Source organism: Eubalaena glacialis, chromosome 8 (genome assembly GCF_028564815.1).
Source record: "Eubalaena glacialis isolate mEubGla1 chromosome 8, mEubGla1.1.hap2.+ XY, whole genome shotgun sequence".
Taxonomy (NCBI): Eukaryota; Metazoa; Chordata; class Mammalia; order Artiodactyla; family Balaenidae; genus Eubalaena; species Eubalaena glacialis.
Genome location: NC_083723.1, coordinates 52,355,067 through 52,427,155, shown reverse-complemented (window position 1 = coordinate 52,427,155; position 72,089 = coordinate 52,355,067). Strand labels below are relative to the sequence as shown.

General features: G+C 41.1%; 1 protein-coding gene, 1 long non-coding RNA gene and 1 other non-coding gene across 3 annotated transcripts; 1 reads left to right on the top strand and 2 right to left on the bottom strand.

Moving 5' to 3' along the window:
* Nucleotides 1–19,915: 19,915 nt before the first annotated feature.
* Nucleotides 19,916–28,361, bottom strand: TOMM7 (translocase of outer mitochondrial membrane 7). The gene is made up of 3 exons (XM_061197698.1): nucleotides 28,186–28,361; nucleotides 23,885–23,933; nucleotides 19,916–20,149 (listed from the first exon to the last, which is right to left on the bottom strand). Exons 1-3 carry the CDS (start codon nucleotides 28,286–28,288, stop codon nucleotides 20,134–20,136), a joined length of 168 nt encoding a protein of 55 aa, XP_061053681.1. The 5' UTR covers nucleotides 28,289–28,361; the 3' UTR covers nucleotides 19,916–20,133.
* A 19,133-nt stretch (nucleotides 28,362–47,494) lies between these two features.
* On the bottom strand, nucleotides 47,495–58,542 carry LOC133096198 (uncharacterized). The gene is made up of 3 exons (XR_009701750.1): nucleotides 58,523–58,542; nucleotides 53,096–53,130; nucleotides 47,495–47,540 (listed from the first exon to the last, which is right to left on the bottom strand). It is a non-coding gene; the product is annotated as an uncharacterized LOC133096198 (long non-coding RNA).
* LOC133097074 (small nucleolar RNA SNORD93) lies at nucleotides 51,918–51,988 on the top strand. The gene has a single exon (XR_009701949.1). It is a non-coding gene; the product is annotated as a small nucleolar RNA SNORD93 (small nucleolar RNA).
* Nucleotides 58,543–72,089: the final 13,547 nt, after the last annotated feature.

Below are 72,089 nucleotides of genomic sequence, written 5' to 3'. Positions count from 1 at the left end.
CGAAAAGAGTGAGGGCAAAGACGCAGAGGAATAGAGGTTCTGGGGACACTAAGGACTCCAGTTTGGCTGCAGTATGGGATGAGGTGCCAGAGTAGAGAAGAGGGTTAGAAAGAGAGGTTTGGACACCATAGGGTTCTGTTGAATGGAACTTTATAGCCAGGCAATGATGAGCCATCTAAGGTTTGTGAGCTGCCTGTCTGAGGAATTTTACTGAAGACAATGTGAAGCATGGCAAGATACGGGAAGAATGAAGGTGAATACAGGAAAGAATTGATTGCCAAATAGAGACAATGGCTTGAAATGATTTGGCAAGGGCAGGGGGAGAGAAGGGACTTAAAGGAAGGGGAAAATATAAATGGAAAGCATTACAATCAGAGTATTGAAGAAAGAGGGCCACATATTATCACTTGGTTTTACACATACCAAAGAAAAAATATCAGAAGAATGTCGCAAGCTCAAATTGTTCCTGTTCTTAAGTAATCTTCAAAAAGACAGAAGCAGTGAGATGAAGTTGTAAAGTGCTTATTTTACAGACTTCTAGAATTAATAGGGCAAAAGTAGGGGTGGTGGTCGAATTACTTAGCATCTGAGTAGGTGAGTTTCAGAAATAAATCTCAGCAATATGCATTCAATCAACATATACTCTGACATCTGCTTTTGACTTTTAAAGTTCCATAACGTGTTACAAATTATATTATTCTTAAAATATGTTTACCTGAGAGCAGACGCTTATCTGCCTGTAACTCCACAATCATCCTGCACAATGAGGAATTTACCCTGCTGCTTTTTCAAGGTAGATTGGAAATCAACCAATGCAAATCAAACCTCATTTCATCAAATATTATTCACCCCACTGACTAAATTGAGAAAACAAAGACAAATACAATATGGAATGGTCAACTCATCACAGCAAGGATGGGGCTCTTCTGCCTTCAGCACACTATCTAACATATTAGCGATAATTAACATATATTAAAATAAGCTATCTCATCAAGCATATGCCCCAAATTAAGATGCTTATTACATAACACCTTCACACAAAAACATACTTTTCAGGGTTTGGCAAGTTGTTCTTTTAAAGTCATATGTGTTTAATGTAGAAAATAAGAAAAAAGAAATAGCAAGCATGGGACTTCCCTGGTGGTGCAGTGCTTAAGAATATTCCTGCCAATGCAGGGGACACAGGATTGAGCCCTGGTCCATGAAGATCCCACATGCTGCGGAGCAACTAAGCCCATGCACCACAACTACTGAGCCTGTGCTCTAGAGCCCGCGAGCCACAACTACTGAGCCAACATGCCACAACTACTGAAGCCTGAGTGCCTAGAGCCCGTGCTCCGCAACAGGAGAAGCCACTGCAAGGAGAAGCCTGCACACTGCAATGAAGAGTACCCCTGCTCACCACAACTAGAGAAAGCCCGCACACAGCAGCGAAGACCCAACGCAGCCAAAAAAAAAAAAATCAATTAAAAAAAAAAACTTCGCAAAATTATTTTTAAAAAAGAAAAAGAAATAGCAAGCATGATCTAATGTACCATGATCGATATGCATTTATCATTAATTTTGGGTATACTTCCTCTTAGTCTTTTTTCTATGCTTTTTTTTCTTTTGGGCCTCTCAGCGTGGCTTGCGGGATCTTAGTTCCCCGACCAGAGGTTGAACCCAGGCCCTCAGCCATGAAAGCCTGGAGTCCTAACCACTGGACCACCAGGGAATTCCCCTTTCTGTGCTTTTTAAAGAGGCATGTTAAGATTAGAATGTGTGGGAAAAAAAAAAAAAGATTAGAATATGTGTGTGTGTGTGTGTGTATCATCCTGCTGTTTTATTTTGCTTATCATTATAACAAATATTTTCCCATTGTTAAAAACTGGAAGAGTTCCCTCAGAGTCCATATTGCTTTAAGAAGACAAGCTGAGAAACTAATCTATATTAATTTAGAAGTGAATGGAGATTTCCAGTTTGCAGTCCAACATTTAAAAGCTTAGAAGTCATCACAAGAAAAAAGCTGAACAAACTGATAATCAACAACCCTTCCTAGATCCATAGAAAATTAAGGTCACAGGGCAAACCCCAGCCCCCAAATTGGAAAAACAAACAAATATAGAGAATCACCGCTTACCAGGAACAGAAAGCCCACTGCTAGAGCCAGTACCAGTAAGAACACGTAAACTATAATTGATGAATTGCTGGAGTCTCACTGTAGACAAACGTGAAAGTTAAAAACTCTGAGGGGTCATGTCTTAGGAAAGCTCCCATACTTTCATGAGTTTTACCTCTAAGAGCCCCGCTAGGTTCTCAGTGTGAAGACTGGAGGAAAATTCCCAAGTGCTTCCAGCAGGGGGAGGGGAAATATAATTATTTTGAAATACACACAGAGAATTCTGCTCTCCTTAACAAAAGCCTGCCCTCAAGGGAAACTGTTTTACCTTAACCTAACAAATTTGGGGTTTACAAGAGCCTAACCAATCTGGGAAAAGGAAAATACCCAATTTCAGCCCACTCTAGACTACCTGTCTCACCTGGGGTGGGGAGGTGGAGGCAGGAAAGAAAGCTGAGAAGCACTTGTGGAGGCCACAGCCCCGGGGCACAGGCGCACTAACTATAGGACTGTAGAATGCCTCCCGTCCCCATATCCCCATCTTACAACCACAAAACAGGGCCCCTGTGTAATAACAAGGGATTACAGCTTGAAAGAACTGCCAGCCTCAGACCCTATTTGAGTAGGAGTCTTTTAGGAAACCAAAAGACATGAGAGACAAAGGCAGGCCATTAGAGGAAATTCTAGGCTCTGCCACAGCTACAGCAAACGGTAAACACAGCCTAACTCCCAGCCAGATAAACATACAACCTCACATTAAAATCCTATTAACCTCATTTCCCTTAATCCAATACATCATGTCCAGCTCTGAACAAATAATTACAAAACATGATAGAAAGCAAAAAAAAAAAAAAAAAAAAAGAGTCAAACAACAAAGTAAGCATCAGGACATATGACAGAGATTTTGTAATTATCTGACAAGAAATTTTAGATAACTATGATTATAATGCTAAGTGCTCTAATGGAAAAAATGGACAATATGCAAGAACAGATGGATAATGTAATCAGAGAGATGAAAACTCTAAGAAGCTATAAATCAAACACACTGTAAGAGAAGTGAAGAATGTTTTTGATGGGCTCATCAACAGACTGGGCGTGGCTGAGGAAAGAATCATAGAGCTTGAAGACATCAATAGAAACCTCCCATACTGAAAATCAAAGAGAAAAAGGAAAGAAAAGTGGAACAAATTATCTAAGGACTATGAGAAAATTACAAAAGGTATAACATTACATGTAATGAGAATACCAGAAGAGAAGGTAAATGAAATATTTGAATTAATAATGGCTGAGATATTTTTCAAAACTGATGACAGACACCAAACCCCAGATGCAAGATGCTCAGAGAACAACAGGATAAATACCAAAAGTCCTACACCTAGGCACATCACATACAGACTACAGAAAATAAAAGACAAAGAGAAAATCTTGAAAGAAGCCAGAGAAAAAGAGCATCTTACTTATAGAGAAAAATAAGAATTATATCAGATATCTCTTCAGAAACCATGCAAGCAAAAAGAGAATGGAGTGAAATATTTAAATTGTTGAAAGGAATGTAATGGGGAAGTGTTTGGGGGTCCCTAAGACCACCTTCATGTTCCATGACTCACTAGAGGGACTCACAGGATTCAGAAAAGCCAAATCATAACCATACTCATGGTTATGATTTATTACAATGAAAGTATACAGATTAAAATCAGCAAAGGAAAAGGCACATAGGGCAGAGTCCAAGAGAAACAAGATACAAGCTTCCAGTTGTCCTCCCCAGTGGAGTCACACAGACAGTGCTTAATTCTCTCAGAAATGAAGTGTGACATGCGTGAAGTGTTGCCTAGCAGGGAAGGCTCATCCAAGAGTTGATATCCAGGGTTTTTATAGAGTGCCCACATGACTGATGTTAGCTATTTAGCCTTCAGTCCTCTCCAGAGGTCAAGCTGATACAGTGTGGCCCAGGGCCCCAGGGAAACAAAATCAGATGCTCACTATAAATCACATTGTTAGTGTAAACTATCTGACATAGTCCAAGACACCAGATATACAGATACACTCTTATCAGGCAGGAGATTCCAAGGGCTTAGAAGTTATCACTCAGGTGATGGTCAAGGACCAGTCCTAAAGACCTTTCTTTGGAATGTATGGGATTTGGACAACACAGGCCTGATGAGTTGATCATTTACTACACGAGAAGCCATTAAGGACACAGTTGCCTAGATATGGAAAAGCTCATCAGATGGTAATGGAATCGGATGCAGAGCTCCTTGGTTCTGTGTGCCCCTTTCCCACATAGGTGTTGTGCCCTCAGTAGAACATATACTAAAATATGGCTGTCAAACAGGAAGGGCAACAGTGTTCCTATGATCCTTGCTGAAGAGTCCATCAGTGGGAAGAGGACTTTGCAGAAGCTTCTGTTAGATAGAACATAGGATTACTGCTGTAGAAAGGCAGTGTGATGGAGAGAAAGGAATTGCAGGCTCAGAATGAGGACACCTGATCTAATTATGACATTTGTCTAATGGCTTCAGGGTCTTCATCTGTAATATTTTTCCTACCTAGAGACAGAAGGCATTATTGCACAGTAGGTAGGAGTGCCAGCCAGGGCAGGCTTAATGGGCAAGCAACCTGTGTGGGCACACACAGCCCTACACTCAAAAGAGCCAAGAACTTCGTTTCATGCTCTGCTATTACCATCTTGAAATTCCTAACAATTTTTAAACAAGAAGCCCCACATTTTTGTTTTTCACAGGGCCACACAAATTATGGAGCCTGTCCTGGTGTCAGGATTGGAGTGGGCCTATGGGTTCAAATCCCCACCTACCACTTTTTAGGAATATGACCTAGGACATATTGTCAAACCCATTTTATTATTTTTTTAATTTAATTTAATTTTACTTTATTTTTATTTACATATTTATTTTTGGTTGTGTTGGGTCTTCATTGCTGTGCGCAGGCTTTCTCTAGTTGCGGCGAGTGGGGGCTACTCTTCGTTTCAGTGTGTGGCCTTCTCATTGTGGTGGCTTCTCTTGTTGCGGGGCATGGGCTCTACACACATGGGCTTCAGTAGTTGTGACACACGGGCTCAGTAGTTGTGGCTCGCGGGCTCTAGAGCGCAGGCTCAGTAGCTGTGGCGCACGGGCTTAGTTGCTCCGCGGCATGTGGGATCTTCCTGGACCAGGGATCGAACCCGTGTCCCTTGCATTGGCAAGCGGATTCTTAACCACTGTGCAACCAGGGAAGTCCCTTGAACCCATTTTAAACCTATTTTCTTTTCTGTAAACTGAGGATAAAAACAGGTTGTTGTGACAATGAAAGGAGATAATATATGGAAAGAAACAGCATTGTACTACACATAGTCTACAAGTGCTAACTATTATTTGTTCTCAACAATGACAAAATGAGAATATATTAGCTGCCCTCATTTTATATAGAGTTTATAGAGAGTATATCCATTGCTGTGTAACAAATTACTCTAAAACTCAGTGGCTTAAAACAACATTTATTATCTCACAGTTTCTATGGGTCAGAAATCTAGGTGCAGCTTAACTGGGCCCTTGGCTTGGTCTCTTACCCATCAGGGTGTCAGCTGAGACTGCAGTCACTTCAAGACTCAAGAGGAAAAGAATCTGCTTCCAATCTCACTCATGTGGCAACTGGCAGGATTCAGTTCCTACTGGGTTGTTGGACAGAGGGCCTCAGTTCCTTGGGGCTGCTGGCTGTAAGACTCTCTGTTCCTTGCCAAGTGGGCCTCTCCATAGGGCAACTCCCAACTTGGCAACTCGCTTCCATCAGAACAAGCAAGCAAGAACCAGAGAGCGAGACCGAACAAGACAGAAGTCACAATCTTTTTAGCCTAATGTCAAAAATAACCTATCATCATTTTTGCCATATTTGAATCATTAGAAGCAAGTCACTAGGTCCATCCCACACTCAAGGGGAAGGGATTACACAAGGGCATTGTTAAAGACTGAACTGAGTCACCATAAAATCCATACGCTGAAGTCCTAACCCCCAGTATCCTAGCATATGACTGCATTGGGAGACAGGGCCTTTAAAGAGGTAATAAGATTAAATGAGGTCATATGGGTGTGGCCCTAATCCAATATGACTGGTATCATTATGAGAAGAGGAAAAGATACCAGGGACAGGCAGAGGAAAGGCCCTGTGAAGACACAGTAAGAAGACAGCCATCTACAAGGCATGGAGAAAGCCCTACGAGAGATACCAAACCTGTCAAGACCTTGATCTTGGGCTTCCAGCCTCCAGAACTGTGAAAAAATACATTTCTGTGTTTAAGTTGCCCAGTCTGTGGTATTTTGTTATGGCAGCGCTAGCAAACTAACACAGGCATGAATACCAGGAGGCTGGGAAACACTGAAAGCCATTTTAGAAGCTGCCACAGAAGACCTTGGCCTAGCTTATTGTCAAGGCCCTTTTATGCAACAATCTTTTAAGAGGAACTTCTGCTTTTGCAGAAAAGAATACAGTTGGCACTCTCCACCATGGCAAAGTAGCCTGACAGCCATTAAGCAATCTTAAATAAATCTGTATCCAGGAAATTTTAAGCTCTGTGATTTACACTGTCACCTGCAAAGATGTCAATTGCTAGAATTAACATTCCTAAACCTTCAAAACTTAAGTAATCTCAGATTACAGAACATTAAAGACTTTCAGAATCACCCCAATGTGTTCTAGTTTGTTGTATTTCAAAACCTTGTTTTGAGATTAGACCTATTTCATTTGCCATCATTTTTATATCTATGCATACCCTAGGCATTTTCTGATCTAATCAGAAAGGAAAGCCAGTAATATACTTTTTTCCAACCAAGTTCTTTAAAAAGGATTGACATATGCCGAATTCCCTACAGCTGCAGCCTTTCAGAGAGGAATCTTGCTCTTTAAGAAAAAGAAAGTAAACTAATAGTTCTATGAAGACCTTTTCAATGTAAAATAACTCATGGGAGTTTTCTTCAAAGCATTTGAAAATTCTAATAATCTAGCTACCCACCCACATCAGTACTCTTAATCAGAGCCTCTTTTTACTTAAAAGGAAGTATAACAAAAAAAAAAAAGCAAGAAAATATAAGATTAAGCCAAGCATATATGCCAACTCCACCTCTCATTGACCACTGTGTCAATTAAAAAAATAGTCTGGAACTTGCAGTTCCAGCCATGACAAAATAACTGATATTAGACTTAGCCTTACTGACATATTCTGGGCAAAATACATAAAATAACAATTTTCAGAATTGGACAGCAATCAAAACAGAACTATGATACTTGAAAGAAGGAAAGCAAAATGAGCTTCACATTTCACCCAGCTTGGGAAGTTGAGTCCAAGAAGAAGTTGCATTTCAAAGGACAAAGGAAACAAACTGGAGTTGGAGGTTGCCATGGTGGCAGGGATTCAGAGGTCAGGGGCTGAAGAGGAGGGAATTGCACAGGAGAGAATTTCAGGGAAAAGAACTCATGAAATTTTATAGAAATTCTTCCCATATCCTTGGCCCCAACCTCTTTGAGTACAGGGTGAGACTCCCAGAATCCTAGCAGAGAATAACTGCTGGGATACTGGAGAGCTGGGAAGGAATTTCAGAGGCAGCACAGTGCTGGGAGGATGGTGGAGTTCTAGCCATCTAACCAGCCAGAATAGAGGGATATTGGATCCTAGACTTTCATATGAATCACAAAAAAAGATCATGCTCTAGGTATAAGGACTATACCCTGGGAGAAAGGTCAAAACTGAAGTAAACCCATAACAGTTTGAAATCCAATCCTCATCAGAATTAAGGTGATTTGCCAGTAAATTAACTGGCAGCTAGAACAAAATTCAACACTTTTTAGAGGAAGATAATACTATCCGAGCTTCTAAAAGTATCATCCACAATATCTAGCTTGTGTTGACCTTAAAAAAAACAAGACAGCCAGTTATTTTACCAGGAAAATGAGTTTATTCGGAAATAGCAGAGGAATTGTTGTTCAGGACATGCAAACTACGGCGCACCACAGGCAAGTCTGAGGACACAAGGGGAAGGTGGGCTTTTATTAGGTTTTTAGGACGTAACTGGGGAGGGCTGTGGTGGGCCTTCATTGGCTGCAGGCGGTGGGCAGCTTGTTGTTGATGGGTCAGAAGGAAATCTTTCCTCCTACTGAGGTCTGTAAGCTGTGGTGAGTGATATATGGGTGAGAGCTCCCCCTTCAGGGCTTCCTGATTCCGTTTTAAATGAAGTTTCCATTATTTCCTCACATGAAACAAAAATTTACCAGGTGAGAAGAATCAAGGTAAAGAGACTAATAGCCAAGAGTTAGAATATTGAGATGATCCACATATTGGAGTTAGCAGAGATGACTTCAAAATAACTATAATTAATACATTAAGTAAAACAAGTTGATTGACAGTGAAGACAACAAGAGGGAGTTCATCAACAGAGAATTAGGATGTTATTTTTTTAAAGAAATCAAGTAGATATACGATAATGGCAAAATTCAATATCAGAAATTAATAATTTATCAGATGGGTTAACAGCACAACAGAAAACACAATGAATGAATTTGAAGACAGGCCAAGAAAATATATCCACACTGAAGCAAGGAAAGAGAAAAAATAATAATAGAAAAAATAAGTCACCTAAAATCCATTTTTGGAAAGATACTCTCTTATTTACCTTTCTTTTTCTTCTCCTTTTCCCAAACAGGTTACTTTTGAGAAAAGTAGAGTAAGAGTGAGATTTAAATGAATACGTACCAGGTGAGAAATATCTACATAATAAAGACAGTCTCTGACTTAACAATGTTTCAACTTAACAATTTTTTGACTTTACAATGGTGTGAAAGCAACATGCATTCAGTAGAAACCATGTTTAGAATTTTGCATTTTGATCTTTTCTTGGGCTAGTGAAATGTGGTACGATAATCTCTCGTGATGCTGGACAGCGGCAGGGAGCTGCAGCTCCCAGTAAGCCACTCCATCATGAAGATAAACAGCTAATACACTTAAAACCATTCTATACCCAAACAACCATTCTGTCTATCACTTTCAATACCATATTCAACAAATTAAATGAAATATTCAACACTTTATTATAAAATAGGCTTTGTGTTAGATGATTTTGCCCAACTGTAGGCTAGGCTAAGCTATGATGTTCGGTACGTTAGGTGTATTAAATGCATTTTTTACTTATTTTCAACTTACAATGGGTTTATTAGGGTGTTGAAGACAGTCTGTAATTAAGAATTAGGCTTGGCCACAAAAATTAAGCAGAAAGAATTCCTGGACAATTCAAATCTCCCCCTTTCAAAGCCCCCACCCTCTCTACATCCAGAGTCCAGAAGCCAAACCATTGCACTCTTCTTCAACAAGTTCAGGACCTCTACTGGACTGCCCACTCTTCCAAAATTTGGTCTCAGACCCTACATTTTTTTTTTTATCTTAATGATTTTTTTTTTAACATCTTTATTGGAGTATAATTGCTTTACAATGGTGTGTTAGTTTCTGCTTTATAACAAAGTGAATCAGCTATACATATACATATATCCCCATATTTCCTCCCTCTTGTGTCTCCCTCCCACCCTCCCTATCCCACCCCTCTAGGTGGTCACAAAGCACCGAGCTGATCTCCCTGTGCTATGCGGCTGCTTCCCACTAGCTATCTATTTTACATTTGGTAGTATATATATGTCCATGCCACTCTCTCACTTTGTCCCAGCTTACGCATCTCTCTCCCCAAGTCCTCAAGTCCATTCTCTACATCTGCATCTTTATTCCTGTCCTGCCCCTAGGTTCTTCAGAACCTTTTTTTTTTTTTAGATTCCATATATATGTGTTAGCATATGGTATTTGTTTTTCTCTTTCTGACTTACTTGACTCTGTATGACAGACTCTAGGTCCATCCACCTCACTACAAATAACTCAATTTCGTTTCTTTTTATGGCTGAGTAATATTCCATTGTATATATGTGCCACATCTTCTTTATCCATTCATCTGTCGATGGACACTTAGGTTGCTTCCATGTCCTGGCTATTGTAAATAGAGCTGCAGTGAACATTGTGGTACAGGACTCTTTCTGAGTTATGGTTTTCTCAGGGTACATGCCCAGTAGTGGGATTGTTGGGTCATATGGTAGTTCTATTTTTAGTTTTTTAAGGAACCTCCATACTGTTCTCCATAGTGGCTGTATCAATTTACGTTCCCACCAATGGTGCAAGAGGGTTCCCTTTTCTCCACACCCTCTCCAGCATTTATTGTTTGTAGATTTTTTGATGATGGCCATTCTAACCAGTGTGAGGTGATACCTCATCATAGTTTTGATTTGCATTTCTCTAATGATTAGTGATGTTGAGCATGCTTTCATGTGTTTCTTGGTAATCTGTATATCTTCTTTGGAGAAATGTCTATTTAGGTCTTCTGCCCATTTTTGGATTGGGTTGTTTGTTTTTTTGATATTGAGCTGCATGTGCCGCTTGTATATTTTGGAGATTAATCCTTTGTCAGTTGCTTCATTTGCAAATATTTTCTCCCATTCTGAGGGTTGTCTTTTTGTCTTGTTTATGGTTTCCTTTGCTGTGCAAAAGCTTTGAAGTTTCATTAGGTCCCATTTGTTTGTTTTTATTTCCATTTCTCTAGGAGGTGGGTCAAAAAGGATCTTGCTGATTTATGTCATAGAGTGTTCTGCCTATGTTTTCCTCTAACAGTTTTATAGTGTCTGGCCTTACATTTACGTCTTTAATCCATTTTGAGTTTATTTTTGTGTATGGTGTTAAGGAGTATTCTAATTTCATTCTTTTACACATAGCTGTCCAGTTTTCCCAGCACCACTTATTGAAGAGGCTGTCTTTTCTCCATTGTATGTTCTTGTCTCCTTTGTCATAAATTAGGTGCCCATATGTGCGTGGGTTTATCTCTGGGCATTCTATCCTGTTCCATTGATCTATATTTCTGTTTCTGTGCCAGTACCATACTGTTTTGATTACTGTACCTTTGTAGTATAGTCTGAAGTCAGGGAACCTGATTCCTCCAGCTCTGTTTTTCTTTCTCAAGATTGTTTTGGCTATTCAGGGTCTTTTGTGTTTCCATACCAATTGTGAAATTTTTTGTTCTAGTTCTGTGAAAAATGCCATTGGTAGTTTGATAGGGATTGTACTGAATCTGTAGATTGCTTTGGGTAGTATAGTCATTTTCACAATGTTGATTCTTCCAATCCAAGAACATGGTATATCTCTCCATCTGTTTGTATCATCTGTACAGACCCTACATTGAAAAGGTGCTCACCCTGTGTCTCATTCCCTCAAGCTCTGAATATTGAGCAAATGGATATGCTAATTAACATAATGCAATTCATTTGTTAGTCCTTATAGATTACCATTCAACATGATAATCCTGGAAATACAATACATAATGCAGAGAAGTAAATTACTGAGATTGGAATTTGGTACTCTAAGACATGCAAGTTAAGTATGGCAGTACTTTAGAATAGAGACACTTTATTTTAAATAACAGTAATGAGGAAGAAGAGAAGGATGATAACAAAAATAACAATACCTCTACTATTTGCTCTAATTGCATATAAACTCTTGATCCACATGGCATTTAAACAACTCATCAATATCAGAAATAATGTAAATGCATAATCTTAGGTATTTTACTTACCGTCCTTCAATCTATTACTTAGAAGACCCAAAAAGTAAAAGAAAAAAATTAAATTGTGGAGAATGATCCTGTTAAAAGATATTCAGTATTAAATATATCACAGAGGAGGGAGTTCTTCAAGACAGTAAATACATACTGTTACAGAACTTATAATCATATACTTGTTGAACAAAGCATTTCATAAACTGTTTTATTCTAGTTCTTAAAATGTACTTGTAGCTCTTCTACAAAGTTTAGTTTTCAACTAAATAATAATAGCTCTCCATTGTCTATCAGAAGACACCTAAGCTCTTTCTTCTAACATTCTAGACCCCCTATTATCTGCTTTTATCAAACTCATCCACCACATCTCTCTAACTACAGCCCCCATATACAGTTCTCCTCACATCAGAGCAGTGCCTGTTTCTTGCATATACCTCTCATTAAAAATGCATCCAGTGATGAATCTTTACAGAAACTCTGCCCAGATCTTTGGTCCTGAGCTGTATGAGCACAGGGTGAGTGAGACTCCAGGAAACCCAGCAGAGAACAGTTACTGGGAAACCAGAGAACTGAGCTGAGCAGAAAGTCAGAGGTTGTACAAAAATTTACTTTTGGTAGGCAACTAACATTCTATGCCATTTCTACTTCTTTGCTTACCAAATATTGAGACCCCACTATGTGCCATGTACTATTCTAGGTGTTAGGGATATAGGAGCAAACAAATCAACTAGGTCCTTGCCCTTATGGTAAGAAAGCCAGGAAAATGGGCAGGGTTGAGAGAGGGAGCAGGAATAGTGAGGGAGAATTAATTGGCATTTGTTGAGGTCCAAAGGTAAGAGAGGGTATGACTCTAAGAAACTAATGTGATCCTTTTGGAATTTATTACTAAAACCTCTTCTCATTTAACTTCACCTTCTCTAGTTGATCCTATCTATTCTAGAGAAGATCTATTTGATCTTATCTCCTCCCTGGAACCTGAAGTCAGGGTAGTAAATAAAATAATTAAGAGAAGTTGTAGTGAAGTAAAATGAGAAACTATATTAGTTATAAATTAAAAATGGAACAAAATATAAAACTGCAAACGAAAATATACCAAAAGATAAAGAAGTTGCGATATATATACATATAAACATACACACACACACACATATACACAATGGAATACTACTTGACCATAAAAAAGAATGAAATTTTGCCATGTGCAGCAACATGAATAGACTTGGAGGGCATTATTCTAAGTCAAATAAGTCAGACAGAAAAAGACAAATACTATACAATATCACTTATAGGTGGAATCTAAAAAATACAACAAAATAGTGAATATAACAAAAAAGCAGCAGACTCACAGATATAGAGAACAAACTAGGGGTTGTCAGTTGAGGGGATGGGTAACATAGGGATGGGGGAGTGGGAAGTACAAATTATTGAGTATAAGATAGGCTACAAGGATGTATTGTACAACACAGGGAATATAGCCAATATTTTATAATAACTGTAAATGCAGTGTAACATTTAAAATTGTATAAAAAATAATTAATTTTCTTAAATTAAAAAATAAAAACTATGTTTTCTAACAAACAAATAAATAAGAATAAAAAAACATATACCAATGTTTTCTAACAAACAAATAAATAAATAAGAATAAAAAAAACATACACCAAAGGAAACATTAGGAAAGTATTTTTTTCCAATCTCAAGACAGAAAGACTTCGTTAAGTATGAAATAAAACTCAAAAGGCATTTTTAAAAGTCAATGATTTGATTAATAAAATTCAAAACTTCTGCATGGCAAGGATGGTCATAAGCAAAGTCAAAAGACAAATGAAAACTTGGGGGAAAATATCTACAACTAATATCACAGATAAAATTTCCCTAAAATATAAAGTGCCTATAAATCAATGTGGAAAAGATCAATACTCCAACAGAAAAATGGGCTAAAGGAAACACAAATGGTTATTTAAAACATGAAAAGATGCTTCACCTCACTCATAAGAAAAATGCTAATTTAAAGAACAATACACCATATTTAAAGAACAGTACACCATTATCTGTTTGGAAAGACGGAAAATGTGATAACACACAAGCCAGTGAAGCTGGGAGCAAACGGGGGCTTAGTCTTCAGAGACCTAGTAGACTCCTAACAGCACACAACTCAACCATTCCTAGGGCATGGCCTTTATCTTCATGGTCCAGAACAGCTGTGATCCTGTTATTTCAGATCCAAGAAACATATCGATACTTCCCTTTTAGGGAGACTTCCCAGAATTAGCACACAACACTTCTGCTTGCATCTCAAATATCAAATTATTAGTCAAAGAGCCACACCTAACTGCCAAGGGGTCTGGGAGACTTTTAGCTTGATTGCAATAGAAGCAGCTAAATATCACACTTCGAGAAACAGAAAATGGATTTTTGATAGGCAACTAACATTCTCTGACATGTCTACTTTTTGCTGACCAAATATTCATACACACTAATTCTCAAGTCTCATCTAGATATTGCATCCAGGTCATAGTTCGGGAATTCTGGGAAATGTGCACCTCCCATTTGGACTGCATGGCTCTCCAGGGTCCAGCAATCTAAGAACTTAAAGACAAGTTAACTGCTCCCAATTTACCCAATATACAAAGGTAAAATAGGAGCAAGATAACCACATTAAAACTGCCATTCAGAAAAGGGGAGAGAGGAAAGCCTGCAGTGGTCACTGGTCTATAGCAATACAGAATTACATGGGGCAGAAACAGAGACTTCCTTTCCTGGCAGTATCTGGGGCTTTCAGTTCTGCTTTCATGGAAACTCCTTCTGGGCCCTCTAATTTTGCTCTCTAGGAGTTTCTTTCTTGCCCATGGCCTCATCCTCAGTAGGCATTAGGGAACACCAGGGAGCTATTGACATTTCTTAGCTCACTTCCTGTTAGTGGCACAGTTTTCTTCAGAAAAAAATGTATTTCTCCCTCTCTGTCTCCATGCCCTTTTCCTTACTTCCTCTTCTGGACTGTCCTTGATGTAAGAGGAAAGAAAATGCTGCAGTACATTTTTTTCATCATTCCAGTTATTATTATTTAACTTTTAATATCTTTGCTTCTTACAGGAAAGAGAACGTCAACTCAAACTTCCCAATGCAGTTTCTGTCAACGTCAAAAACGTTTTTTACATTTAATTCAAAAGCATTTGTAGAACACCTACCATGTATGATGCACTAAGGATCCCAGGTTCGAGGAGATCCTGGTCCCTATCTTGGCATGGTGGTTACAAGGTATACACAATTGGCAGCACTCATCAAACTGTATACTTAAGATCTGTTCATTTTACCGTATATAAAATATACCTCGATAGAAACGTAGGCTATTCAAGGAAAGACTTAAAAAAATGTTTAGTTTATTATAGTTGGCATAATAATTTCAAGCAAGTTAAATTTATGATGTGAATTTGACTACTCTATGTGCTATTGTGTATAGAGCCCTGGATACTGGATAAAGTAGATGGGCCCTCTCTATGGAACTTGAAATGTTAATATTTTGTAGTGTTGCAAATGTCCATTATACCACTTCATTCGTTGTATAAATTACTTTTAAATGTGGCATGTATCAGTAATAACATCATATGCTTTTAGTTAGCAGACATGGGTTCAAATCCAAGTTTTCTCTGTGATCTGGGGAAAATGACCCAAGTTTCTGTTTCATCTGCAAAATGGAGATAATGTCCTACTTCACAGCATCATTGTGGTAACTAAATGAAAAAAGTGCCAAGTCAGAGTAAACATTCCCTTTCCCACATCATCTCCTCCCAACATCTTTTGGCCAGGATTCATTACCAATTATGACTAACACAGAGAAAAATACTGGCCCTTTACAATGACTCATGTTATAAAAGCATTTTATACTTAACACATATAATTGTATAACTCACCCATTCATTCTTATTGAACATCTACCATGTCAGTACCTGTGCTAGCCTCTAAAAACACAGTCCTGTGTTTATGGAGATTGCATTCTAAAGGTGAGATAAAATTATTTATATACATATAGAAAACCAGGTGGGTAAAAGTTTTTTGAAGAAAAGTAAGACAAGGTTAAAGGAGAGAATGAGCTGAAGAAGACATACAGATAGCCAACAGGCACATGAAAAGATACTCAACATCACTAATCATCAGGGAAATGCAAATCAAAACTACAATGAGGTATCACCTCACACCAGTCAGAATGGCTATCATCAAAAAGTCTATAAGTAATAAATGCTGGAGAGGGTGTGACGAAAAGGGAAGCCTCCTACGCTGTTGATGGGAATGTAAATTGGTGCAGCTACTATGGAGAACAGTATGGAGGTTCCTTAAAAAATAAAAATAGAGCTACCATATGATCCAGCACTCTCACTCCTGAGCATACATCTGGAAAAGAAGAAAACTCTAATTCAAAAAGATACATGCACCCCAATGTTCACAGCAGCACTATTTACACTAGCCGAGACATGGAAGCAACCTAAATGTCCATTGACAGAAGAATGGATAAAGCAGATGCGGTATATATATACAATGGAATATTACTCAGCCATAAAAAATGAAATTTTGCCATTTGCAGCAACATGGATAGACCTAGAGATTATCATACTAAGTGAAGTAAGTCAGACAGAGAAAGACAACTATCATATGATATCACTTACATGTGGAGTCTAAAATGATACAAATGAACTTATTTACAAAACAGAAAAAGACTCACAGACTTCAAAAACAAACCTACGGTTGCCAAAGGGGAAAGGTGGTGGGATGAGGGATAAATTAGGAGTTTGGGATTAACAGATACACACTACTATATATAAAATAAACAAGGACCTACTGTATAGCACAGAGAAACTATATTCAATATCTTGTTATAACCTATAATGGAAAAGAATTCAAAAAATATATATATGTATACTGAATCACTTTGCTGTATACCTGAAACTAACACAATATTGTAAATCAACTATACTTCAATTTTTAAAAAATAAAATTAAAAAAGAATGGAGAGATAAGACTGGTGTAGGGTTTGCTGTTTTACATAAGGATCAGAGAAGCCATCTCTATCAAGATGGCATTTGGGCAGAGAATAGAATAAAGCCATGCATATGGATATCTGGGAAAAAGAGTTCCAGGAGAGAAAACAGCTAACTCAGACTCCAAAGTGAGAACATGCCTGGCCTTTTTGAAGGACAAGAGATCAAAACAGCAAGAGTGCAAGTGAACATGGATGAAGAATCCTAGGCGAGGAAGAGATCAAAGGCACATAAAACCAGATTACAGTTTTGTAGGTCATAGAAAGGATTTGGGCATTTACCCCCAGTGAAATAGGAAACCACTGGAAAGTTTTGATCAGGGTGTGAGGAGATCTTACTTTTAAAAGGATGTGGAAAAGACTTTAATGCATATGGGAAAGCAAGAGGGCTACTGCAAGTCTAGGACAGTATTCTCAAATCTGAGTTGTATCCGTCACCTACAGGACTTTCTAAAACAGATTGATCACACAAAAAGAAGTTCACAAATGTTCACAGCAGCTTTATTCATAACAGCTAAAAACTGGGAACAACTCAAACGTCCTCTATGTACATCCGTACCATGGACTACTCAGCAATAAAAAGGAATAACCTGGATAAATAAACACACAATCTCAATCGATCTACAGAGAATTATGGTGAGTTTAAAAAGCCAATCCCAAAAGGTTACTTCCTGTATGATTCCATTTATATAACTTTAAAATTAGTTTATTTATTTTTGGCTGTGTTGGGTCTTCCCTGCTGCGCACCGGCCCTCTCTAGTTGCGGTGAGCGGGGTCCACTCCTCGTTGCGGTGCGCAGGCCTCTCATTGCGGTGGCCTCTCCCGTTGCGGAGCATGGGCCCCAGGCACGCGGACTTCAGCAGTCGTGGCTCCTGGGCTCCAGAGCACAGGCTCAGCAGCTGTGGCACACGGGCCCAGCTGCTCCGTGGCACGCAGGATCCTCCCGGACCAGGGATCGAACCCACGTGCCCTACATTGGCAGGCGGACTCCCAACTGCTGCGCCATGAGGGAAGCCCTATATAACTTTCTTGAAATGACAAAATCATAGATGAACAGATTACTAGTTGCCAGGGGTTAGGGACAGGGATGGGGTGTGAGGGAGGAAGGTTGGCTATTACAAGGGCAACCTGAGGGATCCTTGAGGTGATGGAAAAGTTCTGACTGTAACAATGTCAATATCCTGATATTGTATACAGACTTACAAGATGTTACCATTGGAGGAGACTAGGTAAAGTTTACAGGGATCTTTCTGTATGGGTTCTTACACTGCATTCAACTCTACAACTATCTCAAAACAAGAAGTTTAATTTAAAACAATGGTTGAAGTAATTAAATCACACACACAGACCATTGGGGCTCATCCCCAGTTTCTGATTCAGGAAGACCTCAACACATGCATTGCTAACAAGCTTCTAGATGATGCTAGTCTGGGATCAGCTATGACAGCCACTGGTTTAGTGAATAACACATTGGGGCAAATATTATTCCTATTTTGTGGAAGAAACTCAAGTCTACAGAGTAAGTGACTTCTCTACCAAGGGTAGTAGGAACTAAGCGGCAGGGCCAGGATTCAAATCAGGTCCTATCAGCTCAGTGTTTGCCTAAGTAAAATCAAGGTCAGAAATAATCTTATTTGTAAGGACTCTCTAGTGCCTAGCACAGAACAGAGACCAATGCTTGCTAAACTGGATTGCACTGCCCTGAAATCTAAAATTCAATAAAATGTAGGAGCTTAGTTATAAACATTTCACAAACCTTCAGAGATACAGACATTAAAATGGTACTAGTCTCAGCTCTTATCCTATGCCTTGAACAAATGCTTAAACTCTGTTTCTTAGCTTCCTCAAATGTGAGAACAAGGAACTGGTCCCTTTCCACTTAATTCTGGATTTCTTTCTTTAAAATCTTCTGGGGTTTTATAAACAGCTACCAGTTAGCTCCTGAAAGAAAAAAAAAGTTACATTTCCTATCCATGTTAGTATTTTATCAAAGTGGACACTTGCCATAGCTTTATTTCAATTTCTGGAAACCCTAAGTGAAAAAGAAAAACGTGCACCAAAATACTAACTAAACAAAAATTCACTGACAACACGTTTAGTAGAAAGGATGAGGGCGTGGGGGAAAAAGGCCACAATCTTAAGCAGTTCTATGGGGATTTAAAAGCTGCTCAGAGCTTTTAGCAAAATCATACGTGCCCCGATTCACGGAAATGTTAAAGCAATTTCATTAACTGCATACCAAAAACGGTTTCCCTGCAGTTAGCTCTCCAGAATTCCACTTTAAAACCCCCTTATGCAATAAGCCTCCACAATAGTCTTGTCTCCTTGTCTCCTAGGCAAAGGTAACAAAACTTGAGGAAATAGTCTTAAATAGCTAGGAGGGTTTTACATTAGAAATAAGAAATTTCTGGTAATGATAGCTCCAGTTACCGGAGATTACATTCATGATCATTCTCTAACACTGGATGTTAGAAACATTCAATCCAATGGGCACCTCCCAAACCGTGTCATATCTTGTTTCAGGCCCACTTTCCTATAATTAATTACAATTCCCAAAACTAAGTAAATAGATCTATTTTGTTAGAATTACAAAAAAAGCTAAGTTTAAAAAGGGAGGGGGGCTTCAAATACAGATAAAGGTCCCAGGAAACCAGGATGCAGAACTGAAAACTAGTTCCATTAAATGCCTTTTCTTCTATCAAAAAATAGGAAGTGTTACTATTCTGTGTAGCTCACTATGGGCTCTTGCCCAGCCACCTCTAGCTTCCTAACAGTACTGAGGGAAATCTTAGACTCACGTTTAACTCACAAATCAGACACACAACTCGCCAATGCCATTCCCATTCCCTACCAACACAGCCAAAGAACCCTATTTCTTTTAATCAGAATGTTACTCCAATGCAGTACAGGAAGTAAGGACTCAGTCTGTCACAGAGAGCTGTCTCTACTTTTACTACTTCAGAACATCTCAGAAGGAGTTATTAATTCACTGCAAAGGGAAACTGGAATCCATTTGTTAAGTGAATGGACAGGAATTAACTTGGAAATTTTCTTATTTTTTTAAAGTAGCATCTAGGCACATACATAGATTCCCTGTTTTGAAAAAGTACCAAAAGGCTAAATTTTTACCTAACAGTCCTATCATGTTCAATTCAAGAAGGACTCAAGACATAACATTGTTAAAAAACATTTATTTCAATACAGTCTATCATAAATAAGTCAGTAGAGGTTCCACTCTGCCACAGACGCATCTGAGAAGTAAGAGCCCTGTGCCATCCAACTGGTGAACGTCTGAACGATGTCCCATCTCTTATCCCAGCCAGAGCGCACACCTTCCATGTTGTTCCTCTGCATTGATTGCTTCCAAAACCAGATGACCAAATAGTCCTTTATCCCCAAAGTAAGCTAAAATGTTTGTGAAGAGGAAAAATAAATTAAACCCCAAAGTAAAAACTTCTTACACATAGCTTAAGAATTAGAAGATTGTTTACATTTATGTTTGTGTTTATGCATCTATCAAATTCAGTTAGCAGAAGGATCAATCTCATTGAGCAAAAAAAAAACATAGAGACCTATTTAAAGAAATATAGTTTTACTACTTTTTATTGTAGTTACCTATTATAAACAAAAAGGAAAACATAAATTGAGGTCAATTAAAATATTGATATGAAGGATTGATGAACCCAGAAAATAAAGTTGTATCATTATTAGATCCAGGAAAGAGACAAGAGGTGTTTTACTTCTAAGTCCTGTTGATTAAAAATGTAGTTTCTAGTAGTATGTCAACTTAAATAAAATTGCATTACAAAATGACAATCTGAGCATTCTGTTAATTTTTAGAAATTATTTTCCCTCTGCATATAAAACAAACCAACATGCATCTATTCCCAATTTTCAAAAGTGTATTAAAATCTCACATTAAACCCCAAGTATTTTTGCATACAGTTAAGATATGAAAACAAATTATTCATTTATGGAAGTCTCTTCCTCATTGGTAATGAGCATCTAAGATAAAGAGAAAAGAAAATTTTCCTTGGCTTTATAAAGATAATGGGAACAATCATTCTCTCAGTTACTTAGTATTCATATATTTTGCCTAAATAATGTTTTACTAAGATATTGCCCCTTATTCACTAAATTCTGCATTTTAAATAAGGCATTCATATCAACCAACCACGTACAATGCACCATCCTGAGTGAAAGAGGAGGACGCTAAGACAAATGGGGACCTAATCCCAAGGAATCTAACAACTTAACAAGGGAAACAGACCATAAATCATGAACCACATTATCTCCATAAGTATTATATAAATAAATTTATATATAAAGAACAAACTTTATATTGCTAAATAAGTTTTATATTAATAAAACATTTACATTACTGAAAAGCCTAGCAGATACAAGTCTATTCCTTTCAGGGTACAGACCAGGTAACCCAGGAAGACCTCTTAGTCAAGTCTCCCCAGTGCAAGCAGCACAGTATACGAAATTCTGTAACAGGATAACTCTTATCAGCACTGCTCAATTCCTTCCTAAATCACAAATATCCCTGGAAAGAAATCAGAAAATGTCCCTAATGACAGAAAAGAATGATCATCAGCACCAGAAATGACAGGAGCACTGAGATGACAATAAGGTGAAGAAATAAAAAGCAGGGGGGTGGCTGCTTCATCCAGTCTGCAACTTTGAAGGGTCAACTCTTGGTGGGATAACTGAAGCCAGTACAACAAAAGGGTACATCTAGCACCACCTCTGGATCCTGGATCACCTGGGGCTCAAAAAACACTATTTCTCAGGATGCAGGTCTAGTCTAGAAACTGTACAGGAGGAAATGCTGTATCAGTTCCTGTTCCAAGACCACCAAGAGGTTAGGATCATTTAATTAAGTTAATTCAACATTTAAAAAGTGTTGCCAAAGTAGTTGGCAGCTACTTTAGGTACTTGCAGGACAACATAGAATGCAAATAAGCAACAAGCATAAAACAAAGCAAAGAATGACAGACACAAAAGAATACTACAGGAACACAAAAAATGGAGCAATTTCAGTTAGGAGAAGGGGGAAAAGATTTAGGGAAGAGGTGACATTTGAGATTGGGCTTTTCTAGACAAGTGAAAACTGAAAGGAAGAAGCATTCCAGGCTGAGGGAGAATAAGCATACAAAGGCACGAAAAAATACAGTTTATTCTGGGATTAGCATGCAGTGTCATGTAGCTAGAGCAGTTCTCACAGGAGAAAGAAGTGGGGTAAATGAGATGACATAGGAAAGATTAAAAATTATTATTAATAGTTTACTGCTCAAACATTACTTGTCAAGCACTGTCATACTTTACACACCATATTCTTATTCAATCCTCATCGCAATCTTACAAAGTAGATCGTATGCCCAACTTATAAAAGAGAAAACTTATCTTAGAAAGGTTAATGGCCTCTTGGGAAGAAGTATTTGATGGTAACTTTCAGGGCTTGGAAAATGTTCACACAGCTTGCCCAGGTAGTCCCATCTCAGACAATGTTCCCTAAGGTACTGTTTCCCTAAGGAAATAACTGGTCTGAGGTCAATCAGCTACTCAGCAGCAGATACATTACCTAAAATCCCATTTCACAAAAAAGAAAACTGATAGTTCAAAGAGGAAAGGCTAAAAGAAAGGAGCTTGGTGGGGACCTTTGAAAGCAGTTTTAAGAAGCTGTACCATAAAAGGTTAAAGAAAGAGAAAAGTGAAAAAAGGAAGCAGTGAGTGAAGAACATTTACTGAAGAATTTTATCAGGGAAAAGAGAGTAACTGCACAAATGGACACAAAGAGGGCACATATGGCAATAACCCTTAAGAAGGAAAAACCCTTGCTTTGAGAAAGGAGAGACTGGCAAGTCAGAGAAGATGGAGGAAATTCATATCAGATGGCACTGTGCTAAGTAACAGGTCATATTACCCAGGGAGGCCACATGACCCAGTGGAAAGTGCGTAAGCCTTGGAGACATACATACTCTACCACCTACCAACTGTGTGATCGGCTCTGAAGGACTGAAGTGACAATTAGAGATACTGTACATAAAGCACTTAAAACAGTGGCTGACACACTGTAAATAACTGTTAGTAACATGACTATTATTATTTCTGCTCATTCTAGAAAAGAGTGGCTTAGATTAGAAGTCTGAAGAAGCTGAAGACCTAGAACAGCCAGTGAAAAGTCTGTTAGGACAATCAAAAATACCTTAAGACAGAGGGTAAAGCTGAAATCCCACGGCACCTGTGCAGGGGTCCTAGTCATCACAGTGCCAGTCCTTTCTACAGAGCAATCCTGCCTGTTCCAGATTCTGCCTTCACACATACACATATACACACACACATGCATACATACGGCTTTTACACGTATATACATACACACACACATATGTCTGAGTATATGAATATATATACTCTGTGTATCTGTGTGCGTTGTGTGTGTGGAAGTTTTCACAAGTGCTTATCCAAAAACTGCAAGGTTGTTTCAGAGAAAGGAATTTGACAATGCATTTGCAGAGTCACAAATGTTCATACACTTTGACAAGGAAATAAATCAAAACCTATGCACATAAAAATGTTCGTTATATTGTTATTTGAAATACTAAAAAACTGAACAACCTAAGTGATCAACAACTAGAAAATACATGGGCTATCAACGCTAACACTGGGTGAAAAAAACAAAATTCTCTGTACTCTTGTTAGAATGACATAAAAGGCCGTATTTATCTGAATAAGGATAAGACAGGAATACAGGTATTAAAAACAGTTCAGCTTTTAAAGTGGTAGGATAAGTTAGTTCTTTTCCTTTTAAAATATGCTTCATTATGGTTATAACACCAACGCAGTATATACTGGGCTGGCCAAAAAGTTCGTCTGGCTTTATCCATTCTTTATCCATTCTTACCCAAATGAACTTTTTGGCCAACCCAATAAAAATTAGGAAGGGGAGAGAAAGTAGTTATCTGATAACATAAGTTAGACTGGTCTGTAAACTGCTGCAGTTTTCCAACAGCCCAAAACTACACTTGACTGATAAAGCTCTGTTACAATACGTACCACTATTTCTCTTTTGCTTGCCATGACTTAGTACTAATGTATGAATGTTTGCCCTGCAATGCTTATTTGTAAGAACGGTACCTCAAAACAGTTGGTTCAGGCATTCCAGGATCTGCACCCCTCTTAAATCCTGAGGGAGATGGGGAGGGAAGAAAGAGAAAGAGAATAAAAACTAATTAAAACCCTAGCAGACAAAAAATTTACAATCAAGACTTTTTCTTTTTAAATCAATCTAGGGGGGCTTCCCTGGTGGCGCGGTGGTTGAGAGTCTGCTTGCCAATGCAGGGGACACGGGTTCGAGCCCTGGTCTGGGAGGATCCCACATGCCGCGGAGCAACTGGGCCCGTGAGCCACAATTACTGAGCCTGTGCGTCTGGAGCCTGTGCTCCGCAACAAGAGAGCCCGCGATAGTGAGAGGCCCGCGCACCGCGATGAAGAGTGGCCCCCACTTGCCGCAACTGGAGAAAGCCCTCGCACAGAAACGAAGACCCAACACAGCCATAAATAAATAAATAAATAAAAGAAAGTCTAAATCAATCTAGGGTAGCTAGAATAATATCCAGATCTACCAGAATTACCTAGATTTACCTGCACAACAGAAGAGTCTTGAATCTTCACTAGAGTATGTGATTATGTGCAGAACTAATCAGTAGGGAAGACAAACTACCTTATCCCTATAATACACACAATTAGCACAGCAGCCCTTAGCACACTCTTTCATTATTAGTCATTACGCACAAAAAAGATATCACAACAACCAAATCATACTGGATGAACTAAGAAGAGCAGAGATTTTTTTTTAAACTAAACTTTTTTAAAGAAACAATTGAAGATAACTTATTTTATCCCCTATGAACCACTCTTTTTATAAAGCAGCCAAAGACTGGTGATAGAAAGAGGGAAAAAAATTTCAAGTTATTTTTAATTAAATCAACACTCATTACAAATATGATTAAATAAAACTTTTACCTTTTAAAATATATCAATTAACTAGACAACATATATACTAATTTGCTGAAATAACTGATTAAAATTAGACTTGGCATCAAGAACTGTGGAGTATGAAATTTTACCCCATTTTCAAGACAACAAACTGGCCCACCAGTTTCACAGATGCTGGTAGAAGATACAAGATTCCAAGTCAGAAACAAGGACAGGATTTCCCTGGTGGCGCAATGGTTAAGGATCTGCCTGCCAACGCAGGGGACACGGTTTCGATCCCTGGTCCGGGAAGATCCCACATGCGGCGGAGCAACTAAGCCCATGCGCCACAACTACTGAAGCCCACACACCTAGAGCCCGTGCTCCACAACAAGAGAAGCCACAGCAATGACAAGCCCGCACACCGCAACAAAGAGTAGCCCCCGCTTGCCGCAACTAGAGAAAGCCCGCACGCAGCAACGAAGACTCAACACAGCCAAAAGTAAGTAAATAAATAAAATTTTAAAAAAAATAATGTTAAGGGAGAAAGTTTAGTTATTAAGAAAAAAAAAAGAGAAAAGAAACAAGGACAGTTTATTACTCCCAGCAACAGCTATAGTCAGAGTATTACCATTTAGGAGACGAACCCTGAAATTGGGTAACCAGAATCTTTCATAATGGGCAGTGAGCATGTCTCCCCTTTGCCCTGGAACTATTTTCCAAAGCTGTTCACCCTACAAACATCCTTAAAAATATGGAACAAAGGGTGGTCACTGCCTCTGCTCACCAGATTTGTAGAAATTCAAGATACTATGGAGAATTGTCTTCCAACAGGTAACTCATTAAAATCCTTTTGTTGTAACTGTCCAAACACATTCTTTATCATCATGTCACTATCTGTCCGATTTTATAGCACTATATTCCCACTATACTCCCTGAAGCCCTAAAAGGTATGTTTGAACCTAAATTACACAAGAAATTCAATCTGCAGTTGCGGCTTTCAGTGAGAGCTAAGGTGGAGAAGTAAAGCATGGCAACTAGGTTAGACATGAAATTAAGTTTAGATACAGTATAAGGAAAAAGACAGTGATTAACAAGGAAGAAGCACCAAAAAGATAGCCTTAACATCAATCTCCACCTGAGTTGGACACTAGGGTACCAAAAATCACCATAATGGTAGTCCTAGTAAAGAGAATATAGCCGGTGTGCACAAAAAAGAAAATGAGGTGGAAAATGAAAGCATTATCTACTCTTCCGACCAAAACCCTTGACACACAGATTATAACAACCAGCTACAGCTTTCTGGCAGTAGAAAAAGAATTTCAAAAAGGGGAGGAGGAATAGGTACACGAAGACTTACAGAGCAGCAAAGAAGCCACAGGGACAAAGAAAGCAAGAGCAGACTAAAACAGAACCCGATATACACAACAATGGAAAAAGGAGATAGTACAAAGACGGGGAAGAATCAAAGCCCCCATACCTTCCTTAGCTAAAAGGAGAGTTCCTCCCAGTGTTTGACTAGCCAAACTAGGCCGTTCTACCATTAAGTGAAAGCTGAGGTGGGGATGAGTCTGGAAGAAAGAGGGGAATAACAGCCTGTAAGGGCAGGGTGTCCCAATTACTTGCCCTAACCTTTGATACCTATACAAAGTCACTGAAATCTGGCAAAGTAATGCTTTTTTTAAAAATGCGTTCAAAGGGCTTCCCTGGTGGCGCAGTGGTTGAGAATCTGCCTGCTGATGCAGGGGACACGGGTTCGAGCCCTGGTCTGGGAAGATCCCACATGCCGCGGAGCAACTAGGCCCGTGAGCCACAACTACTGAGCCTGCGCGTCTGGAGCCTGTGCTCCGCAACAAGAGAGAGAGGCCACGATGGTGAGAGGCCCGCGCACCGCGATGAAGAGTGGCCCCCGCTTGCCGCAACTAGAGAAAGCCCTCGCACAGAAACGAAGACCCAACGCAGCCAAAAATTAATTAATTAATTAATTAATTTTTTTAAAAAAATGCGTTCAAAATCAGGGAGGAGGGACTCCCCCGGCAGTCCGCTGGTAAAGAATCCACCCTACAATGCAGGCGACGCGGGTTCAATTCCTGGTCAGGGAACTAAGATCCCACATGCCGCAGGGCAACTAAGCCCGCGTGCCACAACTACTGAGCTCGCTGGCCTCAAACTACAGAACCCACACGCTCTGGAACCCACGCGCCACAACTACAGAGCCCATGTGCCCTGGGAGCCTGCGCATCACAACTAGAGAAGAGAAAACCTGCACGCCACAACTAGAGAGAAGCCCGCGCACCGCAACAAAAGATCCCGCATGCCGCAACTAAGACCCAACGCAGCCAAAAATAAATAAAATAAATAAAATAAATAAATAATAAATATTTTTTTAAAAGATTTATTAAAATTCTCCAATTGGAGAATATTAGAAAAAATATTTTAAAAATAAGGGCGGAAAAGTATCTGTTTAAGTCCTGCATACTGAAGTATTTCCAAGTTATCAGTTGGCTTGCAACTCATGGGGAAATCAGAGCCAAAGCTACCTAGAAAACGTCCAGCACAGTCAAACACTCTGTCAAGACTGAGTGAAGGTACTTTATCTTACACCAAAAAAAAAAAAAAAAAAAAGGCAAAAAAACAAGCAGCAGCACGTAGTTAAAATCATAGGATTCTGAAATATGAACCTGAGTTTTAGAAAATGTCAAACTGACAGAGCTGAGACTCTTTCCTCTCCAAAATACTGCCTGAATACGGCAGATAAAAATTAAAAAACTATCCAAGGCTAGAAACAGGATAAAGTCCCAATGTGCAGCCCTAGGTGAAAATATTTGCCTGAGCACTTACAAATCTTTGCACTACAGCATAGTGGTGAAGAGTATGGGCCTTGATGCCTCCCCAATGCTTGAGTTCATAATGCCCCCACGTGACAGCTGTGTGGCCTTCAGCAAGGAACAGAACTTTTCTACGCCTCGGTTTCCTCACCAGTAAACCCGTTACTCCCGGTGAGAACAAAGAGGCAACCAACAACTATTGTCTTAATCATGCCTCAAAGCAATCGCATACCCACGCGGTTCACCGGCCTCTTTCCACTTACGCCCACCTGGAAAGGTGAGAATAAACGCCCTGAAAACCTACCTAGTGCCAAAGAGTGAATTAGTTGTTTTTACATACGTCAGGTCGTCCTAACTCTCTCAGAAAAGTAGGTCACGTCTAGTTTACAGATATAAAAACAGGACGGGAGGCATTACGTGACTTGTTAGAGACCGCCCCCCCCGAAAAAAAAAATAAGTAAAGGGCAGAACAAGAACTCGAACTCAGCTGAGACCGACCCCACGCGACCGGACAGCCTCAAAGGACATGCGCGGCGTGGTCGCGTTTCTCTCTCCCGCCCCAGACCAAAAATGGAGTCTCAGCCTCCGCACCCCGTTCCCTCCCGACTCCTCCCAGGTTCTTCTCCCACTGACCCAGGTAAATCACGAGAGGAATAAAGCCCCAACGGATGGCAAACTGGCCTCCCTTGAAAAGCTGCTGCAGCCTCTGCTTGGCCTCTTTGCTCAGCTTCACCATGGCGACGGCCCGGGCAACACACTTCGGGCAACTGGAGCAAACGCGTCGGAAATCCGAAAAAGGAAGGAGACGCGCACGCGCCAGACACACAGCCTTTACGGCAGGAGACGTGAGCGTCGCCAGCGGAGGTCGTAATTCGTCACCCTTCCACCTGCCTCTCCGCGGCCCCGCCTATGGAAGGCGCATGCGTGGTTGAGTCTCTTCGTTCAAAGGCCGAAGTTCGCTTTCGTCTATTTAGGAATCGCCCAGTTTCGCTGATTGCGGGATGCCTGGGGGCACTGGTCTTGGGATTCCTTCTGCCCGGAACGCCCTCTCTCTGCCCACAGCCTTACCCATTTTTTAAAGTGTATCTCCAAGTGTTCTTTACCTAACATAGAAGGAACATTAACAAAATTCAAAAGGACCAGGTTTTAGTCCCAACTCAGTTATTCTGACTTGCCGTTTAATCTTGGCCAAGTTATTTAACTTATCTCTGTATCAGTTTGCTTCTTCAAGCTGAAGGTTGAACTGCAAGGAAGGTTACAAACTGACACCCAACAGAGCCCCTATCCATGTTTTCTTTGACTCGCAGGGTGTTTGGTTGTTTTATTTATTTATTTTTTGTTACATTTTAAATTACTTGCCAACATTTTAAAGTTTGGGAAAGTTCCCATGAAAATCTGGACTTTTTCAGAGAAGTTGGCGAATCTCATTGCAATCAACACCCATCTTGCCCTCGTTGGTTTAGAATTGCAGTGGTTCTCACCCCTGGCTGCACAATAGAATCAGTGAGGCGATGTAAAGGCTTACTCCTGCTGGACCTCCTGCTGCTGGTTTTGACCCCAGGTCGAGGACTTCTTGATTTCTAAGGCTGTAAGAGATTTCTAAGGCTTTGACTTTGATGCCTTTCCTGGCTCACCCTCAAGATACATCATATTTTCTTTTAAATTCTTTTTTTTTTTTAAGTTTATTTGAGCAAAAATTTGTTTAAATCGAGTAGTTCCAAACCAGAAGTGCTCCGTCTTTTAAATTCTTAAGGTGCCCAACGGCACATAAAAATTTCCCCTAGCTTTCTGGATATTCTTGTGCTTAGCTCATCATCATGATAATAACAACTAGTCTACCTGCCTGGTAAGCTGCCTGTGTTAAGTGTTTCAATACAAAAGTTAGTTTTAATCTTTAAAAGAATTTAAGCTTGCATTGCATTAAAGCTTATTTTACTAATTCTTGTAAGGAGTAAACTATATATATTATAGGCCTCATTTTACAGATAAGGAAACTCTTTCTGAACTTTTTATCCAAATGCCTGATACATAGTAAGGATGCATTTCTGTCAGTGGAGCTGAACAATGCCAAGTGTATTTGCCTTTATCTAACATTCATGGAGCTACATGCTAGGCATTAGAGATATAAGATTTTTTTTTTTTAAGGCACTACCTTTAAGAATTTCATGTTTGGGTGGAAAAGACGTGCATAAACAAATGATTCCAATATATTGTGACTGTGCTAAGTCCCACGATAAAGTTATACACAAAATACAATGGGAAGGCAAATGGAGGACACCTTACAATGCCTGGAGGTGTCAAAGAACTTTTGAACAAGCCAATGGTAGTCAAATTGGAAAAGAGGAAATAAATTTGAATCATTAAGGCGGTTAAATCAACAGGACTTGTTGGCCAAATGAATGTGGAGGGCAAATTTGAAAAAGGTGGTCAAAGATGACTGCCCAGTTTTGAACTTGTGCAACTAAGTTAGTAGTCTCACTCCTCTGTCTCCGCAAAGTCTAAATTATATAGATTCACCTTCACAGTGATTCCTACACATAGGGTTGGGGATTCAGGCAACCTTATAATGGCTGGAAGTGCTACAAAACTTCACTACTAAATTTTTTTTTTTTAAGATTTTTTTTGATGTGGAAAGTCTTTATTGAATTTGTTACAATATTGCTTCTGTTTTATGTTTTGGTTTTTTGGCCCCAAGTCATGTGGGATCTTAGCTCCCGGACCAGGGATCAAACCCACACCCCCTGCGTTGGAAGGTGAAGTCTTAACCACTGGACCACCAGGGAAGTCCCTATTTTTAAATATATAAAATGCACACGCAAGAGAGTCTTCTCCTATTATAATAATAATTACCATATATTTGTTTTTATGTGCCTAGAAAGAAATGTAGAGAAATATGCTTCAAACTCTTTGTAGTAGTAATTATCTCGGGGATGAGGGAGGAAATTATTGGAAATCTTCACTTTCCATGTATCTCTGTAATATGTTGATTCTTTTTTCATATTATTTTATTTTTTAAAAAAAAGGTAGATTTTAAAACAAAATAAAACTCTCTAAGGACTCCCTATTGCCTTTAGGATAAAAGATTAAAGATAAAGATATATTGCACAACCTACATGGTCCTTGAAGGCACCAGATTTTCTCTCATCTCTTCTCTTACCTCTGCCAGAAATGCCTTCCCACACCCCTTTCTTTTTTAAGGTCCATTCAAATATCTACTCCAGGATGTAATCTCCCCGACCTGTCCAGGGCAAGTTGAACACTTCCTCTGTGGTGCCCCGACTCTCAAGTTGATTTATCATTATTTATTAACATGACCATTTCCCCAAGTAGACTACAGGCACAAATCTCATATCCTCCACTACTGTATATGTAACACTTGTGGAATTGTTGAATGAATGTCATCAGGAACTAACAGCCTTGGTTAATTATGCTACTTAATCAGCCACAGAACAGGTATCTAAAATGCTTATTTGTAAATTTATGATTAGAGATATTCTTGGCAAAAGAACTGACATTCTCCTTCCTAGCGGGCAACTACACACAGACAACCAATTAGAAATAACTAATACTTACTGGGTGCTTACTATATGCATGCACTGTGCTTGCTCACATGTCTTAACTCGTTGAATCCTCTCAACTCTGTGAGATGGGGACTGTATTAACAATCTCATTTTGAGGAAACTGAGGCACAGGGAAGTGAAGTAAATTTGCCCAAGTTCATAGAGCTGGTAAGTGGTGGAAGTAGTGTCTAAACCCAGACACTCTTACTCCAGAACTTGAATGTTAACCATGACACTAGACTGCGTTATAGAAGAGGAGTAAACACAGGACCAGAAGAAAAGAAATTGTATATTCTCAAAAAATATTTTCCTCATGCTGTGATAGATAAAAGAATTCTTTCCATTGTACTGAAGCAACACATACGACTAGACCAAATGCTGGCCAGTGACCCAAAGGGATGCTGACTGGCTGAACCAACCAGACTCTCCCTAAATGAGATTTGAAACTCAAGATAGAAATAACAATTTGACCAAAGCTGGTAAGACAGAGAGAATAGAAGACATGAAGCGGCAGAAGGCACAAGTAGGCAGAAACCGTGAAGTAGAGAATATTGAGTTATAATGATATTAAAGCCCTCAGATAAAGAATAACATGCTTTCTGGGGTTTTTTGTTTTGTTTTGTTTTTGTTTGTTTGTTTTTTGGCCTTGCCATGGGGCTTATGGGATTTTAGTTCCCCGACCAGGGATCAAACCCATGCCCTCTGCAGTGGAAGCGAGAAGTCCTAACGACTGGACCACCAGGGAAGTCCCACGTGCTTTCTGGTGATAGAGCAATAAGATAGTCCCACCTGGAGTTTGCTGTAGGCTGAACAACCTTCCATTCCCCAGCTTTATTCCAAAGTTGGTAAGCCTGGCTATGCCATGGTTCCTGTTCTGTAACGTAGAAGAAAGTGAACTAATCAATTACATTATAACCCCCATGGTCTCAGCTAATTATAAAATAACAGAAGAGAGGTGAAGGCATGAAGGTGAGAAACTCACGGAAAAAAATCAACTGTCAGGGGCTTCCCTGGTGGCGCAGTGGTTGAGAATCTGCCTGCCAATGCAGGGGACACGGGTTCGAGCCCTGGTCTGGGAAGATCCCACATGCCGCGGAGCAACTGGGCCCGTGAGCCACAACTACTGAGCCTGCGCGTCTGGAGCCTGTGCTCCGCAACAAGAGAGGCCGCGACAGTGAGAGGCCTGCGCACCACGATGAAGCGTGGCCCCCACTTGCCACAACTAGAGAAAGCCCTCGCACAGAAACAAAGACCCAACACAGCCAAAAATAAATTAAAAAAAAAAAAAAAAAGCCGATGCTTGTGCCCACCCCCCAGAGATCCTTATACAGTTAGTCTGCGGTGTGGCCTAGCTTGTTAAAAAAAAAAAAAAAAATCAACTGTCAGGATTTCACCAGCAACATCCAGAGAAAAGATAATACTAACTCTGTCTTCTTAGGAAAAATATACCTCTGGAGAGGGTTAGATGGTTGAACCCTTTAAGTTGCTAAGAGGAAAGAAACCTACAGAAATATGGGTGGTGGACATTTCTGACAGCACAGCCAGGCTTCACAGAAAAACAGGAACCACTCCTTTAAATGTCTATTTCCACATCTATAAAATGGAAAGGGGATAACTACTTGTTATGGACTGAATTCTGTCCCCCTCCCCCCAATTCATATGTTGAAGCCTCAACCCCCTGTGGAGGGATTTGGAGAAAGGGCCTTTAAGGAGGTAATTAAGATCAAATGAAATCTTAAGAGTGGACCCTAATCTGATAGGGCCTGTTCTTATAAGAAAAGAAAGAGACACTAGAGCTCTCTGTCCTCGTGCACACAGAGGAAAGGCCATGTGAGGACACAGTGAGAAGAGAGCACCTTGATCTAGGACTCTGAGCCTCTAGAAGTGTGAGAAAACAAGCTTCGGTTGTTTAAGCCACCCAGTCTGTGGTGTTGTGTTATGGCAGTCTGAGCAGACTCATACACCACCTAAGAGGGTTGTGTGTAAGGAAAATTAAATCAGATCATGTTAATATATTAATAAAAGTACCATGTATCGGGCACCTCCCTGTGCCAGGCCCTTCATGGACATCATCTCCGGTCCCCCAAAACTTCATGCTCTTTGCACCCCTCACACTGCTTGGTGTGTAGTTGGTTTGTTGAATTTTGAATCTGAACATCATGGTCTTATTAACACAACATTTATAAGCCATAATTGTTTTTATGCATTCACTCATTCTGGAGTACTGAGTACTGACAACGTGCAGCTCCTTGTGCTATGGATAATTACGTGTGGAGACCCATAAGAAAATGAGGTACAGTCTTCCACTTAGAGACTCTGTGATCTAGTTAGAGAGAGTAAGACAAGTATATTAATAAGTTACTTGTCCATGTGACTAATCTTTGGAAAAACAATAACATCACATCAAGATTAAACACAGGGACCCAGGGGCAGAAGCTCTGCATTTGAATCCTGGCTCTGTCACTTAGCTGTGTGATCATGGTCAAGTTATTTAACCTCTCTGAGTCTCTTTTGTCATCTGCAAAAGAAGATAACAATAATATCCACCTCAATCAGTTACTGTAAAGATGAAGAGATAATATGCTTGAAATATGGGGCCTAACTAAAAGACTTAGGCAAAGGTAAGCTATTTCTATTATTGTTTGTTGTTTGCGTCTTCGTTCTTACTGGTTTCTGTTTCAAAGATCAACCTTTTTCAGAAGTTTTTTCTCTAGCTCTAAGGCTGCCTATCAACAGCCTTCCAGGAACTGGCTGCACCTACTACATACAGAGCTACAGAGTGCACAGGGACAGACTAATACAACCTGCGATAGAGTGTAAGCTCCTCAAGGAATAGAGTTTATACTTTGTGTCCATTAAATCTGAATACAATGCTGTGCCATGGAGGGAGCCTAACATATATCCATTGCTATAAAGAAAAGAACACAGAGATAGAAGTCACGTGGATCTGACAGCAGACTTGTCAACCTTTGAATCCAACTCTGCCATTTCCCCAAAACAAGAACTGCAAGAACTAGTTGATAATATATCAGAAAAACTAGTTAATTCACCATGGTTACCAGGAAAACAGGGCCTATTTTCCAAAATGCAGCCAAATATATGCACCAAAATGAAAAAGAGGAAAAAAATTTAGCATGCATCTGGTTTTCCAGAAATGGTATATTAAAAATATATCAATATTCAAACACCATGTGCTTTCTTGAGTTTTTAACTCTTACTTTGTCCTCTTTTTTTTCTGCTAGGGTGTTTTGGGTGGATAGATAATTTCTTACTGCCATGATACAGCTTGGGATTCTTAAGCATATCAAGCGAGCATATGCATGGAATACAATTTCTGCAAAGAAGAGATTAGCCAAAAAGCATCACTGGGACATCTACCAAGTGTAGGGTTCTGCCAGGAAAAGGGAGTTTCAGAAAACTGTCCTTCTCAGCTCCTGCCCACAAGGATTTGGGAATCTTATTTGGGGACAGAGCGCACATACCCTTGAAAGACAAGAGAGTATGGGATAAGAGCCAAATGTGTAGGGCAGACAATATACTGTTACAGAAATCTGGATGAGAGACAAGTCACAGAGGGCTGGATCGTTCAGGGGGAACGTCACAGAACTGAGCCTGAGCTAGTTTATGATGGCTGAGGAAGAGGGAGACAAGAATAAAGAAATGCCAGAAGGTGCAGGATTAGGAAAGAGAGAGTAAAACGATTTAGGTGGAACAGAAGCTCCAGGCAGGAAATAATGAGACCAAGTTATAAAAAGAACCTAAATGTCATGTTAAGAAATTTGGATTTTAGCCAGAGAGTAGCTAGAAAGCTACTGAATATTTTAGAGGAAAAAAAAAAATTACAAGGTAAAAGCAATTTATTTTTAGGGTTTAATTTTTTCAGTTTTCTTAATTTTGTTGAAAAGGAAATAAATTCACATCATGTAAATTTAAAAGGTACAAAAGGTACTCAGTGAAAGGTCTCCCTCTGCTTCTGTCCCCTGCTGCCCATTTTTATCCCTGGAAGCAAATCAATGTTACCGATTTCCTATATATTCTTCCAAAGATATCTATGCATATGTTTTGCAAATGGAATACAGTCAGATTTACTTACCTTAAAAATGTAATTTAAAGATTATTTTATATGAATACATAAAAAGATTTCTCATTACCTTTTTAAAAAATAGATGGATTGGTACAAAAGAGCATAATTCTATTTCTTTTACACTTTGCTGCTCAGATCTTCTCCTTCGAGGCAACCCAGTGTCTCTAGTTTCATATACATCCTTCCAGAGATATTCTAGGCATACGGAAACAAATAAATACAAACTCACACATCCTCCTCACCCCTTTAAAAATATACACATAGGATGCATAATATACACTATCTCACCTTCTTTCTTTATTTTAAAATATTTCTTAGAAACCCAAATAAAGTCTTTACTTAAATTAATGGTATTGTACCAATCTCAACTTCCTGGTTTTAACAATGGATTATGGTTATGTATATCTTATCACTGGGGGAAGCTGGGTGAAGAGAGAGTTCCTGACCCACAGGAACTCTCTGTACAATTTTTGGAACTTCTTGGAAGTCTTAAAATATGTCAAAATAAAAAGTATTAAGAATATTTCTTAGCAATTATTTCAGATCAGTACATAAATAGCTTCCCTTTTTATAGATGCATAGTCATACTTTTCATGAATAAAATATTTAACTTGTCCCCTATGGAGCCAAGTATCTCAGATTTCCTTTAAATTCCTGAAAATTAATAAGTGTCCAACCGTGTGTACTCAGACTTTGACTCGATGGTTAAGAGTGGGCTAGGTACCAAACTATGTAACCACAATAAAGACTGTAGTGGGAAATCAGGGGCTGGGAAATCAGGAGCACCCAGTTCTCATCCTAGTCTTCTCACTAATGTTTGACTTGCAGTAGGTCACTTAACCCTCCTGTTTTGGCTCTCTCATCTGCAACATTGGGATTACCTGCCTTGGTTACCTTTCAATTATCTTGAGGGTTAGACAAGATGATAGATGGAACATGACTTACTTAAGTTGAATCCACTATAAAAATAAAAGTTTGGCAAGTATGACTATCACCTATATCAGAATCCTCTACCTACAATCAGAAATAGGAGTTATCTCCACAGACATAAAGAACAGATTTGTGGTTGTCAAGGGGAAGGGGGATGGGGAAGGGATGGAGTGGGAGTTTGGGGTTAGCAGATGCAAACTATTATATATAGAATGGATAAACAACAATGTATAGCACAGAGAACTATATTCAATATTTTGTAATAACCGATATGGGAAAAGAATCCGAAAAAGAATAAATAAATAAATAAATATATATATATATATATACACACACACGTATATATTATATATATAATACATAATATATATATAAAGCTGAATCCCTTTACTGTTCACCTGAAACTAACACATTTTAAATCAACTATACTTCAATAAAAAATAAATTAATTTTTTAAAAAGACAAAAGAAAAGAATATAAAAAAGAATGCATATATGTAAAATGGAATCACTTTGCTATAGAGCAGAAAGTAACACACATTGTAAATCAACTATACTTCAATAAAAAAAAAAGAAATAGGAGTTATCTCATGGCAGATTTAGTCTCCCTTTGAGTGCCAAAGAAAGCTGCATCTTACCCCATATTATTTTTGATTTAAAATAAAATTATTTTCTGAGCGCTTCTGTTTTCTAATCCAGTCACTAATGACTGTCAGAAGGGGTGCCACACAGTAATAATGATAAATAAAACATTTGCATTTAATAGCCATTCTGCCTCACTTCAATGCACAGTTTAATAACCCATCTAACAGGCTGACTCCTTGGTATTAGTACATTTTGCAGGTAAATCATCCTGTTGGACACATCAAGAAGCAATTTTAGTTAACACCCAGACATTCTAAAGGGGTTTCACTCAAGGGCGATATTCAAAGTATTGGCTTCCACCAATCAGAACAGCACCAAAAGACACACCCACACTGGTTCACCTGGGCTGGAAAGCAGAGTGCAGGTTTTATTTTTGTTTCTTGTTTTCCCTGAAAGGGAACTTCAAGTTGAATTTCTCCAAGAACTAGACAATGTAGCCAACACCTATGTTTAAATTTTTCAAGCTAAACATTTTCTCCTCAGTATTCTATGGTGCAGAACTGGGAAAGATTCAATGCCTTTTTTCTAAGGAAATGTGTGGCTCCTTGTGCAGAGTTGCTTGCTGCATACAGCCTGCTCAAAGTGGGTGCCTATTATCCCAGTGGCAACACCAGCTTATTTAAATTTTCATGGCCTGCTGTTCACTGGGCCTGAACTGATGATACTAACCAGGTAAATGGTTATGCCCTGGGATCCAGGAGTTCTACTTCTCAGAATTTACCCTAAGGAAAGGATGGACGCTTTAAGGGAGGTATCAGCTCACTACGATCATCCTAACTGCACTCCTCACCTATAGGGATGGGTCCCCAGCAGCCAGCAGCTCTATCCAGTCTGACCCACCACTGGCCCAGCTGATTGGACAAAGCATAGATTCCCAACACAAAAAGAGCCAGTCGGAGTCTTTCTCCCAGAATTTGGAATTGGGACAAAGAGATTCCACTTCAGTCAAAAATAGACTCTTGTAAGATAGAGATATAATGTTGAAAGAGCGAAGGGACCCATCTTCTCCCACCATGGGGCCTGAGTAACAGAAAAAGCTGGTGGCAATGGGAGAAAAATGAAGCCCACCCAGAGGGAAGCACCCAGAAGAGGCCCACCTGGCTACAGAGTCCATTCCTTTCCCTGGGCCCCTCGCCTTTCCTCCCTCTCTGTGACACTCCCTCTATCATCATCAAAAGTCCGTCAATTGACTGACGATAGGGAATTCCCTGGCAGTCCAGTGGTTAAGATTCCGTGCTTTCACTACCAAGGGCCCGGGTTCAATCCCTGGTCGGGGAATCCCACAAGACACACCGTGCAGTGAGGCCAAGGGGAAAAAAAAAAAAAAAAAAAATGGCTGACGATAACTTGAATTGGTCTCTTGCAACTAAAGAATTTAACTAGAAAATAGCTCACCAAAATACTCATTGCAGCATGATTTGAGACTTGGAAGCAACCTCAATGTTCAGCAGCAGAAGAATCATTGTCAGTGCTGCCATACACAGGTGTGCAGCCTTTTAAAACACAGATTACATAGACCGTGTAGCAACAGGATTAAAGAGTTGTTAACTGATACAAGGATAAAGCAAAATTTTATGAGCACTTGGGTTGCAGCTATATACAAAATATGTCTAAAGATGGACAAAGGTTGGAAGAGAAGAGAAAACAGACCAGAAAAAGTAGATGTGGAAATATGAGGTGATAAATACATAAAATTGAACATGGCACTGGGAATGGAAATGAAAGTAAGGATGTGAATGGCCTATTGAATGAAACATTGACTGGAAAGGCGGCAATTCAAATCAGTTATGAGATTTCAAGTTTGGGTGATGGTATTTGCTGATATTAACACAAATGGAAAAGAAAGGGGAAGGAAGGGAGGGAAAAACAAAAGAAAGGAAAGAGGGAAAAGAGGAATATAACAGTCCTGGAACAAGGGCTCTGCTATTGTGGGAGAGTTAACATGCATTGTTAGACACAGAATCATATCTGAACACAAACCTGAAGATCTTCTGGTTTTCATTCTACAAATGGAAAACCCGAGGTCCCCAGAGGTGAAGGCCATCTAGTTAAGACTTCACAGATCCAGGCTCTTAAAATTCAAGGCCAGTGGACTTCATATATACACCATACTGTCCATTGTTTCATAAAAATATACAAAAACTGGATTAAAGCCAAGATATAATGGGTTTGATTTGCAGACCTTTCCTCATTGACCTATTGATAAATTAAGTTCTCATTTCAGTGTCAGATTCTTCCCTGAGAAACACTGCTATTTAAAAATATTGATTTCAAAAAGTGATTATGGAGGTTGACAAGTTGTTCAGGTAACTGACCAAATAGCATTTTAAAACGATTTCCTATCTTTCTTTATTTTGCTGCCCCAGGTCTTAGCTGCAGCACACAGGATCTTTGTTGCAGCATGCACATGGGGTCTCTGCTGCGCCATGCACGTGGGGTCTCTGTTGCAGCATGCACGTGGGGTCTCTGTTGCAGCATGCACGTGGGGTCTCTGTTGCAGCATGCACGTGGGGTCTCTGCTGCACCATGCATGTGGGGTCTTTGTTGCAGCATGCACATGGGGTCTAGTTCCCTGACCAGGAATTGAACCCGGGGCCTCTGCATTGGGAACACGGAGTCTTAGCCACTGTGCCACCAGGGAAGTCCCAAAATAGTTTCCTTTCTAATAAAGATAGGTCAAGAGTTAGAAATGAGGGCAAGACATATGAATGAAAGTTCCTCCCAGCAGGAGGCACTATAGCACATGGAATCAGACTACAGGGGCAAACCTTAGCTTTGCAGCTCTCACTAGCTACGAACTCTTGGATGAGTCTTAGGTGGTACGCAGTAGGTGCTCTATAAATGTCAGCTCTTATTATTAGCCAACTGAAAGGCAGGACTACTTGCCGTGACTGCTGGTTCCAGGTCAAGGCATTAGGGACCCTTGGGCAAGCATGGAAGAGTCCAGTTAGGCAGACTAAGCCAAACCAGGGCCTGGACATGCAGGCAAGCAAGTAAACAGATCAGATGAAATCTGAGCCACAGTTCACATTGGGTTTCCTAGAGAATATTCAAAGTTGAGTTTAAGGGGCAGGATGCCAGGACAGGAAATAATTGGAGAATACTCAGCTTAACCCTAGAAGAGAACTGAAGCAGGCCAACAATGGTGGTAGTTGGGGGGTGGGAAAGGATATAATAGAAAAAAAGAGTGCTCAGCACCATTCAGGACATAGGAAGAAACCCGGTTACCTGGCGACATCAAATGGTAGGTTGGAGTTAGAGGCTTAGAGGTTAACACTTGTTAAAAACTGTGCGGGGTCTAAAGTTTTACACCATTTCCAAGCTTGCAAGTTACTCTTTCATGGACACTGGTAAAAGGCATGAGCCTCTTGGTCAGAGACTGAGGATTTTATTACATGTGGCAAAAGAAGTAGCCAGAGCTTTGTGTTGGTTTGCAGTGGTTCCCCATGTCCCCCGAATCCCACAGTGATGACACAAAGAACCTATCCAGGATGCCTGCCCATGCAGAGGGTTGCCATGGGAGAGGAACACTGACCTGGAGGGATTCACTCTTTTTATAGTGAGCAGTAGCAAACCTTTGTCTGGGAGGAGGCATTGCCTCTTCCCTGAAGGTCGCTTGCTGTACACATAACCCTGAATAATGGCCTGGACAAAGAGCCATCGGGGCCTTGCATTCTTGGCATACTCAGAAAGAACAGACAGGGAGGCCCAGTGCCCATGGCAGATTCTCTCTTCCTTCCAACAACCCTTTTAAACCAGGATGGAAACTTCAGTCAGGGTGAATTCAAAAATGAGGTGGAATTAAGTCAAAAGAAAGGAGACTGTAGAAGGGCAAAAGTGAGGTGCTGGAGAGAGCAGGTGAGTCAGAGGCTGGCTCTGGAGATAAGGAGAGACCCCAGACAGGGACGTGGGCCTTAGCCAGCATAGAAGTCATAAGAAAAGGTAAGATCTGCAAGGGAGAGAAGGCAGAGAGAGAAGGACTCACATAAAATGCCCAACTGAATTAGCAGATGCAAACTATTATATATAGGATGGATAAACAACAAGGTCCTACTGTATAGCACAGGGAACTATATTCAACATCCTGTGATAAACCATCATGGAAAAGACTATGAAAAAGAATATATACGTATAACTGAATCACTTTGCCATAGACCAGAAACTAACACAACATTGTAAATCAACTATACTTGAATAAAGTAATTTTTTTCAATGCCCAGTTGAAAGGCTAGGACAAAGAGACAGAGGCAGCCAGGTGGAGCAGGAAGTTCAGGCAGGGGGAGAACCGGGGCTGTGTGAAATCAGTCAAAGCACGCCTGCGCTCAGGGGTCTAGGGAGACCCTCCCAACCCAGCCCCCCGGCCGGGCGAGGGGCCCCTTCCATTCGCTCCCTCAGCGCCTCCTGTCGGCTCCACCGCCCCGTGGCTGGCTGTGACCGCCCTGGGATTATAAGTCCTCCTGGAGCGGGGTGTGTGTGATTCACCTCCATACCCGGGGTCTGCAGCAGCGCCTCTCATGGCTGACGTTCAATGTACACACTGTGAATTAACAAGTCAACCAGTTAGTCGGTGAGGCAGTTTCCGGAATCCTTACAGTGTCAGATTCTGCACGTGAATCATATGAGTGAGAACAAAGCGGCTGCTCGTGGAAACTGGGAAGTCACAGGTCCCAGTTCCAGAAGACGGGTTTGTCAGCGGAAAGGTACTCACACCAGCCCTTCAGGCACTAAGGGTGGAGAGTGGGGTGAAAAGCCAAGGTGGCAACTCTTATTCTTTATGTCCCACCTCCCACCCCTTGCCTTGTGGGTGTAGAGAGTCACACCGCTTCGAAGAGAAGCACGATTGCTACGGCTGAAGCGAAAAGAAATGGCAACAGTCAACTTTAGGTATTTAGAAAAAATTTCTACGAGTGCTTTAGTGAAATCAGGTGTGGGGAGAAGCGGGGGAGCAGGGTACAGAGCTAACACCAAAGCAGTGGAGTCTGGGAGAGAGAAGAAGAGGAAGAGGCCCTGCTTCCAGGAGACCCGGGTGAGGTCTGGCGGGTGAGCAAGGAAGTCAGAGATGGGGGCCAGGAACCCTGACTTAGTGGAAAGAGGCCCTGCTCCAGGGCACCGGGTTGCAGGGATCCTATCAGGAGATCACCGTGTTCCTACCTTCCCAGCCCGGGGCTTTCGCACTTCTGTGCCCTCTGCCTCGAATGCTCTTCCCACGGCTCAGCCCCTCATTGCCTTCAGGTCTCTTCAGAAATACTGTCTCTCAGAAGGGCATGCCCTGACCATCTGTCTAACATAGAACCCCCCTCCTCCATTTCTCTCGAGTCCATTTCCCTGATTTTATCTACTTTCCTAACATACACAATACATGTCAGGGGATACATGGCCACCAGAGTTTCTAAGATCCTGTTTTCTGTTTCTAATAAAACTAAGGGAGATGAACAAAAATATAAAAGGTTCTTCAACATCACTAATACATTTCTCTCTCTTCTAATGCATGTCTGCTACAGAGTAACATTTCGACTGGAAGTTCCCCTTTCAGGACCCCAAATGAAGAAAGAAACGTTGAAATTAGATGGCAACACAGTCAGCAGTTTTGGTTTTTAAAAGAGAAGGTTGGGTCACCTCATCTGTTGGGAAGCAGGGGCCATGTCACATCCACAGAGCTCCACCACAGAAGACCCTCTGTTTGCCCCTCCTAAGACAGGGAGATGGAGGAGCAGGGATTCTCCACCACTCAGACTTTTGAAACATAAGTGACCTCAGCAGAGAGCTAAGAAGCTGGCACGAGTAACATCTTATTAAATAACCATTACTCCATCTTCTAATGGAAATCTCTCCCAGTAGCAAGTATGCACAATCCCTCAGAAGAGAAAAATGTTTTTTTAATGGCAGAAAATTTTATATATCTTTCTCCCAGAGAGAACCCCTCTCTCAATGCCTTAAAAAGAACCAATTAATTAATAATATAAAACCCTGGCAACGAGAAGAGGGGGGCCTCTCCAGCTCAGGCCACATGAACCTAAACAGCAGGCCAACATCTGCAAACCAGCCTACGCCCGTGGGAGCACACAGATGGAAAAGTCAATTTAATCATTCCTTTTTTGCTGTAGGGTGAGGGCCTCTGTCAGCAGGGGCTTGCATCATGCCTGTGGTTTTTCCAGCAGAAGAAAACCCACTCATGCACTAAGACTTTGCGGAGCCTTTCCAAACTGTCATGTGTGAGCTCACCTTTGGTGCCCCAGGACACCCCTTAACAGAATTGGGACCCTTAATGCCCAAGAAGGTAGAGCCCTAACGCTTCGCTAGGGTGGGACCAGATGGTGGTCAAACCCTCCCCTACTACACATGGGGCTCACTTCCATGCCCTGTGGGCTGATTACAAACTCCTAGTTTAAAAATTAAATAGCCAAGTCATCTTGAACCCAGTCCTGCAAAGGGGCCTGTCTTGCCAAGGCAGAGAGAGGAAAGCCAGCAGAAGAAAGAGTGGTGAGAGTAGAATTCATCACAATTCACATTCAGTTGGATTCTGAGCCTCTTAACCAAAAAGGAAGCTCATTTCCATCAGTGGCAACTCCCACCGCTAATGGAGTGACCTGGGGCTTACTTGAAATGAAAGCCTCCAGCTACTAATGCAGGACCTAGGGCATCAGGAGAGCTAAGTGGTTAATGCCACTTAAGGACTCTGGGGAGAACCGGCTCCACTTCTCTCTCAAGCCAGACAAGGTAAGGCCAGAAACTAGAAAGATACCATCGCAGGAGGAAGAAGGAAGGCAGGGTGGGAAAATGGCTGCTTTTAAGCTGTGAGAGCTGCTCTTTATCCTCTGCCTTCCCTCACAAACACACATACACACACACACACACGCACACACACACACGCACACGCGCACAAGATGTGATAACTCTAAGTACCCCCTACTCCACCTGGAGCACGAAAGAAGAGTGTTAGTATCAATGTGAGGAAGTAGCCAAAAGTTTGTGAAGAAAGAGGAGGAACCTCTGAGGATCAAGAGGGGAGACTTTCCCCAGGACCAGGTTACCCAACAAGATCGGAGGCCCTGGGATAAGGTAGTTTGGGGATAGAAAGTTCCATTAAAGACCAAAACCAAGGGAATTCCCTCGTGGCCCAGTGGTTAGGACTCTGCACTCTCACTGCTAAGGGCCTGGGTTTGATCCCTGGTCAGGAGACTAAAATCCCATAATCCACGTGATACAGCCAAAAAAAAAAAAAAGCTAAAACTTAGTTCTCAGCTTCCTAGAGGATAGGAGAACCCTAAACAGGAGGAGATCACCTTTAGAGGGACACCAACTTTTACTAGAGGGAATGTGAAAGGATGGTAACAGTTTTTGAAATAGATTGTGTTGTTCTTTTTTGTTTCTCCATTCGTTCATTTATTCATTCATCCAACAAATAGTTACTAAGTGCCTGCTCTGGGTCAGACATTGCCGAAGGACAAAGAGATGTAACAGTAAAAAAGACAGACAAAGTTTCTGCCTTCATGGACTTTATATTCTGCTGGGGAGGCAATCAATAATTTTTAAAAAGCAGCAAATACTCAGGTGGTGCTTTCCATGTGTCAGATCCATTTCTAAACCCTTTCCATATAGTAACTCATTTTATTTTTATCACAACCTATACGGTAGGTGCTATTATTATCCCCATTTTACAAATAAGGAAACCAAGGCATAGGCAGGCTAAGTAACTTGTCCAGGTACACACAGCTAATAAGTAACAGAACAAGGATTTGAACCCAGGAAGTTGAATTTTTAGAGTCCATATTTTTAATCGACATAGATTGGTACAGGTATGGGTATGGATTTAGGTTTGGGTGTGGAGATGGAGAGGGAGATACAGACAGAGATAGAGAAGAGGACAGGAGACCTCTAAGTAAATCATCTTGAAAGGGACTTAGAAGCCAGCTGAGAGAGAGATAGATGGATAGATAAATAGACACATGCTATCTATTTCTATTATAGATATATCTATTTCTATTTTATAGAGAGCAGTGTTTAAAAAAAAAAATAGAAAGCAGTGGGGGGAGGGGGCTGGGCTTGGAACAGGGTGGCCAAGGCAGGTGCCACTGCAGTTGACCAGGGCAGATTCCCAAGGCCTGGCCAAGCCACAAGCAAGTGTGATCATGAGTGACCAGGTCCCAGGCCTTCAACAGCAAACCCCGGAGAAGACCAGGGCTAGAAACAGTCCCATTACAGTGGGCACTGTCCAAGCAAAGGCCAGCTGCAATGCAGAAGATCCATCTGTGTCATCTGCCTCCCTTCCTGGGCCATAAGCACCTCCCCACATGCATTCGCCAGGCGCCACGGAGAGAAGGGAAGGGGAGCAGAAACCAGAAAGACGGGGCCTTTCTACAAAAAAAGACTCAACATTCCCCCTAAAAGCCTGTTTAAATGATTGAATCTGAGTAAATTTACTTGACTCGACTAAAATGTAAAGCCCCCTTGGCACCTCGAGCCCTATCTAGCAGAACATGGGCTTGTAAGGGAATGCAGATCAGCAATGGAAAAAATCTGGACTAACTCTGCTCTCAACTGAGCATTTGTGATGCTGCTGCCCCCCACTCGAAGGCTACTTTGGGAAGGAGAGGAGAGAGGACACAGGATGAACAGCAAGAGAAGCGAAAAGGATCTGTTGCTTTCCTTTAAGGTGGTATGGTCATGGTTGCACAGATGTTTAGTCACGGCAAAGGGTAGGAAGGAAACACATGTTTAAGTACATCGCTGGAGAGACCAAAAGGATTATGCACTGTTCCATTATAATTTTTCTAAAGCTTAAAGCATGATTTAGGAGAAGCTGTTTGTGCCATTGCTGCATTCAGTTACCCAGAACAGATTTGGATGGGCCTGGAAGCAATTTCCAGGCTTCCAAACGTGGGTCATAAATATGTGTTAATCAGAAAGGACATTGCAGTCAAGTGGCTTCACATATTTACCATCATTCCTATGAAAGGCATTTATTAGCAACCTCCTACATGAGGTTCAGGCAGCCTGGAATTTATACGCAGAAATTAAGCAGTCATAATTCCTACCTCTTGAAACTTAAACTTGGCAATGTTGATTTGAACAATCCCATAAATATACAACTAAACAAAGCTCATCTGCAATTATTCTCTGTCCCAACTGTCTTCCAAAGTGGCTGTACCATGTTGCATTTCCACCAGCAATGAATGAGAGTTCCTATTTTTCTACATCCTCACTACCATTTGGTGTTGTCAGTATTTTGGAATTTAGCTATTCTAATAGATACATAATGGTACCTCATTGCTGTTTTAATTTGCAATTCCCTAGTGATATAAAACAGGGAGCATCTTTTCATAGGCCATTCCATCATTTTTGCTGTATTCTATTCATTGGAAGAAATTCAACAGGTCCAGCCCACACTAAAGGGGAGGGAATTATACAAGGGAATGAAGAGCAGGAGATGGGGCCATTGGGAACCATCTCAGAGGCTGCCCAACATAATTAGATTCAGAAAAGAATGGAGAGAGGAATTTGAGACAAAGACAGCGCTTTTGAGGAGTCTTGCTATCAAGAGAAAAAGAAATGAAGGGTTAGTTGCAGAAGAATATGAAGTTAAAGGATGTTTTTATTTACTTGTTTTACAACTAGATCATGCTTATCAATAAAGGTGATATATTTGATATATTGAATATAAATACGAAATAGAAATGTATTTTATACCTTTATTCCTATATTTCCTAGAAGTCTTGTGAACAACAAGGCTCAGGTTTGTAGGCAACAAACCTGAGAGGGCATTTTTTTTTTAACTTTTTATTCTATATTGGAGTACAATTGATTAACAATGTTGTGTTGGTTTCAGGTGTACAGCAAAGTGATTCAGTTATACACATACATGTATCTATTCTTTTTCAAATTCTTTTCCCATTTAGGTTGTTACATAATACTGAACAGAGTTCCCTGTGCTACACAGTAGATCCTTGTTGGTTATTCATTTTAAATATGGCAGTGAGTACATGGCAATCGAGAGGGCATTGTTTTAATAGTCTGTTTTGTACCGATGTAAGGGGTCAGAAACAAGCACACCTGTATCCCAGTGCTTCCAGGATGCTTACCTGTACACCCTCTGATTGCTAAAATCAGCCACGTTTCAGCCATCATCCACTTCTATTTAGGCAAATGAAACCAACAGGCCTCCGCGAGAGCAGACATTCTCTCTTGGCTTGAAAACAAGCCTACAGCTGCTTGGAAAAGGCAGGCTGCTGGGCAGAGACCTGCATGTGGCAAATGGCCCAACGATGCCAATTAAAATATTACCCAACTGGAATTGCCGTTTAAATCATAAATGATGTCTGCAGTTGCTTCATCTCCTGACTCTACAACGACACAATAAAATGCGCACTAAACACAGAGGCAAAAGAAAATGGATGGGCCAATTAATCTGTGAGAGCAAATGTCCCAGCTCTGTGTGTGATGTTAGTCCATTGAGAACAAATGAGTCTTAGGATCTCCTGGGAATAAGGGTTGGGGGAGGGTGACAAATAATGTGCTTTCTTCCCTTTCCACCTTCAGAACCAACTCAAGATAAGATACAAAAGGGAAATGCAGGTGTTAGCTTTACTACTGACAAGATAGTGACTTCAGAGCTGAGTTTGTTCTACTCTCTTTCCCCGTCTAGACCTTGGGTCAACATTACCTTATACTGATCCTGGGCAGTGAGGGAAGAAAAAGAACATGAATCTTCGCAGCTCACAGCCTTCTGATGGACTTGCTCTTCTCTGAGAAAGATGAGCCATTGGACATCACCTGCCGTAACATACGTGCGGGCCCAAAATTTAAAATGAGTAAAATGCATGACCATGTTATTGCAGGGTTAGTAAGAAATACTATCTTTTATTCAGTTTGGACTATTGAAAAAGCACAGAGTTTAAGGGAGTGACACTTCATGTTCCCAAGTGACTATACACTGAACCAAGAAAACCCTCAACGGATTCCAAATGGTCACTTCTTACCCCCGTCTCCCCCTCCCATCAGAGAACATTAGAATCTTGAAAACAGGAAACAGGTGGAGGACGGATGCCAACAAGCCTACCCCGGTTTGCATGCTCTCAAAATTCATGTTAGAACAGGATTTTATTGAAATGCCTTCCTCTGCTGGAAGGGAATGAGGAAAGGGTGGACAGAAGCTCAGGGCATTATCCCACAGAAGTTCCTCCACAAAGAGACATGGCATGGGGAGCCGGGGTCGGGGGTGAGGGCTCCCCTCTAGCAGCAGCAAAACTAGCCAGAGAAGTGCCCAACCCCTCCCGGGGGCTCGGGATGCCTGTTCTACAAGTAGTTCATCACGTGTGTGAAAGGCAGGCCAAAGACACACCAAGAAAGGAAATACAGCAGGTTTTATCAAGCATTGACAGTGCACCAAGCTCTAGGCCATGTACCGGGAATGCAGGGATAAATTCATACTCAAGGTGACCCAAAAAAGCTACATTCTGGGATAAGACCCCACCACTATCATCACTATGAGCCTTGAAGAGTTTTATAGTATGAATATTCAACTACTGCAGGGGATCAATGGCGAATCTCTTTCCCTGGAGTCATTTCCCACTTACCTGAATATGTTCCAGGCACTATGCTGAATTCAGAGGATCCAGTAGAGTGGGAAAGCAAGTTCTCATGGAGCTTACATTCCATCATCAAGACAAGTCTGCTTTTGGAGAACACCCTAAGGTGGGCTCTACTCCACCAGAAGCTCTGTATGATCTAAAAGTCCCTCTACTCTATGATTCTTCTTTAACTCTCTTGGCTTCTCCTATATTGTGAAGCCAGCTTCCTGCTAGTAATGCTAGACTCAGCCTAGGTACACCCCTCCTCCAGGAAGCCTTCCCTGATCCCCTTAGCAGGCTGGGCTTGGTGGCTTTGTGCTAGGCCCTTGGCACACTGCATAGGCTTGTATCACTTTATGTTTCTTGAGGGCAGGGGCAGTTTCTCATTCAACTTCACAGCACGGATCACAGTGCCTACCGCTGAGTGGGCACTAAGTAAATATTTGTTGCCCTATACAGTCCCTCCAACCAAAATGATCTCAAGTGCTCCAGTACCTAGGAAGCCTCAAATCTCAAAATTCCAGGGACAGATTAAGGATAAAACCAAATATAAAAGCAAGGCTGGGGGCTTCCTTGGTGGCGCTGTGGTTAGGAATCCGCCTGCCAATGCAGGGGGCACGGGTTCGAGCCCTGGAGTGGGAAGATCCCACATGCTGTGGAGCAACTAAGCCCGTGCGCCACAACTACTGAGCCTGCCCTCTAGAGCCCGCGATTCACAATTACTGAAGCCCGCGCGCCTAGAGCTCGAGCTCTGCAAGAAGAGAAACCACCGCAATGAGAAGCCCGCGCAAGGCACCAAAGAGTAGCCCCCGCTCCCGGCAACTAGAGAAAGCCCACCCGACGTGCAACGAAGACCCAACGCAGCCGAAACCACCGCAATGAGAAGCCCGCGCAAGGCACCAAAGAGTAGCCCCCGCTCCCGGCAACTAGAGAAAGCCCACCCGACGTGCAACGAAGACCCAACGCAGCCAAACATAAATAAATAAATTCATTTTAAAAAAATAGTTTTTAAAATAAAGCAAGGCTGGGGACTTCTGGTGGCTTGCAGACCCCCCTGAGGGAGAGCATGGGATACTTGAGGTGGGGAAAGGGGAGACGGGCATAAATATCTAACATTATTAGGGTGCCAGGAGCTCCGTCGAACCTGCCGCGAGGTAAATGGACACCACGCTTAGGAAGGGCTCTGAGGCGAAAGTTCCGTCGGTCGGCCCGAGGCCCGAGCTGGGGGAGACCCGGGCGGCCGCCGCCTGCCCCGCTTGCCCCAGGCCGCCGGCAGGGGGCGCGCGAGGGCCTCCGGGCGCCGCTGGCGGGGCGGGTGCTGGGCCTGGTGCTGGGCCGGGTCCCGGGCCGGGCGGGGCGCTGGGGCAACTTTTTGGTTGGCTGCTGCTGGGTGCTGACCGCCCAGGCCCCTCTTAAACAGGGTCTCTCCCTTCCCCTCCCCTTTCGGCCTCGGCGCACGACTCGGTAAGTGGTTTCCAACCAGCTCGACGTCAGAGCCCGCCACGTGGCCTGGGGGGGTCTCTCCAGTGGCACTTACCGGGCGCGCGCGCCCCTCCTATCCCCGGGCCCGCTCCGTCTGGGCGGCTGGGACTCGGGTTCGGCCCCAGCTCGGCACCCCCTCGGGAGAGGCCTCCCAGCCCCCAGGGGAGCTGCTATGAGGGCCCCTCTGGGGCGGGGACGTCCTCAGTGTGCCGGGGACCCTTCCTCCCCGGGAATCACCCTCCTGGCGCCTAAGGGCCCCCTTTTCCTCCCAGGGGCCGAGGCGCCCGGCACCTTCTGTACCTGTGACCCCGACGCCCAAGGGATCCGGGCCACAGGGAGCTTCAAGCTCCTTTTGCAATGAAAAAAGAAAACAACAAACAAAACTTCGAGAATGAAACTGACCCAGGACGGAGGCGCAGAGCCCGGGACGGTGTCCGTGTTCTGGGCGCACGCGGGGCCCCCGCCCGCCCGGTGGCTCTGAAGACCCCAGAACGGCCAGTTTAGGAAGCGGGTTAAGATCACGGGCCTGAAACACTTTTAAGCTTCAGTGCGGAGCAGTGTTAATTCCGGTGTTGGCAAGAAACAGAGGTAATTTCGCCCACACAGACACTCCCCCGCCACAAGTGCTTTCCAGTTGCCACTTCGCCCGCCGGTTGGGCTCTTTAAAAGGTCTGGCGTTGAGTCTTGCGGGAGCGGTTAACTACTGTGAGCCTTAATGAGGGAGCAATTTTCTCCCCCAACTTTTCAGGAGTGACACCGCGTTATGCAGCATGGGACCCTCTTCCAACATTTTCAGGCTGTGAGGCTCGTTATGGTTGTCTGTCCTGGGAAAAAGTCGGCACCGTTGGGGCTCTGACTTGTGTCCGCCAAGATAAAGAGGAAAGGTTGCCCTAGAGAAAGTTTGTCTGAAGGAAGAGTTTCTAAGTTTCGGTGTGGCTCTCTTCAGCATCAGTGGGCATTTTTACTGTGTTTTACTGCTATACATTCCTATAGAAAGGTTTACTCTCCAAATTCAATAAAATTTGTAAAGATCTAAATTTAGAGTTGAGTGAATGAAATGACGAATCGTTATAGCTATCATGGGTACCGCTTAGTAATCTTCTCTTGAAATGGGAGGATTGTGGGGTGTTTTATATATTTGCCTCAGTGGTGAAAGACCCTTTTACTGATCAGAAAATAACTAATTGTACTAATTAGGAAACCGAATGGGACATCAATTTTATCATGCTTTTAAAGAGGAAACAAGGTGCAGCGTTGCAAACTGTCCTAGGCACCCCCTTTCCAGCCATATATATGGGGTGGGAGCACACAGTTTTCCCTGCCCCGACCACCTGGATCTCTGGTGAATGGCACTACCACAGAGAGAAATGCAGTGGTCAGACTTTGTTTTACAATTGGTTTAGATGTTGGGGATTCCTGTTGAGCCAAATGGTTCCCTCTGGGAGAGGGACATGGGCTGAGAGAGCCAGGCAGCAGGTCAAGGAAGCAGCAGCCTCAGCCAGTGTCTGTTTAAGGACTGTGGAAACTGAGCAAGTGCTGAGGACTCTTGCCCACTCCCTGGGCTCTGCCTGCGCCTCTGGGTAAGCAAGTCTCAGGCTTCCTTTGGTTTTTTTTAATGTTAAAAGTTTGTTTCCCTCTTTCCTAGGTAAATACTGTTGCCAGTCATGTTTATTTTTTTCCAAATTGATAATGTTCCATGCAACTGTAACAGGGAGATTGGAAAGTTGATGACTGCTGACTTTCTGTAAAATGGATTCCCAGAGTATTGGCACTTAGTTCACTACTTATTTTACTCCTGGCTGGAAATTACAGGAGAGTCCCAGTGTCAGGAAGTTTGGAGAATGTAGCTGTTTTACAGTAACTCTACTTAAAGGTAGCTTTTTATTCATCAAAGGTAGCTGGTGGGTAGCCCAATAAAAGACTCTTTACCAAACACACACATACACACACACAAAACCATAAAAAGTTAGCATATGATATTCTTAACATTGTTTTTCTCAATTTCCTACCAGGCTCAGTCCAGTTCAAGATGCTGGCAAACAGGTATGGACCAAATGGAAAGAATTTGGCTTGAGTAAATAAATACGAATAGAATTCTTGGCCAAGGATGAGAACTCTAATCTGATTGGATATCCTGCTCTGATGGGTTAAAGGATTTACCTGAGGCCAACTTGATAGGTAGGAATTTATTAAGTGCAATCACACCCCTCCCCACCTTTAAAAAGTATGTTTTAAATAAAATGGTGGTGGGGGGGGCTCTAGTAAATAGGTAATACTTTATTATGCCCAGAAAAAGGTTGTTGTAGGGGGGGACAAAAAGGATTTTTAAGTGATTGGCATCTAATCTTTCAAGATGTTTATCTTTGGCGATGGTGGCCATTTTGAGTTAGAATCTTCCAGAGGCTGAGGGTGAATTGCTAGCATTAGGAAAATAGGATTTTGAGTTGAAAACATTTTTTTTTCATTTCTATGTCAGAACATTACTATGCCTGTGTTGACAATGTGTAGTACATTGGGGAATTCATTTTCCTTACCTGCACTGCTTTTGTGAACATGGCCTAGACACTGTATTTTCTTAATAGCATCTTATTTAGTAATTGCTGCTCTAATTACCTACTGTGATACTTTTCTTACAGGGCTGGTGCTTGGAAGCTTTTCGAGGAGATAAGGTGTATTTGAACATGTGACGAGTGATATATACAGAGTAGAGGTTTTTGCTTACTGTCCCTTTCATGGTGGTAGCAGGGGAGGACTTTTGAAAAGGTGCCAAATATCTGCAAGAACATATATCTGCCCCATAGAGAATTTCTGTAGAATTCAATTCCATTTAAACTATTTAAAATCATTTTTCTGCCAACCAGCCCCAGCCTGAAGCTCAACATAGTAACTAGACTAGCTATTCTATCAATACAGCTATCTTAAGAAAACTGTCAGCTGCTTGAATTTACAAAGGTTAGTTCTAAATCCCATACTTTTGACTATTCTAAACATTGTATGTTTCAAAGTATCCTTTTAAAAACTTGTTTTTTTGTGTTTACAGTTTTTCCTATAATAGATTATTTTGATGATTAAATTTGACCCCTTTGACAGACAACGGATCAGTGGATTCCTAAGGAGCAGGGAGGAGTTTGCTGCATAGGGTTTGGGGCAGGGGGAGGGGGGTGTTGAAGAACTGCTCTACACTTTGATTATGGTGCTGATTGCCTTGGTCACATTTTGGAGTGAGTTTTACTGAATGTAAATTCAACTTCAATAAACATGGCTTTAAAAACTTACCCTTTCCGGCATCTTAATGACATTTCCAATGCAATCTGTGGGAAGACAGTCTTAGGTCAGTAATTGAATGATTTACTGAGATTAGAGGGGCAAAAACATCAAAATTACCTTGGGGTCATGTAAGTGACTCGTGCACAAATAAATACTCAAGAAACCATCAGTGTATATGCTCACCCATCAAGGGTGTACAGGTTCTCTTTATGGATGGTTCAGGCAACAGCACACACTCATTGTCTTAACAGCTGCATTTTCAATCCCATTTGGCAGGGTGTGAGCGGCCTGGCACTTTTCTCTGCATCTCTTGACAATGTACACTAGTGGCGACACGGTAGCAGAAAATGAAGTGTGAAAATTGTTACCCAACAAAATTTAGAATGGCTTTGGCCGATACTGGCTAAAACAGGGAATTAAGTGAGAGAATTAGGGAGTAAGTGAGGTTCTGGGTGCTGAGTAATTGGGTTTGGGTTAATCTCAAAGCTTGATGCATAAGTCACATGGATTACTTTTTCTCTGGGGATATTCAAGGGTGTTTTTGAAAAGAGGGATGGGGACTTCCCTGGTGGTCCAGTGGTTGAGGCTCTGAGCTTCCACTGCAGGGGGCACTGGTTCGATCCCTGGTTGGGGAAGTTCCACATACCGCGCAGTGTGGCCAAAAAAAAATTTCAAGCAATAAACAGTTAAATAAGATGTTATTTCCTTAAAAAAAAAAAAAAACGGATGGGCCAAGTATTGGCTGTGAGTCACTGTTCTTTCCTGTGGGTAACAGGTCTAGCCACGGAGCCTGTTGAGCCCTACCCACCATGACCGTGGGCACTGGCAGCTGTGTTGGGCCATCTTGCCTGTAGGATGAAGCAGTGCCTGCAGATGCCGCCTTGTGCTTCCAGGTGTGGTACATAACCTGCTCCATCTCCCCCCAACTCCCTTCCCTGTACCGTGGCAATACAGAGTTATCTAGCACCTTGATTAAGTACAGCCTAGGATCACCAAAGTGAGTTGCAGCCAGTCCCAGGGCTGCAGTCAACTTGCCCTCCTTGGCATAGCACATACCTACATGTTGAGAAGAGCTAAAGCAAGAGTGAAAAGATGGCCAGCATGACTATTAAAATTACCAGGCCATTCTTTTGTGCTCAAGTGCCCTGAGGAGAAGTGAAGCAAATCTGGAGCTGAATGAAATGTTTTCAGAGGATTTATTAGTTCCAAGGGAGGAGTTATGGTCATGAAGAGAATCTTTACGACTATAAAAGAAAATGTGATTAGAATACAATTCTATTCACTGGTTATGGTTTCACTGAAAATGTCAAATCTTATGTAAGAACTCCAGTCACTAACCTCCCCAGATGTCACTTGTCTGGTATTGGCAGTAGTGCCATCACTATGTCAGTTCAGGTAGATTGAGTCACATAATTAGATTCAAGAATGTGCATATTCCATTTTTAAAAACAAGTAGTTTTTGTTTCTTAAAAGCAAGCAGGTCTTGGGACTTCCCTGGTGGCGCAGTGGATAAGACTCCACACTCCCAATGCAGGGGGCCCGGGTTGGATCCCTGGTCAGGGAACTAGATCCCACATGCATGCTGCAACCAAGAGTTCACATGCCACAACTAAGACCCTGTGCAATTAAATAAATAAATATTAAAAAACAAAAACAAAAAACAGGTCTTTGTAGTTCAAGTGAATATTCCAAACTAAGGTATGTATTTTTATTTGAGGTTCCACAAACAAGTATTTATATAATTTGGTAAATATTTACTGTGTTTCTCTTGTGTGTTAAGTCCTGTGATGGATGATTCCTGCCTTTATGGAACTTACACGGTGTGGTTTATCTGTGACACTTTGTAAGATGAAGCTGGTTAGAATGTGCCTCCCTCAACCTCTCTTTTAAGGAATAACTTCACTCAGTATCTGAGTCAATATCTGAAAGATTCAATTGTTAGGACAAACTATAAAGAGACTATTATATCTATTTATACCCCCACCACATTCCCAGAATGATTTGGGGTGGCTTATAAACAAATAGCAAACAATACAATAATTAGAGGAGGGAATAAAAGCTCAGCAAGAAGAGAGCAGGGTATAAAACCAAACCATTAGACCTCATGCTTTAGGCTCCCGCCAATTTGGCTCTGAGCTTCCTAGGAGCCAGAGGAAATCCGGTTGGCAAGTTCGTCATTTGGCACTTGAATATAAATTTTAAATGGACGAGGTGGAGGGGGCAGGGTCATTTACATTCTAGGCTCCCTGGAACCCAAGTGAGAAGATGCTTTTTCTCCCTCATGATCTGAAGTACCTTGAAGGAAGAAGTAGAACAGAGAAGGTGTCCAGATAACTAAACAGGGGGATCTAGAGATAGTAAAGACTGAGGCATTTGACCAGGGTAGTAAGGTCAGTCAACCAGTGACCCCTGTGAGCCAAGGTCAGGGATAACACCTCAAGAGGAAAGCCATGTTGAGAACAAATAAACAGCCAGAGATGTGTATGAAAGGCTTATTTTAATTTTGTACTCATAAGGATTGCCTTTCCAAAATTTACCTTGTGTTCATAAACTGAAAAGTTCTGATTCTCATATTTTGTTATAAAATTGTGATTTCGGATTCTGATATTTTGTTATAAAATTGTGACTTAACTGGGACTATGCAACCACGGCTAGAAAGCCCCCTGCTTGAGTTTGTCTGTACAGCAAGGGCCAATTATCTTGAGGTACCCTCCCCAGTTGCCATCTGCATTTCCAGAACAGCTGCACATCAGTCTGTTTCAGAGATAAAGAGACAAAATCCAGTCAGTTCAGGTTGACGTATGTCACCATGAATTGTTTCTGGAAAACAGATCAGAATGTTGTAGTTGATGGAATGATTTTCCAGTTGGACAAATGCTCTGGCATGTTACCCCCACTACCCGGCAGAATAGAGCCCATTGTATCATTTATAGGCTTCCTATAGTGGAGAAATATGTGGAACTTTGGGAATCATCACAGAGTCCAAACTGTACTCCAGTACAGTAGCCACTAGCCACATGTGGCTATTGAGCACTTGAAATGTGTCTAGTGCAAATTGACATGCTGAGGTGTAAGAAACATCAGCTTTGGAAGAATTAATATTTTTTAAAAATGCGTCTACAATCATTTGTATTATTTTTTAGATTCCACAGATATAGAAAACAAAACTTGTGGTTACCAAAGGGGAGAAGGAAGTGGGAAGGGACAAATTAGGGGTATGCGATTAACAGATACAAGTTGCTATATGTAAAATAGATAAGCAACAAAGATATACTGTATAGCACAGGAAATTATACCCATTATCTTATAGTAACCTAGAGTGGAATAAAATCTGCAAAGATACCGAGTCACTATGCTGTATACCTGGACCTAACACAATACTATAAATCAACTATACTTCAATAAAAAAGAATGTAAAATCTCAGTTTTATATTGATTACAAGTTAAATGATAATATTTTAGAAATATACTATTAAAATTATATAAATGTGATTTGCATTATATTTCTGTTGGGCAGTACTGGTCTAAAACATGAAATATTCATGGAAACATGGAGATAGTCGTTCCACGATCCAATAGAAAGATGTTGCTGTCCTACTCTACAAGGCCTGGAGGAAAAGCAAGAGTAAAATTAGCACTTAAAATGCAGAATTTACAGGTAAGCAGCTAATTTTTCAAGGGCAGAAGGTGCAGGTGTAGAGAGCCAGTGGTACTTAGAAGACTTGACATAAATTCTACACTCAAGCTGCTAGCACTTCTGGAGGTTTTAAATAAAAGACTTCAGGATGGATTTATTAAACACTTGTTCCGAGACTCGCCTGTGCAAGTCCTTGTGTGTTCATTGGGCTAATCAAGGGCCAGGAGACGTGATGTGCTACCTCCTCAAAATACAACCTCCTTAGTAAAGAATCCATGCGAGGAACAGTTCTGGTTTCCTGACCTAGTTGGTTGTGTGTGTGTGTGTGTGTGTGTGTGTGTGTAGTAACGTAGCCTTTCAGGTTTTTTCTTGGAAAAGGAAAGATTGGGGGAGGTGGCACCATAAGTAGTACCAGAACTTATATACAGTACAATTTTTTTCAAAGTACCTTATGTTAAGCAAAATGTTCCCAAAATTCTCTCCTTCCCTTGTTTTCACTTAACTCAGCTCTAAGAAGCAGGTCTGTGCAAAATTCCCTTTTGTAATTTCCTTACTGTGAATGACTTTTGGTCATTTTTGTCTTTTAACAATAGGTGGATTTTTCCTTTAGGTTTCACATTTCCTTTAAGCAGTGGTTCTTAAGAGGGGGTATGGGGGGAGGAGTATTTTACCCTCCCTGGGGACATTGGGTAATGTCTGAAGACACCTATGATTCTCACAAGTGTGTGGGTGTGGGCTGCTCCCTCCATCTAGTGGGTAGAGACCAGAGATGCTGCAGAGTGTCCTACAATGCACAGGACCACCTCCACACCAAAGGAGTATCTGATCCAAAATGTCAACAGTGCAGAGGTTGAGAAACCCTGTCTTAGAAAATGTCATTCCCAACAGCACCAACCTGCTAAGGTGGTACTGAGTGTGCTACAGGCCATTCCCCAAATGTGACTCCCCCCCGACCCCCAGAAAGGTTCTCTGTACTTTGAGGCCTGAGGAGCCTTCATTGCTAGCCTCATTGTTCTCACTGCTAAGTGAATTTCTATTCCACAGCATTTACAAAGAAGCAATTCATTATTTAAAGCAAAGAGCTATATGGGTTTTCTTCTAGGCTCCCCAGAAGGTAGTTTTATGCTTCTAAGCAGCCAGAAACTCAAATTTTGCTCATCACAAACTAGTGGTTTTCTTAATCAGTGGTGGTCAAACTGGATGTCTTAGCTTGATTGCTGAGACGAAGCTTGCCCAAGTCAGCTGAGGGATCGTCAGATTCCTGCCCTGACCCTAGACTCCAGAAACCACCCAAAGGTTGTTACCATGATCTAATTCAACAGATAGCTTCAGTCCTTGTGAGGGGCACACAGCCCGTCAAAAGGACATTCACAAACCAGCTGTAGAACAAAAACCCAAGGAACTGAGACCAAACATCACTGACTGTGATCTAACTCTAATTTTAATACTGACCAGAAGATCCTGCCTAATTTTAGAACCCAAAGAACAATAAAAACCTGAAAACGTTGAATTGTGTTGGCAAAATTAAAACAAGCCCCTTCAAGTTGTCTGGAGTGGAATCTGAGTTGTTAATGGGCGTGCCATGAGTCAGACCCCTTTCAAACTCTGGCTTGTAGCCATCACCCCAAAGATGCATTTAAAGCAGTTGATGCTATTGCCAAAGGTGATGGTGACATAATTGCTCTCAAATGTAGCAGTGGAACAAGGTAAGCACCCAGTAGCAACTCGGGGAAATCACCGGAAACAGTGACATGGGGCCAGTGTTAGTAGGGCTCTGAGTGGTCAGAGGTGCTGCCTACCTCTCAGGTTGAAGTGCTCTTCTTCGCTGTCTTCTGAGCATGGGCATTTGTAATCTTACACTTCCTTGCATTAAAAAAAATACAGCACTTGGCCCGTGGTTACAAACAGGATGGAGGTGAAGACCAGCATGCCGAACACGCTGCGGGGCCAGCATGACCAGGACCAAGTGGATGAGGTCCATGAGGTAGTTCAGGGAACACTGCACACCGTTCACAGCCCCTCGCTCTGTTTCCAGAATGTTCTCCTGAAGAAGCTGGCTCACAGTGAGGTCAAAGGACCAAAGACCTACAGGGCAGCAGTGTGGGGGGAGAAGACATGGAAAGAGATGTCAGAGACCTCGGTGAGAATTCTGGCTCTGGCACTGACTGGCACGGTCACACTGGGTAAATGAAGCTTTCGGTGGCTCAGTTTCTCAGCTGTGAAATGGGAATCTTTAGACCCCATCTCGCTGGAGGATTGCATGAGACAGTACTGTGAAGTGGGCAGTCAATAATTTGTGGTAGTATAAACTGTATTTTTGAATCACCATCGCCACCATTATCACCAGGTAGCGATATAACTTCATTTTAGATGTATCTATTTATGTCTCCATTCCATTCCAAAAATGGTTCAGACAGAGAGCTAAGTCTTGAGCTTCACATCCAACTCCACTTCTGCGTGTTTCCTCTTCCCTCCTGATCTGGCAGAGAAGGAATGAGCTTCCTCTCCCCTCCCCCACCTTTAACCACATTAAGAGGCTACATTTGATTACACTTCAAAAGCAGCCTCAGGACCTGCCATACAGGCACCAAATAAGTCAGAAACCAGGTGGCAATGCCAAATCATATATGTCCTCACTGCCATGTATGAATGACATTTGGTTGGTGGCAGAGTTCCAAGACCAAGTTCTCAGGGGAGACAAGCTTGCAAATGTTCAGAGTCAGGCACCCTGTCTCTGGGAAAGGATTTCCCTCCCCTTCCCCAGGCAGCTAAGGAAAGCTCTGGCCCCACCAAGCTGTCTTCTTTCCCCTCTCCCCATCCCACTTCCACAGGGAAAGGACCCAGGTCAAAATATTCCTTCAATGTGGATGCCATTTGTAGCATTTACATGCTTGACTCCTGGAAATAACTATTTTCACTTCCCCAAATCTCCGCATCTCCACATTTCGGCTTTTGCACAACTTCCCACCCCGCCTAGAGCACTCTTCCCTCTTCATGTCACCTGCCGAGCTTGCCCTTCAGGAATCTCTTAATTGTGCCTCCCACTGGAAAGGCTTCCCCAGCTCCCAAGACCAGATTTGGTGTCCGTCCTATGTGTCTCCAATCCTCTGTCCTTCTCTAACATAGCTCCTGTCACTTTGTGTTGTTGGCCATTGCTACTTACTCACTGTTTGGTCTCCCATCCAAACTGTACACTCAGTGGGGTGAAGACCTTGTCTGATTAAACCACTCATGTATCCCCAGTGTCTAGGACAGTTCTTGTCACATAATGGGTTCTTAGTGAATGAATGATGAAGACTGACAATGACACAGTGGTGAGACCATGAAATGCTTCTACGATTACTTAGCAACATCACAGGCTGCAGAATCCTATGCCACACATGACCCACTGCTCACAATTCCTGCCAGGATCACACCTGAGAAGAGCAAGGTGATGGAGATGTAAGGGAAGTCCCAGAATTGCTCTTGAAAGAACCCAGACTAAGACAAACAGTAAATTCAGGAAGGTGGACGTTGACAGGAGAGGGAAGACACGGGAGAGAGTAAAAGCCAAAACTGCACATGCTTGAGATGTGGTAATGAACTCTTGGAAAGAGAGGTGGATATTTCCTCTGGTTATTTTTCTGAAGAAGCAGATATTCATGAAAAGGAAATGACAAATACCTTTCCATCTTCCAGGACAGAATAGGCAATGATTGCAAACAGATTTTTTAAGTACATAACAATTTGTAAGAAGTATTTAGCACAAATTAAGACAAACTCCAAAAAGGACTAGAAGAGCCAAATAAGGCTATGAAGGAAGGAGAGAGGGCCAGGTGGGCTAAATCCACTCTAGCCCAAGAACTGTGGGAAAGGTGAATTTGGTTATAGAAAAGAATTGATTGCCATAGCAGGGTTTTTTTGTAAAGATAACAATAACAATGAAAAAAACAGCCAACACTGACTTAAGTTCTACTCTATGCAGAAGGAAATAGGGCTTTATGTAGACTGTCTTATCTAATCGCTTCCCTAGGGCTTTATGTAGACTATCTTATCTAATCGCTTCCCTGCCATCAGTTCTGTTATTTTTATCCTTACTTTACAGATAGTGAGACACAGTGAGTTTGAATAAATTAGCCACACATGGTCACACAACTAAAAGTGATAGATGGGAAGATATAGCTCGCCCTATCTATCTATCTATCTATCTATCTATTTACCTATCTATCCATCCATCCATCATTTAAATATGTATATCTATCTATTTACCTATCTCTATAAATACTTATATTTTATCCATACAATGAGATCTGGTGAGCTTTAATTGCAAAACAACTTGAGAGAAAATATAATTATAAGAAGTCCAGGACCTGCACAGCAGGGGGAAAGGCAGCACAACCTGAGGGGGGCCTCGGAGTGTGGAGTTCCGGAGTCTGGACAGTTGGTAAAAGAAGCCTACCCATCCTTCCTCAAGAAACTATACCAAACTGAATTAGAATTTCCTCATCTTAATTCCAACTATCCAAAGTGATAATCTCACTTGTCCAGTTTAAGTCAGGTGTCAATACCAGGCTTACTCAATCACGCCTGACAGGAGACCATCAAGAAGGAGGATTTTTCTTGTCACTTAAGAGCACAATTTGAGGACCATGGATCAAGAATGTGGGAATAATGGGAAGCTATCTAAACTGGCCAAATTGGGAAAATCAACCCTAGCTTTCAGTTCAGTATTAGACATCACAACTGCAAGACCCTCATCTCTGTTTTTAAGATCCTTGAGTTTATTGATTGAGATAAAAATATGATTTCATTTTCATTTGTCTTAAACTTAGCTTTTGTTTGAAACTGACTTTACCAACTCAACTTCTGTGCTTACCTGAAATGTCTGTGATTTGCAACTTAGTTTCACATAATCAACAATAAAGCAAAATTGCTTAGATTAAGATACAATTTTTGAAAAATTATTAGTCGACTGGCTGTATTTTTTCCATGATTGTTCTCCCATTTGGTACTGTATTACATTTCTCTTTAAAATTGTCATGTCAAAATTCTCATGCTTAAAATAAAGTAATAGGTAAAAATAACCATAAATAAAGTGATCATCCATTTTCAGAGATATACCAATCCAAAAAAAAAAAGAAAAAAGAACTCCAGAAAGAGAAACTGAGGTCAGAAGCAATGCCTGGGCTGTGTTGCCCAGGCAGATGGGCAACATTGTCAATAGGCAGGTATAGCTCTTATCTTGAGAGAATGGGGTCATATTTATTGGCAGGTTTACCTTCCTGTCATCCTCATCCTGATGATAAGCAATTTCTGATTTAAAAAACACTGCTGACAGCAGGGATGGCCAATTTATCTATTGTCTTGACCAAAAAACAGCCCATATTCCCTGACATAGTTGTCTCTCTAGCTTAGCATATTTAGGAAAGAGGCTTATGATAAAATAGGAAGGAGTTTGCCCTAAGGACCATGGAATAGGTTTTGCAGGCTGTAAACTGCACGGTCCCCAGGGAGTGCTACTCACAGTGGAAACTCTCTTAATGGAGCCCCTGAAGTTGTGTAGTGTACAACCTGTGTAACTGTACATGGCAGACCCACCTGCTCCCACCAATGACACCAACCATATGAACTGAATAACAAATGGCACTATCGAAGCCTTCTCATTTCTCACTGTTTGAGGCACATTTGCAGACAGAATATTAAGATTATAGTTAGACACAAGCTCTGAAAAGAAGCATTGACATAAAGGAGGGGAAAAAAAAAAAAGCAAGAGCTGTCTCTGAGTTTGCATCACCTTGAATGTTCACAGCCTCCTGTCGCCTTTCTAGGAAGTGCCCCCGTTTGTCGCTGGGGTTTTACAGCCAATTGGGGAACTAGTTGAAAAACCCTGGATAGAAATAGAGACTCAACAAGAAGTGAAACCAAGCTCCATCCAGGAATGAAACCACAACCGATCACATGAGATGCCCATGTCATCACCTGGCCCATGAACAGGGGAGCAGATATATTGATGATCTGGTCCAGCCGCCAGACAGCTGCATTCATCCTTGTAAGTGAGAGGATGGAAACACTGCAACTCAGTGCATGAGTCTCTCCTCCTGGTGAATTTAATGTCGTGTATTTGCTAGATTTGCGAGCCCGCACTGGGTGAATGGCAGTGAAAACAGGAAAGATCCCTTTTAGTCTGACTATAGATTAACCATAGGATTTTCAACCTGGAAAAGACCTTTGAGATCAGTTCTGTTGGAACTTGAACAATTAACCAATGAGTAAACTGAGGGCTAGAGAGATTAGGTAACTTGGAGTTATTCCAACTCCTGTCTCAGCACTCTTTCTATCACATCCCACTGTCCAAACAACAACAGTATTAATAGCCATTATTATGACTAACACGTTGACAGGGAAGACAGGGAAAAAACAGAGAACGAAGGATAGAAATAGTTGAATACTCTTTGCCACACGCATAGTTCTAAGCCTTCTACACATATTCATCTCACTCAATCCTCGCAACAACTGTAAGGGGTCCGTAGTATCTCCCTTTTACAAGTTAAGAAACTGAGACATAAAGAAGTGAAATTATTTAAGGTCACAGGGAAGGTAAATGGTGGAGCTGATATTCAAACCCTGGCAGTCTGACCCTAAAGCTTATTCTCTTAACTATTCCACCATTATTAAAGAACATATTTACAAGATGATTTTTAAAATTAGAATAAACCTCAAATCTGAACCTGTGCTTTATTTTAGATTTCTTTAAAATTAATTAACAGCAAGCAGGAAGATTTTCTTTTACCCAGAGACAGGACACTTTCAACACCATGTCACCCGGCTGGTACCCACATAGCTGTTTTATTTTGGGTGTTGTTATTTAAGCCACAGTACATCCAAATAAGTGTAGTTTAGAAGAAAACATGATTATAAGGGGCTTCTACACTTTGTATGGAGTATATTTTAATAGACTCCTCTGTAATAGCTTCCTTTATCTTGGCTATCAACTCTCATGAACGTTTTCTAGCCAAGAGTACCAACTGCACAAATATAGGGTAAGACAAGATCTCCTGCTTTAGGTTGGCAATTTGAATTTCTCACAGTGAAAATGATCCAAGTTTTATAAATGGAAAAAAAAATGAAAAGATGCCAGATTCTTCCATTTAGCTCCATTATTGAAAAAAAAGATTCTACCTCTCACTGTTAGTGATTAGGTGATAATCAAGTCACACTTGGGGATGAATTTTCTGGGGAAAGTAGAAGCTTATCATGGACGAAAATTAAGAAATCTTTTAATTCACTTATTTTTCAAATCTAAAATGACCAAAGAACCTCTGTAATATATTCGGAGGGGTTTCTCTCCCAAAAGTATGGTCTATATATCCTTTTGATAATAACGATCTCATCCATTTCTTACGTGCTTCCCATGTGCAGATATAGTGTTAAGTGCTTTACAGATCCTGTATCTCACAGAATCCTTCCCAAAAGTGAGCTGGCGGCAAGGTGGGGGTTTGTCATAATTTCTCTCATTCTACAGATGAGGAAAGTAAAGTCTAGAGAAGTTAAGTAACTTGCAGCTGGTAAGAGCCATAGCTGGTTTTAGCTGCATTCAAATGCAGGTCTCTTTGACTCCAAATACCTTCTATTAAAGGCTACTTTCCTGCCTTTCTCGGAGCGCCAATTGTCTCATCAACTCTGTTCACTAAACCAGGCCTACTTCTCAGCAGATTAGAGAACCTGTGATGCCCTGTTATATCCACAGCTCACCAGCCAGCTGGCCTCTGTTGTCACCTGTGAGGCTTACAATCCAGTCCTTCTGAATGGTGATGGTCAGTTCTGTGCTGGCCAGGTTCGCCAAGGCTGCCAGGGTGATCACAGCTGTGAAGCAGACCACCTACGGAAGGAGGGTAAACGGAGTTTGGAACCCAGGGATAGACTTTCTCAGCCCATTATAATACATACAGTTACTTATCTGACAGCTTGAAGAACATCTAAATGAACCCAAAGACTTTTGAGAGAAAGAGGTTCAGTGCAGGTTTGAAGCCAAATGTTGTTGTATTTATTCTCAGCGTTTTCTTCTTCCCACCCCCAGTAGCACCAGATCCAGTGCTAATTTGTACCTTGCAGACAGAGACTCTGCTGTTCTATTGCCTTCATGACTGTGAGATTTAGACTCTGATTAACAAATTAGGGGTGAGGAGAACACTGGTTAAAGAGTAGCCCGATCCCAAATCAGTGAGCAGGGCCATCCAGAGATGACTCACTGAAGGGCATTCTGGTCTTGCCTGTGACATTCACTCTCACAGCACAGGGGGGGAGATGGCAGACACTCACAGTGAACCAGCCTTGCCATACTTGCTCCAGCTCCCTTCTGTATGAGAACACAAGCATCAGGACCGCACAGCAGGTGGTGATAGAGGCATTCTGAGTGAAGAGCAAGACATGACCAACTGCAAAGGGAAACAATATTTACTCTTGGTTTTAAGAGACAGGTTACAATTACATCATCGTTAAATGCAGAGTCACTGCAGTTGACCAAACCCCTGTGCCAACCAGGGTTATCATTCCCATCAGCAATCACAGGCTGAGTAGGAAGCAAAGAGCAGCCTTGTGGGCTCACTAAAGGCAAAGCCCTTACAACCAAAAGAAGAACAAAAAAAAAAAGCTGGGTTTTGCAAGCAAATGAAAACATGCTTTGAGAGTAAGATGATATGAAAAGCAGGATATTAGATAAATCAAAGCACTTACATTTTTCTACTGATATATCACACTCTTCTTTAATTTGTGACTGAAGTTATCAATATGGCCTAAGGACCAGCAGTCCAGATTTTAAATAAGTTAGCCTTTTCAGTGCTGTGCTTTCAGAGAATGCCTTGCCAAACCTCCTAGGTGAAATGAAAACAATCAGGCTGACTGGTAATCAAAAGACTTGGAAAAACTTAGGAAATCCTATATTCTTCTTGGGTAAAGGAAGGTTAAAGAGATATTAGAGGGAAAAGTTAAAAATAGATTGACATTTGAACAAATAAGTCTCCAGATAGTAATTCCCAGTTTAGACACATTACTTGGTATAAAAGTTATCTTTTACATATAGAAATTGTCTTTAATAGAAATTACATGAGTATATTATACATAGGTAATACCAGAGTATTAAAATGAAACATGTTTTTAGGAATTTAATATTAAAAATCTGTGATGGATAAATACCTAAAAACTACAATAAAATATTTTAAATATAGTACCAGAGAATGACAGAAAGCTGGATACCGCTTTTTCTAGTTTTTAAAACTTATGCCCTGTTGTTATTAAGTTCATATCTGTATTTTATTTCACTAAGTAAACCAAAAAAGCTAGCGAGGTCATAATTTATCATATCATTATATATGTATTACCTTTTTTTCTTGGTTTCCTGTTGATCCAATCACTAATTAATACCCTGAATATTAATACAGATCCAGCCACCACTAAGCCAAACACTGCTGTTAGTAGAAGATTGTATCCATATAATTTTATCAGGACCACAGATATGGCAAAGTGCCACATTCAGACTCCCTGCAAGGCAGTAGAAGCTAAGCATGTTCTAATCATTGACCTAAAAGATGGAACAAAGTTAAAATCCAGAAAGACGCATTTCTCTCAAATGACATGTAATATGCAGGATTTAAAACCAGAATGTCCAAAGTTACACTTTTATGTATACAAGTATAACATTTTTAATGCAATACAGTTATACTTTTAAAAACTGAACAGAATATTATTTTAAAATCTTAAAACACCAAAAAGTCAGGAAGCCCAGGAGAGAATGTCAGATGAACACCTGGAGAACATGAGAAGCCCAAGAATTAAGCCTAGGTTACCCTGAGGTATCTGCTGATTCAGAAGAAACAACTGTGAAACAGAACTGCAGTTTTAGCAGCCTCAGAAAGTCAGATGATGGAAGTCTATGCTCACCAAAGACAACGATAAAAATAGTTCTTACTTTAAGCTGAGCTATAACTCCACCCTTAGGGTAAGTTAGAGTAAACTACAAGTAAACTAACCATTGCCTGGACTTGTAGTCCAGCTTTACCTCATCTGATGGTCCAGAACACCTCAAGCCTTGAGCGTGGATTAAACTGGTTCCAAATGGCTAGTGTCCACTATGCATCTGGGAGAAGCGTTAAAATCCTCTCTAAAAGAAGATACTATCATCTTAGGCTTCAAAATACTTGTACAATAATTTTATTTTTATTTATTTATTTTTTGGTATGTTTAATATTTATTATAATAATTTTAAAACACAATGCCCAGCACACAGTCAAAGATAACCAGTCATATAAGGAAATGAAACACTATGAGCAAAACCTACAATAAATAACATACAATAGAAACAGACCTATTGAGACTTCAGATATTTAAATTATCAGACACAGGCTGTAAAATAATAATGCTTACTCTATTTAAAGAAATAAATGCCAATTCTGACAATCTCAGCAGGGAATTGGAAACTGTAAAAGATGATGTAGTCAGTTTGAAAAAGAACTAAAGAGAAATTCTAGGACTGAAAAATATAGCAATAGAAATTAAAATTTAAAATTCAATTGATAGGTTCAATAGGAGGTTATAATTAAAGAAAAATTAGTTAACTGTAGATATGTATGAAGAAAAACCCACAATAAAACACAGAAAGACAAACTGAGGGAAACATGGTAGGAACAAAAATGAAAAAGGAGAAAAAGAAACATATAAGAGGCCAGACAAATAGAAAACACAAAATAACATGGTAGATTTAGCGTAAATATATTGTAAGCTACCAATAAGTATAAATAAACTAAATGTTCAAATTAGAGGATAAAGAGTGACAAATTGGATTCAAAAATACAGCTAGATGCTATTTACAAGAGACACATTAAAACAAAAGAATAAGAAAGATTGAAGAAAAGGACAGATAATGATATACTATGCAAACACTAACCAAAAAGAATCCATGTCACTGAATTGATACCAAAGTAGGCTTTAAGGCAAAAAAAGATTACCGGAAATAAAGAGAATCATTTCATAATAATAAAAGCTTAATTAATCAGGAAGATATAAAAATTCCAATTTTCTATGTACCTAATAACAAGGGCTCAAAATATATGACTCAAAAATCTGTAGAGTTAAAAGAAGAAATAGACAATCATTGTGGGAGATTTTAACTCACCATCTCCCTCCTGGTAACTGATAGAATAAACAAAAAATATAAATATATAGTAAGAATATACACTTATATATATCTTATATATTATATATGTGTGTGTGTTCTACATAAAGGTTACATAAAAAACAGTGTACTTGGCAACTTCAGAATACACATGCTTTTTAAGCACATGAAACATTTGTACAAATCAACAAAATGACCAGATAATGGATCTTAGAGCAAATCTTATTTTCAAAATACTGAACCACACAGAGAATGTTCTCTGACCTCAAGGCAATTAAGCTAAAATCGACAAGAAAGAAAATCAGAAATTCCTCATATGTTTGTAAATTAAGAAATTCATTTCTAAATAATCCATAGGTCAAGCTGGCAATCAGAAAGGACATTATAAAATATTTCAAACAGAGTATATCAACTTGTCAGATGCTACTGATATACTGTTTAAAGAGAAATTTATAGTTTGAAATGCATATATTAGAAAAGAAAGGCTGAGTTTAATGAGCTAAGTATCTATATTAAAAAGTTAGAAAAGGAACAGCAAATTAAACCCGAAGAAAATAGAAGAAAAGCAATAATAAAGGTAAGAGAAGAAATCAATGAACTAGGAAAATGAACATACAATAGAAAAGCTTAATAAAGCCAAAATCTGGCTCTTTGGAAAAACTAATAAAATAAACTGTGGTTTATTATGCAATGAAATACTACACAGCAATAAAAAGTAGCAACTCAGGGCTGTTTGCAAAAACATGGGATTACATACATAATGTTGAGCAAAAGAAGCAAGATAAAATAGAATATATATGGTAGAACTTCATTTTTGGAAAGTTCAAACTAAACTTGAAATCAACTCAACTATATCATTTAGGGATGCCTACACCAGTGGTGAAACTATAAAGAAAAGCAAGGAAGTGAATGCCAGAAAAGTGGGGCTCCTGGCTACTTCCATTTGTGAGGAAGGGGCATAATTGAGAAGGAGCCTATGAGGGACTTCTTGGGTGCCGGCTACATCCTAGCTTTTGACTTGAGTGGTGGTTCCATGTATTCACTTTATAAGTATTTGTTATAATCGTTCCATATATATATATGGATATATATACATTATGCACTTTCCTCTATTTGTGCTAGAGTTTGTAATTCAAAACATTTTTTAGCAAAAATATACACACATTTTGCATCAGTTATTTCGAGACATTCTAATTGTCTATTACAGTTCTCTTAATCATTCAAAATATATTAATTTCATTTTGATTCATCTTACCCATATCGATAAGGCAGAGCTTACATAAATCAAAAACCTTGGACTGATGAGGTAGGTCAAAGTTGCTCCTAAAGCACATATTTCCAAATGATAAACATTATGAAATAGTAAAAAAACCACAAAAATTATATATATATATATATATATATATATATATATATATATATATTTCTTTAAAGCAAATTTTGCCCATTAATTCAGAGAAAGTGAAATCCTGTTTGGCATGAGTTTGCTTTCAGACACTAGCCTGGTGTGAAATAAAAACACAGGCAACAGAAGAGCACATGGTTTTGTTCAACAAGTGAGAGGATTCTCAGGGCTTCTGCTTTGTTTTCCTTTGATTTATTTGCCATTGAGTGACCACTAGGGAAATATTTAACCATACCACTTTTCTCGCATCTAGAGATGGAGTCAGAGAAGTAAGCAAGCCATTGCACTGCGATATGTGCTTTAAAGGAAGTAGCCCAGAGTGTGATGAACATAGAAATGGCAGCCACTCAACCTGGGAAGGCAGAACAGGGACTTCAAGGGGACGTTACCCCTCAGCAAAATCTGAGGGCCAAGAGGGAGTCACTAGGAAGGAGGTTTGAGGGTGGAGCTAGCTTTCTAGGTCAGGAGAACCATGGGTTCGAAGGTCTGGAGAAAAGAGAAAGCAAACTGCAAACAAGAAAATCCAGAGGCTGGGGTGTAAAGTACCAAGTCAGAGAGAGTAGGAAGTGGGGAGGATGAAGCAAGTCCAGGGGAGATCCCTTCTTTCCAGAAAGAACAGGAAAGAGAGGCGGATCATTAAAGCCACTGGGCTCCTCTGTGGATGCCCAGCTGCAGGGGCCTCATCTCTGCAGGGGCCTGTCAAACACACCCACTACACCTGCTGAGCTGTGGGTCTGTCTCAGCTCTTCACCCAGGAACCCTCTCCTGCTTCCCTCCTGCCCATCTTGACCATCATTCTTTATTCTCACCTTTCTGACACCCTCACCAAAATAGCACCTGACCCCCATCTGTGCCAGCCACTGACGTCCCAGTCTTCCTGGTCTCTCGCTGCAACCTCCAGTGTGTCTTCCTCATTTTAGAGAGCCCTGTTAAAGCCCTTTTCATCAGCTCCCACCACCCTCCACCTAGCTGCATTGCTATATCTTCTATACAGGCTACCACCAATTTAAACATCCCTCCTCCAGAATAGCCCTGATATAGTAACAAGAATTCCTTCCTTCCTTCCTTCCTTCCTTCCTTCCTTCCTTCCTTTCTTCTTCCCTTCCTCCCTTCCTCCCTCCCTCCGTTCCGCCCCTCCTTCCTGCCAGCCCTCTTTTATGTATTCATGCGTTCAAAACTTAATAAGCATCTACTATCTTTCAGGTATTCTGCCAGGCACTAGGGATAAAGTGGTAAAAAAAAGTTAGAGTTCTCACTCTTCTGTTATCCAGGGCTAACAAACAACAGACAATGACTTATAACCTAGTGTGATGAGTTTCCTGTTAGACGGGGGTGGGTATCACCCAGTCACTCCACAAGCCAGTCATGGAGGAACTATGGCAGGTCACTTAGGAGGCTTTCTGGAACGCATAGGGCAACAGAAGGCACTGAGGAAGGCTGTCAAAGTTGGACATACCATCCCCTGACACAGGAGCACCACCCAGCCACCCAGCTCAGTGCTGGAAGACTAGTGCCTTGGGTCCTTCACATGTGTAGATATCACCAACCCTGTGGCCTTTCCCCAGGTGCACCTCCACGCTTCACCACCTCAGCAATGTCTGAGGCATCAGCACTTTGCTATCCACATCACAGCCCAGCAATGGACAAATCTTCCAGTGACGGTTACTGCACTGAAGAGCAGGGTCTTTGGCTGGTAGCACAGTCTGCTCTAGGCCAGCCCTACTGACCCCCAGCTACTAGCAAGAACTTGTTGGGAGCTGGCCCCTCACATCAGGGATTCTCTGGATTGTTATTCGATCTTCCATCTGGCCCAGCGAGAGGAGAGGTTCTGGCCAGGGGTACATTACTCGCCATTGGCTGATCTCACTTCAAATGTGTATCACTAACCATAAGCGGGGCCTTAGGCTGCCCACCCTCACACTGTGTTTTTCTCGTCCATTTACTTTCCTACTTTCCTGATTTCTCTTCTCTCTTGGAACATTTCCCACCCTTGCTCTGAGCTGAGAGCCTGTTTGCTAAGCCACTAAAGATATAAAAGCAGTGGAAGAGGACTTCCTTCGCTTCCCACCATTACACCTTCCCACCTGCCCACACCTGTGGCTCCACCTTTACCTCCTGTTTCTATGAGTGCCCAGCAAAGCCGCTCCTCACCACACCTCTCTCTCCCATCCTCCAAGACATTGATCCTTTTTTTTTTTTAAGTGATGTGTCCTTACTATATTTTAGTTAAATCAAAAAGAAATGTTTCAGACTTCCCCGGCGGCACAGTGGTTAAGAATCTGCCTGCCAACTTAGGGGACATGGGTTCAATCCCTGGTCCGGGAAGATCCCACATGCCGCGGAGCAGCTAAGCCCGTGCGCCACAACTACTAAGCCTGCACTCTGCAGCCCGTGAGCCACAACTACTGAGCCCGCATGCTGCAACTACTGAAGCCTGTGCACTTAGAGCTCCACAACAAGAGAAGCCACCGAAGTGAGAAGCCCACGCACCACAACCAAGAGTAGCCCCTGCTCGCCGCAACTAGAGAAAGCCCGCGCACAGCAACGAAGACCCAGTGCAGCCAAAAATAAATAAATAAGAACGCAAAAAAAAAAAAGAAATGTTTCATATAAAACACTGGGGAGAATCACTCAAAATATTTATCCTAAGCGTTAAATCTAAGTTTGGAGGTAGAACAGTCACGTGGCTTCTATCAGCAATGGGACGTCTCCCAGGGGTCACCGCAAGGAGACAGGCAAGCCATAGGCTACAGTGCAGCCCCAATAAGATACTTGAGTCAGGGACCCTGGGTGGGGGTATGGGGTTGGTGCTGGT

Bases quoted from the DNA above. Each gene is read 5' to 3' on its own strand.
- TOMM7 (XM_061197698.1), bottom strand. From the start codon at position 28,288: ATGGTGAAGCTGAGCAAAGAGGCCAAGCAGAGGCTGCAGCAGCTTTTC. The intron at 23,934-28,185 runs GTCAGTGGGAGA...CATCTCCCTCAG, and splicing joins TCCTCTCGTGATTTACCTGG to GATTTAAGAGGGGTGCAGAT.